Source organism: Zalophus californianus, chromosome 5 (genome assembly GCF_009762305.2).
Source record: "Zalophus californianus isolate mZalCal1 chromosome 5, mZalCal1.pri.v2, whole genome shotgun sequence".
NCBI classification, from domain to species: Eukaryota; Metazoa; Chordata; class Mammalia; order Carnivora; family Otariidae; genus Zalophus; species Zalophus californianus.
The window spans coordinates 120,988,053-121,060,141 of NC_045599.1; the positions used below are offsets into that span (position 1 = coordinate 120,988,053).

At 36.9% G+C, this 72,089-nt stretch overlaps 1 long non-coding RNA gene and 1 pseudogene across 2 annotated transcripts; one reads left to right on the forward strand and one right to left on the reverse strand.

Annotated features, from left to right (window-relative positions):
• Positions 1–310: 310 nt before the first annotated feature.
• Positions 311–17,885, forward strand: LOC113929783. 2 transcript variants are annotated; one of them, XR_003522325.1, is made up of 3 exons: positions 311–590; positions 4,230–4,360; positions 17,062–17,885. It is a non-coding gene; the product is annotated as an uncharacterized LOC113929783 (long non-coding RNA). The 2 variants fall into 2 exon arrangements; XR_003522324.1 differs by lacking the exon at positions 311–590 and adding an exon at positions 3,976–4,109.
• Positions 17,886–43,880: 25,995 nt separating this feature from the next.
• Positions 43,881–54,866, reverse strand: LOC113928476 (annotated as a pseudogene).
• Positions 54,867–72,089: the final 17,223 nt, after the last annotated feature.

The following is a 72,089-nucleotide window of genomic DNA, read 5'->3' on the forward strand; positions in this document are numbered from 1 at the left end:
AGCATCATTATTTTGATTTCACATATCACGCAGCTGAAGCTTAGTGAAGTTAAGTAAGTTTTCCACAATCACAAAGCTTTTAAGTGAAAGCTTTTAAGTGAAAGCTTGGGTTCTCAATTCAGGTTTCCCGATTTTCAATTCAAGCTCTGTTGCTCCCGCGTTGTTACATAATGTACTACATGTTGTGTAAGACCCTTTCCATGTGCAAGACACACTGCTGGAATTCAAAGGGGAAGAAAGAAGCATGGTTTCTAGTCTCCAACACCTTACTACCTAATAGAAAAAACGGGACACAGAAAAACTGTCTAAGGGTACAGGTCACGTTTAAAATGCCAAGTCAGTAGTGTAGACTGAAAATGCTTTAAAGTTGAGAGGACAGAACATTATCTGTGAGCAGAGGTGACTTGTGGAAGGATGATCTGGTTATCAAGGAAGGAACTGGGGAAGCGAGGATGGCACCGTGGCTGCCCTGGGGAGAAGAGGAGAGTGAATCAAGAAGCAGAAGTGACACTAAACCAGCTTCAATTCTCTTCTTCAATCTGCGTGGAGATTCACTCATCCTCTTTGTAATCTAAGCTCTCCAGTCGTAAGTAAGTAACCGTGTCGAATTTGTAGCTTTTTGTTTTGGCTTGTGTGTGTGTGTTGCTCATCAGAGAGAATTACAGTTATTGTACACCTTTCTCCTTCATTACCTGAGATGATGAATTTCCTCCATTGATTAATTTATCACCCAGCCACGTATGTGTGGGCCTCTGATGAGCCGAACACTGGCACCGACACAGCCCTGAGTACACAAAGCGTAACAGGCGTTCATGGCCCTGCAAGGGCCTACTCTCTTTCTTTTTTTTTTTTAAGATTTTATTTCTTTATTTGACAGAGAGAGACACAGCAAGAGCAGGAACACAAGCAGGGGGAGTGGGAGAGGGGGAAGCAGGTTTCCCCGCTGAGCAGGGAGCCCAATGCAGGGCTCAATCCCAGGAACCTGGGATCATGACCTGAGCCAAAGGCAGACGCTTAACGACTGAGCCACCCAGGCGCCCCTTGGTGCCTACTTTCCAGACAGAGAGACTACATGTAAAATGCTAACAATTATTTCCATAATGATAGATATGAAAACTCAGCATTTATGAAGTAAAAGAGAAGCACCTACCCTGCATAAATGCGGATATCATATAAGGAGGAGCCTGGTAAGGATAAACTGAAATTACCAAGCAAAGAAGGGAGGACAGGAAATTTCAGGCAGAGGAGGCTACATGGCCACAGTTAAGGGTGCAAGGAAAGGCCAGTGTGCTGGTGATTGCTAACAATTTGGTACTTTTGCAGATCACAGGTAAAAGGAAAAAGGGAGATGGAGTTAGGGAGACAGGAAATAACAGATTAAGTTGGGTTTTGTCAGCTATTTAAAAAAACTTGAACTTTGTACAGACAATGGAGATGCACAAGAGTTTAAATCACAGGCATAGGTAAATGTAATTAGTAACATCATATCTATATTATACCGCACTCTACTATACTATACGTTACTAAGTCCACAAAACATTTTGTCAGATTTTAAGGGAAAATATTTTTTTAAATAAACAATATGAACCTTATCGACTTTATGCAAATTTCTACATCAGTGCCTTAACTTTTACCTTATTAATGGGAAATTTAGGAGAAATTTAGAAGAGCGTGATTTAATGCCCTCAATATGACAGATGATTTCTGTTTTCCCTCTACCAAGACTTGGGTTTGACTTGTTTATGTCATAGGAGGACTATAATGCAGAAAGTGACTGTAAAGGTCTATGGGATATTGTTCAATGGCTTATCTAGAAAAGGAAGGGTGAATATATCCCTATAGGATGAAGATATCCCTTGGGGATATAATTTAAAGAGGACCAAAATTTTTTTCAACTTCTGTAAATACTCCTTTCTATTTAACAACAAAAAAAATCAAATAAAACAAAATCGCATATGAAAAAAATCTTTGCATTTTTTTTGCTTCATTGTTAGCTTTTAAAATTTTTATTTATAAATCAAGAAATGTATTTTCCTAAAAACTATGACTAGTCCAGTTGCCTGATCTTGGGACTAGGAATTATAAACTGAGCCCTGTTCCTGTAGATGATTTTCTGTTTAGTATTATAAAAAGTCTTTCTGTGACTCAGCTCCAGTTAGAATTAGGTTATGGGGTTTCCCAGGTTTCTTGATGAAAGAAATGGAGAGATTGCCACACTTCTTAAATGTAATCTATCTTAGAGGTGTGAAAGCCCTGGAATCAAAGAATTTAGAATTTAAGGATAGGACTTAACACGTTATCTGAGTCAGTATTCCCTCGTGATTATTTACCCAAGGTCCAGCACAGCAATGTTCTGTGTACAGTTACACTAAGAGTTTGCAGAAGACCATAGAATGGGCTAGTTGGTCTAGGTGGGAAGCAAGGATCGCACATGTAAAAGGCAGCTCTAAGAAAGGGTCAGAAAAGGGGGCATTCTGAAGGCCATGGACCTTGAATGAAGATGGTTCCTTATGGGACGGGGGAAAATGGCACCTCTTCGGGTGTGATGTTAATAACGTTACCTCTAGACTCTGCCTGCTTGGCGTTATTTCCCTCAAGTTGGCCATCGTGTCAGCCCTACCTAGAGTCTGAATCAAAATCCCAATTAATAAAACTTTTTTGTTGTTGTTTTTAGTTTAATGGTAATGACAGCAACATGGCATGATTAGTTTTAATCCCTATTCTCTGCCCATCAGACATTACTACCTGGGCATGGCTCATTTCCTCACTGAGCCCACACTCAGCCTTAGAATTTGTCACAGTCTAGTACTCTGGGCAGCCACTGCCAATGGACTTAGACTTAGCCCATCAGATACAATTTCTTTGCCATCCCCAGATTAGAATTAAAGGTATGTATATTGGTTCCAAAAGAACTCTGTTACACTGGAAAGCTGGTGTGATATTCTTGTTGAAAACATTCCTTTTAGTTGAATACTCAGTTTTCACTTAAGCCTACTCAGACAAGTATTTCTGCAGTTGCCTGAGAGATGGTGTCAAATGCTTTATTCTGTACCCTTGCTCTGAAAGCTCTTATTCCAATAGGCTGACTTTCTTTGGTGTTACTTTTCCCTGTGCTAATTACTTTCATCATCCTACCCACAGGGAGGTAGATTATTAACACTGGTATATAAATTTTTAAAAACCTCAATTTGTAAAATAAGCAACAAGAGCTCTGCCCTTTGCCCTGGATTTCTATAAGGTGCCTGGTTAAATATGGCCTGTGTGTGTTCTGGTTTCCTTATTTGGTTGTAGAGGGCAGAGACCTCACTTTTCATGATTCACCCTGCATATTTCTGACTCTTGCCACAGGGCAAGAGTGAAGCCACTGCTTTTGTGAATCCTCTGCATAATTTCGGATAAGATGAATTTGTACACCCCCCACTCCATGTTTGGTTGTTGAAGCTCTCTCCATGTGGCTGCCATAGTCCTCTATGGGGGTGTGGGTAGAGGAAAAGTGGTTCATTGATTTAGTCAACAAATATATACTGAATGCTCACTATGAGCCAGGCTCTATACTAGAGACGGTGTTTGTTGTGGTTGGTCAGATAGAAATGATTCCTGGCTTCACGGAGCACACGATTCAGAAGATGGAACAAGCAATAAACAGAGATAAATGACATACTAGCATAGTGAGATAAATGCTTTGAAGGACAAGAACATAAGAACTATAAGAGAATGTGTCTAGAGAATCCATTTATATTGGGTGATTGATGAAAACACCTATGAAGAAGTAACCTTGAAATGGAAGTCTGAGGATAAGTGGTTAGTCATGAGGGGTGAGGATAAGTGTTCCAGACAGGGGGAGAAGTGTGAGTGTAGGCCCTGAGGTGGCATTTGATGTGAACAATGACCCCAACTCCCCTGTGAGGACCTAATCTGGCTCTCAAATAGCCACAGTAGCTTTGGCAGACAAATACAAATTCCAGTCCAGGAGAGAGGGAGGCCACCTTCTGACCAGGGTCTCATATAAGAAAGATTTTCCATTTTACTGGGAGAGATATGCCTGTTAATTGATTTATGAAGATCTCAGAGCAATATGCATGGGCCAGGAATCAGGTTTTATATTCATGGTAAAAATTTAAACATTTGGCACTGCCATTTGGGAAGGTCTGCACTGCAAAGGCCAAAGTCAAGACTGGAATGCTGGCTCCCCGTGCCCTCTTAACAGTTTGGTATCCTTGCTGCTGTAGGTCAAATGATTTTCCATCACTCTGGCCTTTGGGAACTAAGGTGCCAGATTCTCTGAGAGAGCATTGTCCTGATAAAGGAAAAACATGAAGGCACTGGATGTTTTAACTGTGGAACATAAGAGAGAACAGAGGTAATGTTGTGTTTTGGTTTTTTTCCTTCAGTTTGCTTTGCTTTTTAGACCAGATTGTTTGGACACTGAAAGTCATGTTTTTGTACTTCTTTTGTGGCATTTTGACTGCCACAAAAGAGCCAGAAAAACTAGTCCAGAGCCAGAAAAACTAAAATATAAATAAATCCAGACAGTCTCTTAGAAGCAGTTAAATTAGTCCTCTATTTAAAAAATTTTTTTCTTTTCTAAGTAACTATTACTTGAGCTGAAATTTAGCTTACCAGATCTGCCTCATTTGAAAGTTTTCTGAAACAGAATATTTGGCAGAGTTTCTTCCTATATTAAAATTAATCACATAATATGAGGAAGGGCAAAAACTTCTTCCAGTCTCTATGGAGTGAAGGGAAACAAAAAGGGGAGTTAATTGCCTAACAATTCACCTAAAAAGCCTCTCATAATTGTTCTACATTTCTCCAAAACAAACATAACAAAGGTTTTTTTTTTTTCTAATAGCTTAAGAAAGACAAGACAAACAAGAGAGCAAGACAAACAATTCCCTTATTTTTCCAGAAGGAAAACAAGTGGCAAGGCACACTCACTTGCCTTGCATCCACTACTCTCCTTTTTGCTTTACTCACTGAACTCAAAAATTAAATGAGTTAATATCCACCAAGCCCCCCAAAATTTTGGGTCCATAAGATCTCCTCTACAAGTATGTATGAAATTTTTTTAAAAAGAGAGAGAAATTGAAAACTCATAGGAAAGAGAATGAAGAAGGCAAAAGAGGAGAAGCAAGCAGAGGGAAACTGGAGAATTCTGAAATGCTCAGAATACATAAAATGAAGTTAAATTCTTACAGAATGCCTCAAGAACCTATACAATATCTTCTTAAACTCCAGTTAAAGTACTAGAGACTCTCAAACAGATAAATTCTATAAAAAGCAAAGTGAAGGTAAACTCTATAAGTTTCTAACTTATAGATGTCATGAGCTTGTACCCTGAAACATATTCTTTTCATTATAAAAAGTGCCTAAAACTTCTTGGTTTTGAGTATCTAATAGATACTGAGCTAGCCCTCCCCCAGTATACAAACAGGAAGCTGGACAACAGTCTGTGAAAGACTGCAATCTCTGAAAGGAGAGAAACTGACAAGGGAAGCCTCATATTAACCCTACCTCGCTGCTTGAGAATTTCTGTACTGAAGCCAGTGAAATGGAATTAGCAGAGCAAGACGGTCCTGCTGACTTGAGGAAGCTGAAGTGGCTGGAATCTGCAGGGCAGGCACCAGAGAAGAGGGGACTGTACAGAGAGGCACTCCAGAAGTTTTCATGGAGATTGGGCTGGGGATTTCTGCACAAGTCCTTGACCAAGGGCTGTGCTTGATATGAGCAAGATAAGCTGGGTGAGGCTTACCAAAGGGTGGAGAATAAAACAGATACTTCTAGTAGCCCAGCAGTGCTAGGGACTTTGGAGTCCCGGCCCAGCAGGAGTGGAAAGACAGCTACAACACCTTGTTAACAACACAGTCACTTAGCTGAGACACCAGAAATTCTGCGATGGGTTGTGTAAATGAAATTCTATTGTTTAAGGTTATTGCATTTCTGAACTGGGAGTTGTGAAGTACGAAATGGTTCAGTATTGACTATAAATAGACTTGGATAAGTTCAGACATAGGTATATATATTTTTAAAGATTTTATTTATTTATTTGGCAGAAAGAGACACAGCGAGAGAGGGAACACAAGCAGGGGGAGTGGGAGAGGGAGAAGCAGGCTTCCTGCTGAGCAGGGAGCCCGATGTGGGGCTCGAACCCAGGGCCTTGGGATCATGACCTGAGCTGAAGGCAGACGCTTAACGACTGAGCCACCCAGGGGCCCCCAGACATATATTATTAACCCTAGAGCAACCACTAAAAAATAATAAAAACAGATAATAGGTAATAATTCAACAAAGGAAATAAAATGTTAAATGAAAAAAATTGCATAAATACAAAAGAACATAGAAAAGAAACAAAAGAGAAACAAAATGGACAAACGAAAAACAAATATCAAGATGATAGATATAAACCAAATTATATCAATAATTACGTCAAACATTAATGGTCTAAACACTCCAATTAAAAGGCAGAAATTGTCAGACTGTATAAAAAAAGGCAAAATCAAATTAGATTTCTGCCTAAAAGAGACAAGTTTTAAATTTAAAGATATCAATTTGATTTTTCAAAAATAATTTGTCTTTTTTATTCTCTTTAAGATACATACATACATACATACATTTAAAGACACAAATATATAGAAGGCAGGAGGAAACTGGGTGGTTATATTAATACCAAAGTAGACATCAAGACCAAGAGTTTTAAGAAGGACAGAGTACCATTTAATAATGATAAAATGGAATTATTAGGAAAAATCAACAATCTTAAATATGTATACTTCAAACAACAGAGCTTTAAATTTCATGAAGCAAAAATTGGCAGATCTAGAGATAGCGATCAACAGTATAAATTTAGCAAGTTTGTAGGGTAGGAAGTCATTATACAAAATGATTCCATTTCTGTATCAGCAAACAGTTGAAAAATGCAATAAAATGCTACTTACAGTTACACACAAAACATAAAGTACTTAGGAATAAATTTTATAAAAAATTACAAAATATTACCATTAACTATATTTTTATTTAAAAATCTAGAAAATATTACTGAGAGAATTAATAAAGATCTAAATAGATATACCTGGTTCATGGATTGGAGCACTTAATATCATTAGGCTATACATTTTCCCCAAATCGATTTATAGATTCAAAACAATTCAAATAAGAATTTCAGAGACTTTTTAAATAGAAATTGACATGCTGATCCCAAAACGTATATGAAAATGCAAAGGGCCTTAAGATGCTTAATCAATTCTGAAAAAAAAGAAAAGTAAGTTGAAGGGTTTATACAACTTGATTTTAATACTTAACATAAAGCTATAAAACCAAGTAGCTTCATATTGGAGATAAGGGCTTACAGTCCGAGTTGTAATTGATGAATTGTGAAGTCTCAGTATGGACAACTTTGAGAATTAAAAAGCCAGGAAGACTCAGTTATAAGTAGGCAGCCACAGTTTTGTGAGATTTACCTCCTGGAGCTTGACCAGGTTCTCCTGGTAAATATCAAAGAAAAATCTCCTCAAGCTTCTGGCAGAGGGAAGGGAAAAGGAAACATTTGGAAATATGCCAGAGCACTTTGTTCCTAACAAGGCCTGCCCTCAGGAGAAACTAGTTAATTAATCAGAGCCTAAGTGAAGTGGAGGAAGGGAAATATCCCAACTCCAGCCCATTTTAGCCATCCCACCTAAGAGGGGGAGAAAAAAACAGGAACAACGTGTGAAGCTCATAGTCCTGAACAATTTCACTTCTAGAAATTTTTCCTGAGGATATGTCTCTACATATAAAAGGAAAGTGGATATTATTCAATATTATGTGCTTATATTTATTTATTTTTAAAGTTTTATTTATTCATTTGAGAGAGAGACAGAGAGCACGAGCAGGGGAGAGAGGCAGAGGCAGAGGGAGAAGCAGACTCGCCCCTGAGCGGGGAGCCCGACGCGGGGCTCGATCCCAGGATCCTGGGATCAGGACCCGAGCCGAAGGCAGACACCCAACCATCTGAGCCACCCAGGCGCTGTGTCTCAGAAAATGACTGGTTGGCTCTGTTTCTGTACCTAAATCAGAACTGAATTTCTACACATAGAATGAAGTGTTGAAGAAGGTATTAGCCCTTTAACGATAAATTTTCTTTACAAAGTGGTTTTAGTGTGAAATTAAGATAGGAAACATTTTTTTTTAAAAAAAGACATTGTTCTTTACAGTCCATCTCATTTCTTATGAAATAAAGTGATTTTATTTAAATGTAGTTCCACTGTCATTCCTGAAAAATGTGCTCTTCAGTCATAGCACCAGTAAAAATATATATATATTTTATATATATAAATTATATATTATAAAAATATATATAAATTATATTATAAATAAATATATATATATATGGAAGTTCAAAGGAGGGAGAAATGGTTGAGGCAAATTTTTCAACTGATCTCGTCAAGCCGTCTCACATGTTACCGTTTCCCAGGCTACATTTTTTTCAAAAAAACCTGATACATACTGAAATTTTGAAGAAAATTGGGTAATAAAGATCATTTGTTAAGAATCTGAACTGAAATAAACTTGTTTTTAAGAGTTCCACTATGTAAGTCACAACTTGAAACATTTCTAGTTAAGGACAGTATCTCGGAGTTCCAATAATTGATGTCATAAGTAGCTGAGTAATTCTCAAGTTAATGCAGGGGTGATGTAAGGATTGTTAGCCTATATAATATTCAAGATTACTTTTAAATTTCAATGTTTTATCCTGGTTTTTAAGATTTAAGAGGTGGTCTGTAATGGATTCAAATGTTTCATTTGTAGTATAATGAAATGTTTACAGAAAGATGACATTTTCTGGATGTCTGGGGGGCTCAGCTGGTTAAGCATCTGCTTTCAGCTCAGGTCAAGATCCTGGAGTCCTGGGATAGAGTCCCACATGGGGGTCCCTGATCAGCAGGGAGTCTGCTTCTCCCTTTGCCTTTCACCCTGCTTGTGCTCTCCCTTGCTTCTTGCTCACTCTCTCTCTCTCTCAAATAAATAAATAAAAAATCTTTAAAAAAAAGAAAGATAACTTTTTCATTAAAATATTTTTAGAAAAAAAAGCAAATTCTAAAACTGAATAAGAAGAGAAACAAATGAATCTAATCTTACTGCCTATTAAATTGATAATATAGCCATTCAGGAAGCGGAATTAATTCAAGCACCTTTGGAAATAGTTTCTTAATTATAAAGTCCTAGTGGGACCAATTCTAAGAGGAAAGGCAATGTTAACCTTTACCTAATAGGTTTATTGTTAGTTGTAATACTATTTTAATTCTTAAACTGTTGAATTTATGACATAAGATGACAAATAGGTAAATATATTACTATAGGAAATCAAAATTCTTACTATGAGAGAAAAAATACAAATATAACATTTAAAAAGCTCGGAAAAAATGATGTAATGCTAAATTTGAACTAGAAATATCAACATGAATTCATTTTAAAAGTATACTTCCTAGTTCTGTCCATTAGAATAGCCTAGAAACAATGGTACGCCAGTAACAGGGAAAATACAAATTACTCAGATATTAGTTTTTAAATACCACTCCCTAATAAAAGGAACTGAGCATTTGGAGAATTGGCTGATTCCGGATAGGGGACAGGAAAAATCTACAGTGAGCGTGGGGTAGCTTCTTGATCCAGGAAGCAAAGGACTACTCGAAGACTAATGGGGGTAATATCAAAAGGACAGAGGAACATTCTGAAAGGGGCTCCTCTTGGCCAAATTTGATATAGCTGGAGCATCAGAAAGTATAGAGATAGTATATTATAATCCATTAAATTTTAAAATCACTCATGAATCTACTATGATATTCAAAAGGGATAGGAATGGGGGAGGAGTGGCTCATCTTTTGAGAAAAATTCCAGTTAATAGATAGGATTAGCCATTTTGCCATCTCCAGGGTAATAGCTTATCTAGGTAATATCATCAAAGAATGCTAAAATTGGGATGTGGGTTTGTAGGAAACAGGATACTCACACAGCTGCAAAGTATCATTCATAGATCATTTACTAGATATAACTTTTTTTATTCAAGTATAATTAACATACGGTATTATATTAGTTTCAGGTGTACAATATCATGATTCAACAATTCTATACATTAGTGCTTATTAGATATAATTTTAAATAAAAAGAGCTAATGCTCATCACCTTAACCAAGTAATTAATTTAGCATTAATAGTAGTAGTCCAATCTGGCATTCGTTATATGTCCTTTGATGTTATGCATTAAGTATACAATATCTCCTATAAATTCATCTTGTCAGAAATGTTCAACCTGAATCTAAACATGAGAAAGCAATTAGACCAATCCAAAATGTTGGACATTCTACAACTGGCCTGTACTTTTTATTTTAAGTCAGTATCATGAAAAACAAAACCAAAAAGCAGGAGGACAATTCTAAACTAAAATTAAAAAGACAAAAACAGCTGAATAATTTTTACAACTGGGTTGAATCTTTGAGAAAAAATTAGATGTCATAATGGAATTATGGTTCTTTTTAAAAAAATCCCCTTAACCTTAATGAGACTAAAAGTGCAACTTACTTTTAAGTAGTTTGGGAGAGAATGAGAAGAGAGAAAGAGAGAGGAAAGGCATGAGACAGAGAGAGACAGTGCAAATGCAGCAAATTGGTGAATGTAGGCAAAGTGTATTTGAATGTTCATTGTACTAGTCTTCCCACATTTTTGTAAATTTGAGCATTTTCCAAATAAAGAGTTGGAGAAAAGTAAAACAAGTACTTGCCTTGAAAATGTAGCCTTACTATTTGACTAAATTGCTATTGTCTGTGGAATAATGAAAACCAAAAGTCATGATAGATATAACTGTAACTTTGTTTCATGCATTATTTGGGATATGTATAGCATCCTTGCTGACTTACTGGCACGCACTGCCCTCAGAAGCAACCAACGCACATTTGGGGGCCAGTTTGGGCTATGTATGACATTCCCATAGCCATGCTGTCAGGTCTTCATGGAACATGTGGAAGCCTCTGCTGGGCTTTCCCAGAAAGGAGTGGAGCCCAGCAATCTGTTCTGTTCTAGTGCTGATTTTGGCTTCTATTCCAAAAAAATCAAGAAGACTATTAATTATTCACCATGTGAAGGTGGTAGAAAGAGCAGATGGGATGAAGAGCTTCCTGCCAACACCAGAATTCCAGAGCCAAATGCCTTAGGGTGTTGAAAGTGCTTTGAGGCACTTTAGGAAATGGCCCTAATACAGGAGGGACAATCCAGTCCATGATTTTCCAGAAATGTTTTTGAATGTTGGTGGATTCAAAACCACACTCCTTCTCAGTGCTTTAATGGGCTGTTAAATGTCTCCCTTTCATCTCAACCAAATAGACTAAATCAAAACTATAGGTTTGCATGTATGTTGGGGAGGAGTTGTGAGTTCCCTAATAGTGACAGGTATTTCCAAATGGTGAGGCTTATATTAGTGTTGTGAGACAGAAGGGCCTGGAATTGATGCCAGGAAGGTGGAGAAAATCTCCCTCTTGTTGGTGATGCATATTCTTTCTCATAAAGATCCCTCACTAGATTCTTTCCATGTACAAAAAGTCCTCATTGTCCAAGAATTGGTTCTTCAAAAGGCCACTTAAAGTGAATTCACTTTTAGGGAGGTGGGCAGGGATGGGCTAAATGGGTGATGGGTATTAAGGAGGGCACTTGGTGTGATGAGCCCTGGGTGTTATATGTATGTGATGAATCACTAAATTCTACTCCTGAAACCAACATTACAGTGTATGTTAACTAGAATTTAAAAACTTAAAATAAAAAATAGATGAATGGATAAAGAAGATGTGAGATATATGTATATACATGCATATATGTATACATATATATACATATATATGGTGGAATATTATTCAACCATAAAAAAGAATAAAATCTTGTCGTTTCCAACAATGTGGATGGAGCTAGAGAGCATTATGCTAACAGAAATAAGTAATCAGAGAAAGACAAATGCCATATGATTTCACTCATATATGGAAATAAAACAAATGAGCAAAGGGAAAAGAGAGAGAGAGACAAACCAAGAAACAGACTGTTTTATTTTTTATTTTTTAGAGAGAGAGAGAGAGAGAGAGAGAGCATATGAGTGGGGGGAGGGGCAGATGGAGAGGGAGAGAATCTCAAGCAGAATCCCTGCTGAGCAGGGTTTGATCCCACAACCCTGAGATCATGACCTGAGCCAAAACCAAGCACCCCCCCTTTTTTATTCAGACTCTTAATTATAGAGAACAAATTTATGGTTACTGGAGGGGAGGTGGGTGGTGGGATGGGTTAAATAGGTAATGGGGGTTAATGAGTGCACTTGTGATAAGCACCAGGTGATGTATGGAATTGTTGAATCACTATATTGTACACCTGAAACTAATATAACAATGTAAAAATAAATAAATAAATAAATAAATAAGTGAATTCACTTTCAAAAGGGGACCAGAGTTACTTGTTAAATTATGGAAAAAAGTTTTATAGAACCTTATCTTGAAATAAGGTTATTTAACAAAATTTAAGAATAAACTGTTGATTTTGTAGGCTTTTCCCTAAAACCAGCACAATGGAATACCCTTCCACTGTATGTTTGATTTCTTAGATATAACACTCAAGCACACACACACACACAAAAAGGTTCATGACGTGTACTTCATGGAAACTAAAAATTTTCGCTCTTTAAAAGACAATATTAAGAAAATGAAAATAAAAACACAGCCATCAACTGGTAGGAAATATTTGTAAAACACATATTTGATAAAGGACTTGTGTCCCAGATATATATATCAGAAAAAAACTCAACAGAAAACAAGGAAACAATGTCTTTGAATGACACATTGGACCAGATGGACATAATGGATATATATGGAACATTCCATCCCAAAACAACAGAATACACATTCTTTTCAAGAGCACATGGAACATTCTCCAGAATAAATCACATATTAGGCCACAAAACAAGCTTCAGTAAATTTAAGAAGGTCAAAATCATACCATACATCTTTTCTGATCAAAACAGTTTTTTCACAAGGAAAATAAAACAGAAAAAAATGCAAACACATGGGCACTAAATGACATGATACTAAATAAGTAGGGGTCAATTAAGTCAATCAAAGAAAAAATTTAAAAAATATACAGAGACAAATGGAAATGAAAACACAACAGTCCATAATCCTTAGGACACAGCAAAGGCAGTTCTAAGAGGGAAGTAGATAGATACAAGCCTACCATAAGAAACAAGGAAAAGCTCAAATAAACAATATAACCTTATACCTAAAGAAAGTAGAAAGAGAAGAACAAAGCCTAAGATGGGTAGAAGAAAGGAAACAAAGATCAGAGCAGAAATAAGTGACAGAAACTAAAAACAAACAAACAAACAAACAAAAACCCAGTAAAACCAAGAACTTGTTCTTTTGAAAAGGTAAACAAACTTGACCAACACTTAACCAGACTCATCAAGAAAAAAAAGAGAAAGGACCCAAATAAATAAAATCAGAAATGAGAGAGAAGTAACAACGGACACCACAGAAATACAAAGAATTGTAAGATAATACAATGGAAAATTATAGGCCAACAAATTGGACAATCTAGAAGAAATGGATAAATTCCTAGAAACACACAATCTTCCAAAACAGAACCAGAAAGAAATAGAAAATCTGAACAAACTGATTACAAGAACAAATTGAATCAGTAGTCAGGAAACTATCAAAAAATGAAAATCTAGGTGAATTCTACCAAACACTTAATGAAGAGTTAATATCTATTCTTCTCAAACTATTCCAAAAAAATGGAAGAGGAAAGAAAGCTTCCAAATATATTCGATGAGGCCAACATTACCCTGATAGCAAAACCAGACAAAGACACCACACACACACACACACACACACACACACACACACACGCACACACACAAATTACAGGCCAATATGCCTGATGAATATAGATGCAAAAATCCTCAACAAAATATTAGCCAACCACATTCAACTATATATTAAAAAGGCCATTCACTACAATCAGGTAGAGTTTATTCCAGGGATGCAAGGATGGTTCAGTATGTGCAAATCAGTGTGATACACCACAAGAACAAACAAAAGATGAAAATCGTATCATTTCAATAGATGCAGAAAGACCATTTGACAAAGTACAGCATCCATTCACCATAAAAACTTTCAACAAAGTGGGGTTAGGGGGAACATATCTCAACATAATAAAGGCCATAAATAAAAAACCCACAGTTAAAACCATACTCAATGGTAAAAAACAGAGTTTTTCCTTTAAGATTAGGAACAAGAGAAGGATGTCCACTCTGGCCAATTTTATTTGACATCACACTGGAAGTTCTAGCCACAGCAATCAGACCAGAAAAAGAAATAAAAGCTATCCATATTGGTAAAGAAGTTAAACTGTCACTATGTGCACATGACATGATGCTATACATAGAAAATCCTAAAGACTCCTTTAAAAAACTAAGAGAAGTAATAAATAAGTAAACTTGCCTGATACAAAGTTAATACCCCCAAATTGGTAGTGTTTCTATATACTAATGATGAAGTGGCTGAAAGAGAAATTAAGAAAACAACACCATTTACAAGTACACCAAAAAGAATAAAATACCTAGAAATAAACTTAATCAACGATGTGAAAGACCAGTACTCTGAAAACTATAAAACACTGATGAAAGAAATTGAAGATGACACAAATGGAAAGATATTCCATGCTCCTGGATTGGGAAAATATTGTTAAAATGTCCACATTATCCAAAGCAATCTACAGATTCAATCCCTATCAAAATACCAACAGCATTTTTCAGAAAACCAGGACAAATAATAGTACAATTTGTATGGAATCATGAAAGACCCTAAATAGCCAAAACAATCTTGAGAAAGAACAAAGCTGGATGTATCACAATTCCAGATTTCAAGACGTACTACAAGCTAGAGTAATCAAAAGAGAATGGTGCTGGCACAAAAATAGACACATAGTCCAAAAGAACAAAATAGACAACCTAGAAATAAACCCATGCTTATTTGGTCAATTAATCTATGACAAAGGAGGCTAGAATATACAGTAGGGAAAAGACAGTCTTTTCAATAAATGGTGCTGGGAAAACTGGATAGCTACATGGAAAAGACTAAAACTGCACCACTTTTTAACATTATACACAAAAGTAAACTCAGAATGGATAAGACCTAAATGTGAAACCTGAAACCATAAAAATCCTAGAAGAGAACACAGGTAGTAATTTCTCTGACACTAGCTGTAGTGACATTTGTCTAGATAAGTCTCCGAAGGCAAGGGAAACAAAAGCAAAAATATTGGGACTGTGCCAAAATAAAAAGCTTTTGCACAGCAAAGGAAACCATCAACAGAACAAAAAGATAACCTGCTGATTGGGAAAAGATAATTGCAAGTAACATATTTGATATGGGGTTAATATCTGAAGTAAAACAAAAAACAAAAAACTTCTCCAACTCAGTACCAGAAAACAAAACAAAACAAAAACAAAAACAAAAACCAATTCAATTTAAAAATGAGCAGAGGACCTAAATAGACATTTTTTTTTCCAAAGAAGATATACACATGGCCAACAGACACATGAAAAGATGCTCAACATCACTAATCATTAGGGAAATGCAAATCCAAATCATGATGAGATATCACCTTAAACCTGTTAGAACAGCTAAAATAGAAAAGACAAAAAATAACAAACATTGGTAAGGATGTGGAGCAAAAGGAACCCCAATACACTGTTGGGGGGGATGTAAATTGGTATAGCCACTAGGAAAATAGAATGGAGTTTCTCCAAAAATTAAAAATAGAAATACCAGATGATCCAATAATTCCACTATTGGGCACTTAACCAACAGAAACAAAAACACTAATTCAAAAAGATATGTTTTTGAACTCCTATATTATTGCAGCATTATTTACAATAGCCAACATATGGCTGCAACTTAAGTGTCCATCAGTAGATGATAGATAAAGAAGATACACTATACACACACAGACATATAAACACAATGGAGTATATTATCCAGCCATAAAAAAGATGCTATTGTGCCATTTGAGACGTATGGATGGACCTAGAGGATATGCTGAGTGAAATAAGTCATACTGAGAAAGACAAATGCCATATGATTCCACTCATAAGTGGAATCTAAAAAAAAAAATAATAAGCAAAAGCAAGCCTATAAATACAGAGAACAAATTGATGGTTGCCAGAGCGGCATGCGGGGGTTGAGCAAAACGGTTAAAGGGGAGCTTTAGCTTAGCTTCCAGTTAAGGAATGAATAAGTCACAGGAATAAAAGACACAGCATAAAGAATGTAATCAATGATATTGTAATAGCAATGCATCAGGACAGATGGGAGCTACAGTTGTGAACATAGCATAATGCATAAACCTGTCATATCACTAAGTTGTATACCTGAAACTAATGTAACATTGTGTGTCAACTATACTCAAATAAAAAAAGAAATGAATAATAAAAAAACCCTCAATTTTTAAATGGGCAAATATAGCACATGCTCATTGTCAAATATTTGGATATCACAGATACATGAAGTAAAAAGCAGAATTTGCCTATAATCCTACAACTTGGAGATAATTACTGCTACATAAGATCTTAAATGGCATGTCCTTCCATGTTTTTTGAGTAAATATGTCATGTATGTTCTATTTTTATACTGTTTTACAATCTGCTTCTTTTACTCTTTTATATATATACATATATATAAAATATTGAGCATGTTTCTGTATACTTTGATATTTGCAAACATGATTTTCAATAACTATAATGGAGAGGTCATAATTTACTCATCCAATTTTGTATCATTGGACATGTATATCATTTCAATTTTACAGTATTATACGATTTACACAATTGTAACATGTACTGCTGTACATAAGTCTCTAGGTAATTATGATTTCACAAATATGACATTAGATTCTACCAAAAACTATCTACATTTTAATGAATTTTGTTTTTATATATAGGAAATATATCTTAATTCACTAAACTCAATGCTTTTTTTTCCTGCATTTTGTATTTCTACAGAAACCCAACAAATGGAGTTGTTGGTGCAGATTTCCACAGATGAAGTTGTCTGGGTGCAGCCAATGCTTTCAGTCAAGAAACAAGGTGGAATGTGAATTTGTAGAAATTGCAGGTTTACTAAGATTTAGGTGGCAAGTTTGTGAAAAAGAGTTCTGGAAAAGCAAGAAAAAAATTTCTATTCAAATTCTCATGTCTACTGGGGTAATGGAGGCATCGAGCATTTTATTTTCCATCTCTATTAACACAACTCAAAACATCTATACTTTATTGTTGTTGCTTTTTTGTTCTCTGAAACATCTTAATGAGAGGCCAGCAGTGAGTTCAAGTTTTTCAATGCCAAGTTGAGAATGCCACACCTCACATAACAATTTCCCTTGGAAATTAAGAACAATCCAAGTTTTTCAAAACCCCAAAGTATCTTTTTTATTCTTTGAAACTCCATGCTTTACCACAGTGCAAGTCTCATTAGGTTTTTAATAAAATATTTGTCAGTTGTTTTCTAATCAAGAAGATTCTGTTCTTTTCACATCAAGGAATCACTTAGGAGACAAACAACAACATATAATAATTAGATTTGATTGAATATAATTGACTTGAATGTTAATGAAACAGTGCCTCCAATATGTTTTATTTCACTTCAATTTTGATGACACTTAAGCAGTTGTCTTGCTTCCCCCAACCTGCCACCACTATTTCTCCCTGCCATCGCATTTGACATTGTTCCTGTGCTTATCAACATTGTTTGTCTGAAAGCCTTTTAATCAGCTGTGGGTGAAGTTGCAGAGGAGCTCTCAGCTCTTCCAGCTCTCACCTCCCATGTTAGTTGCCAAGGGAACCATTTCACTGAGTCAACAATAAAAGACTCATCAAATTTGGTTGTTTTTTTCTTTTGCTATGATAAGAGCCACTGAAATGTCCTCTTGCATCAGACCACATGTGTCAATCTCTTCCACTTCTTTGCATAAGATCTGAAAGCAATCTTTAAATATTTATAGTGAGGGATGAAAGAGGGAGGTTTGACAAGCTAGTGTTGTGAAAGCTGAGATCAGTGCCATAGAAACAATATGTTTTCTGAAAGGAAAATTTAAAATTTTATCTTGAGATATTTGGACAGAATTTTCAGCTGTATGTCCTGTTTGATTGGAGTGGGATGGATAGGTCTGTATTTTATTCTGACCAGTCTTTTGAAACATCAGGAGGGCAAATGATGAGCCTGCCCTTTAAGGCAGGACAGGATCTAAAACTGCCTTTGCTTCTATAGTACTCTTGTCCACTGGCACAAATAAACTCTCAACAAATGTAGAGAATTTCTCACTAATGGCTGCTGCCAACTTACAGAAGTTCTTCTGTACTGTTTTAAAATATCCAGTCAAGTTACTGTCTGGAAAAATCTAGAGGCTGGTGAGGAAGAGTCTCTGCAGGCTTTCTACTCAATACACCCTGCCCTTACCTCTTTTGAGTTGTAAGCAATAAAGCTCCATGAACACAGGAGAAGGAAGTCCCCTTGAAGAGAAAGAATGGTCCCACAGCCCCTTGAGGGAGTTTGGGGTGAGAGAAAAATGTTCTGCCTATGCACCCTCATTTTCAATCTTTTATGCAAAAAATATGAAGTTAAAATGGGCATTGTGGGGAATTTTCCTTGGAGAAAATGAAAACAATGTCCTAGGATAGCCGAGCTGAACAGAAGGGTAGATAGAGTAGGGTCTGGAATGGGAAGGGCCAGCCCCACTCTTTTTACCCAGGTTTCTATGTGGTAGAGGGAAGTGGTCTGCTTGTTTTTACTATATTTTTGTACCAGTTGAGCCACCTGCCCAGCTTCTCAGTTTTGACTGTTCCTCAAATTGTGGTCATTTATTACCTGCATCATCATCACCTGAGGCTCATAAAATAACTGCAGTGTCCTAGGCTGGACCCCAGATCTGTTGAATCAATCTGAGGATGGAGGCCAACAGCCATACACTTAACAATTACCCCAGGTGATTCTTATTTATATAATGCATAAAGACTAATGCAAGAGAGTCTGTGATAGTGGTAAAAAGGGAGAGGGCACAGGGCAATCTTCTCAGAACCCAAATTCTAAATATGGATGAGCTTTTTGGGATGGGAGGGTCCATAATATACCTAAAGTTGTTTGAGAATTTTTGTGTGAAAGCGTGTCTACATACATCTTTCTGGTGAAGGGCTTTGGATCTTCAATCAGATTCCCCAAGGAATGCATGACTCTCTCCAAAATGTTAAGAGCCACTTGTTTGTGGAATGCTTGAGTTGATGTCAGGAATAGTGGCAAGTATCTCCAAAATAAAATGTCTTGAATAATCTCCCACTCTCATTCCTTCCTTTTCCTCCCCTGCAACACTTGCCCCAATGTGGATATTGAAATTGTCCAGATTCATCAAAATCTCAATTACCAAATCTATTTGGTTTGTAATCAAACAAAATGATACAGTGAGTATTTTAATGGCTTTCTTTTTTGGACCAAATGGTTAACTCAAACCAGAAAACAAAAGGTTAATTTTGTCCTCTGCCCACATTACAAAAACAAAATCAGTGTTGATGCAGTCACTCCACTTCTCCAAAAACCAAAGTGGTTTCTGAGAAATCCCTCACCACTTTGGAGAGTGAACGACTAGAACACTCATGATTAGAGAAATCAGATTAATTGGCCCACAGTATGATGTGAGAGTGTGTTCTTTAATGACGATAGCTGTGCAAAGTGGATGCACACAGCGCTCATCCGGAATTGTTCAGGGGACTAAGGCCAGTTTCTCAAAATGTGCTTAGAAAATGGCATGACCAGAGTTATCTTGGGAAACCTGATAAGATGCCGATCCCCTGTACTCATCTAGACCTTAAGAATCAGAATCACTAGTGATGGGTCCAGAAAATTGGCAGATAGGACAAGTATTGAGGAAATTGGTAACTATGAAACATTAAAAAATTTGAGAGTTCTCTGGGTAACATTTCTCCTGAATCATCTTTACATAAGGATAAAAGTTACGGTACAGAGAAGCCAGTGCTTTTGAGACCAGCACCTGAAGCACATTGTCAATAAATAACAAAATGGCACCCAGTCTCTCCCCACAGGGGATTTTAATCCTGTCCAGATGTTTATTTTGGAAGGATGAGAATTGGAAAATGATTGCATAATCATAAAAATTCTGTCCTGAATGCAATTAAGAAGCTTATTACACCATTGTGTTAGATATCTTAAAACTTCATTATTCTATATTTGAAAACCCCAATGAGTATCTCCTCCACTCAACCAAAAGGGCTCATCCTAAGTATGAAATGATAAATTTCAAAATTATAGGGCAATTAATATCTCACCTCTAAGACTCTCTGACTGATAAAGTATGTTCAGACCTGAGCCTGTCCATCTCCTGGTATAGGCAGGCTTGGGGACGGGCGAGGACTTCACATATTGTGGTTTTACTGCTTTCAGAAGGGTGTGTCTGTGAGACCAGGGAATCCATTCCCAATTTGGTCAGTCCCAAGAGAAACAAAACATTTCTGTTTATTCTTTTCCTTTTATTAGTCTCTGAAATTGTCACTGCTTAGAGCTCAGGCTGAGATGATTCTTGAATGTTCATTGTTTCCACACCAAAGCATTTCTAAGGAAGTTGGGAATAGATCTATAGCCATAAATAACATAATTCATTTGTCATCAGATAATTAGTGAGAATGTTTGCTATGTCTTCTTGTATATTTTTGCTCTCTCCCAATGTCTATGCAAAAGAGAGACCTGCCTCCTGAAAATAAAGTTATATTTTAACATTTCCGTCTTTTTTAAAAAGAAAGAAAAAGAGTGTTAAAGCAAGGCACTAAATTTACTAGGAGGTATAAGCAGATCAGTAGATACAAAGTGATGTCAGAGAGCTATGTCCACCACTGCCTGCTGCCATAAACTTCCATGGAAAGAATTTCACAGGAGGGTTTGCTGAAAGACCTTTTCACTAGTCTCCCCACCTAAGTTAATGAGGTAATTTACACTGCTCCCATGAAGTTCTGAGCTATTAGAGCTGATATGGGCAGCAACTCTGACTTGTTATTTATTGTGGACAGAACAGTGCCCCCCACCCAAATGCCCACATCCTAATTCAGAGTCTGTGAATATGTTACTGTATATAGCAGGGAAATTAATGTTGCAATTAGAATTAAGGTTGTTAATCAGCTGATGTTAAGAAAGGGAGATTATCCTAGATTATTCAGATGAGCTCAATGTAACCAGAAGGGTCCTTAAAAGCAGAAGAGGGAGGCAGAAGAGTATGAGAATATTCAGTGTGAGGACTTGACATGCCATGCTGGCTTTGAAGATGGAAAGAGGCTATGAGCCAAGGGATGTGGGCAGCCTCTAGAAGATGTTAAAGGTAAGGAAACGAATTCTTTCCTAGATGCTCCACAATGTACCACAGTCCTCCCAACACCTTGATTTTAGTCAGTGAGACCCATTTCAGACTTCTGACCTACAGAATTACGAGACAGGAAATCTGCGTTTTGGTAAGCCACTAAGCTTGTGGTAATGTGTTATAGCAGCATTGGCAAAACTAATATATTCATCTAAGTATTTATATCTCTTTTAACTTTTCAGAACAAAGTAAATTTTTAGTACTTAAAAAAACTAATCCGGATTTTTCTTCAAATTGAGGGAACTTTCAATTTCCTATTTCACTTTAATTATCCCTAACATCTGAGCAATGCTTGACCTATCGTAGTCATATTAGACACTTATGATGATCATCATGATATAATAATAGAGAATCTTGAGCACTGAGAGGGCTTCAGCTTCTGGGGAGATATTAATGTTCAGGTCTGGGCTTATGATTTTAACAGCCCTAGATATCTTAGAGGAAAGTAGGGTATGGGATGGAAAAGATGCTCAATCAGGAGAAAGTTCATCTTCTAGCATCTGCTATGAAGAGAACCTGTTTTGATTGTATTCACATCACACAAAACTACTCACCAATATCTAAATTTTGATAATGTGCAGGTCTTCTCAGGCATTATACACAGGATGATAACATTTATAGATTTAACTTCTTATTCTGTTGCTTTTTTCTAAGTGAAGAACCTAGTGGGGATTCTATTCTCTTCCTTACCCACCAGCTGTCCTTCTCAATTAATTGCTGCTTATGTTCAGAAGAGCTGGTTTAAGAACTGTTCTTTTTCAACACTATCTCCTACTGGCTATAATAATCATCATATTCTCCACCCTAAAACAGTCAAATGCTGTTTCTTTGAGAATGAAAATTCTTTTCATTTCCTTCATTCTATAAAAATGTAACATTTTAAATGCATTAAGCATTCTGTCCTTCCCACTCTGAAAATCAGCAAAGCAACTTTTTGTAGGACTTAAGATTTTAGAACAGATTCCAAAACAATGTCTTTAAAAACTAGAGATGGTAACTAACATTTATGTAGTACCTAATATATGCCAGGTAATTTTGCACATTATCACATTTGATACCCATAATAACCCTATACATTCCATATGATGTCTATTTTTCACATAACGAAACAGCAGCTAAGAGAAATCTTACAATTTTCCAAATATCATGTAGATGGTAAATAGTATAGCTGGGAATTTAAGACCAGGTCTGTCTGATTCTCTTTCCTGTTCTTTCCACAATGGCCTGCTGTTTTACAGCTAAACAGTGAAATATGAAAGTGAAGTTGATACCTTTATTGCAGGGACTGATGTAAAATATATAATATTTATTTACCAATTTTTTACTAGACTTTATTTTTTATAGTAGTTTTAGGCTTAGAGAAAAACTGCATAGATTATATAGAGAATTCCTATTTACCCCCTTCTGCTGCCTCCCCCCAACACATAGTTTCTCCCATTATTAACTGTGTATTAGTGTGCATTTGTTACAATTTATGAGCTAAATTTGATATTAATATTAACTAATTCCATTGTTTACTCTAGCTTTCCCTCTTTGTGCCTATAGTTTAGTGGGTTTTGACAAATGCAAAATGTCATGTATCCACCATCTGTATAACAGTATCATACAAAATAATTTCACTGCCCTAAAAATGCCACCTATTCATCCCTCACTCCCTCCCATTGAACCTCTGGCAACCACTCATCTTCTCATTTTCTCTATAGTTTTGCCTGTTCCAGGATGTCCATTGGTTGGAATCATAAGTTTGTATCTTTCTCAAACTGACTTCTTTCATTTAGCAACATGCATTTAAGTTTCCTCCCTGTCTTTTCATAGCTTGATAGCTCATTTCTTTGTATCACTTAATAATTCTCCATTGTTTGGGTATCCTACAGTGTTTATTCATTCACTTATTGAAGGATCTCTTGGTTGCTTCCAATTTTTGGCAATTATAAACAAAGCTGCTATAAACATTCATGTGCAGATTTTTGTGTCAATATAAGTTTTTAACTCATTTGGGTAAATGCCAAGGAGCATGATTGATGGATCTTAGGATAAGCTTATGTTTAGCTTTGGAAGAAACTGACAAACTATTTGCCAAAGTGACTGTACCATTTCTGCATTCCCACCAAAAATGAATGGGTGTTACTGTTGCTCCACATCCTTACCAGCATTTGGTGTTGTCATTGTGTGAGATTTTTGCCCTTCTAATAGTTGTGTAGTGGTATCTCATTGTTGTTTTCATTTGCAGTTCCCTAATGACATATGATTTTGAGCACCTTTTCAAATTCCTGTTTGCCATCTGTATATCTTCTTTGATAAGGGATGTTCAGATCCTTTGCACATTTTATAATTGGATTGCTTGTTTACTTAATGTTGAGTTTAAGAGTTCTTTGTATATTTTGGATTCCAGTCCTTTAACAAATATATGGTTTGCAAATACTATCTCCCAGTCTGTGGCTTGTCATTGCCTTCTCTTAACAGTGTCTTCCGCAGAGTACAAGTTTTTCATTTTAATGAAGTCCGACTTGTCAGTCTTTTTTTCATGGGTCAAGCTCTTAGTGTTGTATCCAAAAAGCCATTACCAAACCCTAGATCACCTAGATTTTCCCCTATTTTTCTTCTAAGAGTTTTATTGTTTTGCATTTTAAATTTCGGTCTATGACACATTCTGAGTTAACTTTTGTGAGAGGTGAAAAGTCTATGTCTAGATTCATTTTTGGCATGTGGATGACCATTTGTTGAAAAGACTATCTTTGCTACATTGTATTGCCTTGGCCCCTTTGTCAAAGAGCAGTTGGCTATATTTGTGTGGGTTTATTTCTAGGTTCTCTATTTGGCTCCTTTAATCTATTTTTCTATTCTTTCAACAGTAATACACTGTTTTAACTAGAATCTTAGAATACTATGAAAAGAATGCCATTATATTGTCCTTTGTAGCACATATTTTATTTCTTTGCAAATTGATTATTCTTCCCCTATGACATTTGAAGCATGGCAGAAGGCAATTGGTTCTGCTTCGTGTTGGTCCCTTGTAGGACTTCTAGGTATTTCTTCCATCTTTTTCCTTCTATATGCAGATGAAATCCACTGCAATTAGTTTGGATTAAAGATAATTAATTAGTCATTGAGTGGGTAGAGTTACAGATGAACTTAGAAATAGAGAATTGAAAAGTGTGAGGTCTCATTTGAACTGCCTTTTCCACTAATACTGAGATACTTTCTTATCACACACTCCTCTAAGACAGACAGAATGGAGGTCATTGTTATCTTGGATGCACATCTCCATACCACCCATACATTTGAATGAATTCTCTCAGTCTCTTAGACTCTTTTCTGCTTCTTTAAGACCTCTCAAGAGTGGTAACATCAGTGGCTTTGTTTAGAGGTTAAATAGGTTAAGCAAAATTCTTTACCACTTCACTTAAATAAATTGAGGCCAGCCAAGATTAGATAAAGCATTTCTCCACAAAAAACAGTGCAGTTCTCCAGAGCTCTCCATTGGCATTTGGAAGGTCTCTGCTAGCAACAAAGTATAACATTTTTCTTGCTTTGGTTTCTGGGTAATGACCTTGAGGTAAGATTGAAAGTATAATTCAGCAATTTCTGGGATTCTTGGACAAATTCCATAATATCTTCAAAATTGCATATCAAGTCTAATTGCTAACGTGATCATAGCTTTCTACTTTGATGCATTTTAATCATAAAATTAAAACTGTGTCAGTTTCGTCCATATTAGATTCTCCATAAATTAAAATGAAGTTAAGATTACTTTTGCTAGTTTGGATAAATAGCCAAATTGATAGATTACATTTACAGTGGCTTTTCACCATTTAAAAGGATAAGGTACAATTTTGGCTTTAAAACACATAGCAATCAAAGTTCTTCATGTGGGCCTGCTGATTTTAGAACACCCCTATTACAGCTGCTATGCATACAATTTCTCTGATCTTAAAGGGCTACCTAATAAGTGTTTGGATCCCTTTTCTTTTGCAAAAAAAAGGGGGGGGGGAACATTTCAGGTTACACACTGACTCTCTTTTGTTTAACTCATTCGTTCATATGTCACTTCCTGAATATTTATTATATACCAGGAAATATACTAAATGATGGGAGAAGATAAATGAGTGAGAGGCAATCCCTTTCCCAAAAGAATTTACAGCCTATAGAAAAGATTACCTTCTAGTATGATGCCAAGAAAGGTCTCTTTCTGTGTCTTCAATACATTAAACATGTGGATCTTAATCACCAAGCATAATCCATTTTATTTCCAACTGAGAAGTTTAATCAAACATACCTAACATGGCTTGTAGTCTCCCCTTGTTTTAAAATAAACCTTCAAAATGAATCTTTCAAAAACAGAAACTAGTTCTCTTTTCACATGTCTATTTCCATGGCCAGGTATGTAGTCTCAGGGTTTTTCTTGAGGACAGTGCTGTTATTGAGAATGGCTCCTAGGTCAACTGGATTTTGGGCTTGGTAGAATGGTTTGGGGAAAGTTGTAACTTCCCTGGGTATAGAAAGAGTCTTGGGTTCTGATGAAAGCAGGAAGAAATCATGAATGTGGATGGGATTAAGAAGGTCAGTAAGTGTTGCCTCACTTGATTAGTTTCTAAACCCTTGCAAACTTAATTTAATAACGGCTTTTGTCCCAATTAACACCAGCCTAAGAGGACCATCCCCTAATCTACGATTTAAATAGCTAAAAAGAAAAAGGTCTCTCTGTCTTCAATGCACTGATAATTCACAAAATGCAAGACCATACTGAAATCAAAGAAAAGGAAGTATTCTCTGCAGACATAAATTGTCTAATGAAAGAAGTTGGAGAGAAAAAATTAAAACAAATCCCCTCAAGAGTACTGTGTTATTGCTATAAGAAGAACACGAATTAAAAAGAATATTTGGAATATAACACCCAAGAGCTTAACATATGAAATATTATACATTGTTTGAAACCATAAAAGTAAAATTGGGATCTACATCTGCTGAATGCTTTAAAGAACTCTTTGTTCACCTTTGACCATAAATGTGCAAATGAGTTCAACTAATGCTAAATCCAAGAGAAAAAGGACATAAAACCATTTGTGTAGAAGAGCCAGAAAAGTGCAGACAGTGAGAAGAGCCAAGGAAAAAGTACTGACAATGATTTAAAAATAGGAACAAACAGCAATAAGTGGAAGAAACATCACTCAAGCGGTTAACTATGAGGACACCCAACACTTGTGTGCAGCTGCTCGGGTCTCTTTTCAAAATGTGAGCCAAAATAACTCAGGGAGCTATTCTTGACTTTAAATGGGGGAATACAACCCTGGCAAATTATGAGGATGCTCAGTGTTAATACTGCTGGGGAATTTCAAATAGGTTAGTGCCTGTCTGAAAATTCCAGATGCTAAAATTTGCAAACATGTCTTCATACCAGAAGTGTGCTCTACGTAAAATGCAAACATTCATAATTTGTTTTTATGTTCATCTTTGTATAATTCATAATTTTACATTTTAAGTCCCTTGTACAGCTACTAAATTATTTTGTCTTGAGAGGTATATAGGCCATTTATCATTCCCCATTTTTTATTTTCATTTTTTGTTTAAAATATGAATCTAGTTTATAAGTAGAAAGATACTGCATTTATTGAGCACCTACTATTGGCAGATTCTGTAATACACATAGAAGTCAGAGCAGAATGTAGGCTTTCTGGGCCCTTAATGTGTTTTGAAAAGCAATAATATTGTAATATAATGGGCTCAGAGCTGAAGCTTTGGTCTTGCTCCTTTTTCTCATTAGGAATAATCTTCTCCCTTCTCCCTAAAGAATAAAATAACAAGAAAGAGAGCTCCATGGGTGAAATGAATAAAACAGTGAGTATATTTTTGCTTTGTGAGAGTTACCAGTTGAAATAAACATCATAAATATCACATAGGTTCTATTGCCCCAACTGTGCATATTGCAAAGAGTCTCAAAAGCCAACAAGACAACACTAAAGCTCCTATATTATAAACTCATTCAGAAAACCTTCCCTCATAATAGCACAGTTATTCTCTAACAGGTATGTAGTCTTCTTAATTTCCTTCTTTGCTTCCTATAAAGAATAGTGGCTTTGGTGAACTTTTCCTGGGTTCAAATTCTGGTTCCACCATTTACTAGCTATGTAAATTGCTTAACTTCGATTTATTTTCATCAGTCAAATAAGGATAATAATACTGCCTGGCTGTGCTGTTGTGAATCTTAAATAAGACATATGTGTTTAGTGCAATGTTTAGCACACAACTGGCACTCAATAAATGCTAGTTTTCCTTCCTACTGCATTATAACTATTGATCTCATCAATAGTTCATCATTTCCCCTGCACAAATCTTTTAAAAAAAATTTAACTTCAACCATCATCCTTCTTACAAAGCCAAAGAATATTTGAGCTAAAAATAATCTTAGAGATTAGCTACTCCAACCTTCAATGGTTTCATAATCCTCAGTGGGATCTAAGTATAGGTAAGGCAACAGACCCAGAGGGGTGAAGTGACCTGTTCAAGGTCACAGAGGTGGTGAGAAGTAGAATTTTAGGGCCAGATCACAAGTCTCAAGACAATGTTTATTCCTATATTCTTCAGGGCCTCCCGACAGGTGGTTTTTCTAATTCAGAAAAGATTAAAAAAAAAAATTGAGTCTTTTACAATGCTCTATCTCATTGAAATCTTCCTCTTTGCCTTAAAGAAATGGTAAATTGGACCTTGAGAATTTGGGCTTGAGATGTTTGCATTATACTTTTTGTTCATTTATTTATATGTGTTGTAGAGTATATGATGCTGGTTCAGGAACCATTTTCAGACTCCAGAGGTAGCACTGCTCACTCAGAATTACAATGTTTGTTTCTCACAGCAGTAGAATTCTGCAATGCCAAATATTCCTTCTTCCTTTTGATACCTGTTTGTTTGGTTTGGTTTTAATGTCAAAAGTCATTTCATGGGGAGAATTCTGACTCAAAAGCTAACAAAGAAGTCAGACTTCTTAAATTGTGACAGGGTAGAAGACACCCTAGAATGAACTGCTTCTCTAAATCCATTAAACTGGCAATTCTTTTAACAAATGTAGGTGGGTAAGACAACTCCTTAGTAATAGGAGTTGTGTATTCAGATAGCCACTGCATTCACCTAAAAGAAATAAAGGAACATATTCTCAAACAGTGTTCTAATGTTGTGGACAACAGTAGAAGATTCCATTTTGGCCTGGATTCAAGAGTTTATTTGTTGACATGCCAGAAGTATCTTATCAGTAGCTAGTTTTAGCTAGTAAGCTTTCTCATAGTGTGAATCCCCTAAGGAGAAGAAAGCAAGAACAACAACAACAAAAAAGTATGATGAAGTTCTACAGTAAAACTTTCAGTGAAAGTAAGAAAATGAAATTCTTCAGGATTTCTCTGCACCTGAAACTTAGCTATGCTTTTTACCATTTTCCAAGTATTCTGTCTAGATGGATGAGCAGTAAAGGATAACATGGGTTTCAGGACATCCCAGACTTCCCTATCAGTCACACATTAAATAAAATTTCATTGAGGATCTCCTATATTCCAAAAACTAATTAAAAAGTCTGGATATGTGGCACCTGGGTGGCTCAGTCAGTTGAGCATCTGACTCTTGATTTAGGCTCCGGTCATGATCTCAGGGATTGAGCACCCCCCCACCCCCCACCCCAAGCTGGGCTGTGTTCTCAGCAGGGAGTCTGCTTGAGATGCTCTCTCCCTCTCCCTCTGTCCCTCCCTGCTACACACACACACACACACACTCTCTTTCTCTCTCTCTCTCTCTCTCTCTCTATCTCTCTCTCCCCAAATAAATAAATAAATTTTTAAAAAACAGAAGTCTGGGTATGACACACCCTCTCTTCCCACTGCACATGTGCACCCACATGCTCTTTCTTTCATCATCTTTGCATTCAACAAATAAACTTGTTATACAGGTGAAACACTCTTCCCCCTCCTAGTTTGCATCCCTTCCAGCCAGAATCGAAGCTGCAAGCTGTCCTCTCTGAAGTGGTATTACCCAATATTGGGCTAAATGTGCTTCTGACCAAATTGGTTCTGTTATCAGAGCAATATTTGTACATAGTGTCCTTTGTTTCCCTCTCCCCACTTTTGGCTTTTAAAATCTCAGACAGTGTCACTTAGTTGTATGAAAATACTATGATACTATCATAAAGCCAACCGGCTTATGGTATTTGCTACTTCAAAGCATTATTGGCTACAGAGGTAAATTATTAGGAAAACTTAGGGGAAAAGGGGGATACTTCTCACAAATGAAGACAGGCTGAAAATGTTAGGTGCAGGTAATCCTAATGTTTAGCACATGAAAAAGTGCTATTACCCATTCCTATATTGGTGCCCTAGCCAAAGACACCCAGTGACTCCTGCCAGGTAGTGTTAAATTTAATTGAAGTTGAAGTGACTTTTCTGAGAACAGAGGCTATGAAATACATCTTTGTATTCCCAGCACATAGTAGGTGGAAGGCACAGCTGTATATATTCTCTTAGAATAAGAGACAATGGTAATAATCATATGCACGACTGTGATCAATACACACTCACCCCTGGTTGATCCAAAGCAGATTCTATTTATAGCTAGTGGTGGAAGGAAAAACCTGAGCTTGGTTCACAGGTGGATTGGCTTGGTAGGTAGGTTCAAGCTGAAAATGTACTGCTATTGAACCATATTCCATTCAAGGATGCCCCTGAAAGACAATGATGAATGTCCTCCACAGGGAGGAAATCCTCCACTGGGAAGAACTTCAAGCAGTGCATCTGGTCATCCACTTTGAGAATCACAAAAAAGCAGTCTACAATAAGGGTAAAATTGATTGCATGATAAATGGCTTATCTGGTGAGTTAGAAGCCTGGGAGGAGTACAATTAGATCAGGGGCGTGGAAGAAGCATTTGGATGGAGCTGGGGAATGAGTACAACATATAATAATATTTGCATCAAAAATCAGTGCTCACAAGACAGCGCCATCATGGAAGAGGAACTATATAACAAAGTTGATCGGGTGACTTGGCCAATAGATGGCAACCAGCATCTGTTGTTGGCTGATTTAGCACTCATGCGATGTCTCTAGAACAGAGAAGTAATGGTGACAGAGATGAAGGCCATGTGAGAGCCCAAACAGCATGGATTCCCTCTCATGAAGGATGATCAACTGCTGCCACCAATGAGTGTTCAATAGGCCAGCAACAGATAACACTGAGAACACAGTATCATCCTTCAAAGAGACCAATCAGTTATTTGGTCCAAGTTGATTACATCAAACCCCTTCTACATTACAGGGGCAATATTTTATCTGGACTGTCAATCAACTTTTAGTCTCTTCCCATAGCACCCAGCTAGCAGCACTCCAAAGTGTCTGCTCTAAGCCTCCAAATCCCGTTTAGCATTGCTAGGAACCAAGAAACAAACTTTATGGCAAAAGATGTGCAATGGTGGAACGTAGCCATGGTATCTATTTATTGACCCCACCACATTCTGGATCATCCAGAAGCTGCTGACTTAATAGTGGTGGAAAGTCCTTTTGAGGGCTGTTGCAGTGAAGACAATTTACATGGATGGAGAGCTCTTTAGGATGTAGTATATACCCTAAAACAATGGACATTAATAGTTCTGTGTCACCAGTAAGTAGACTGCAAGGTCTGGGAACAAAGGAATAAAAGCAGGAATGGGCCCAATCATCATCACTCCCAGTCACACACTCAGGGAATTTGTGTTTCCCCAATTCTGTAACTTAGGCTCTGTGGTCCTGGTTCCAAAAGGGACATGCTTCCACCAGGAGACACAAGGAGAATCCCAACAAACTTAAAGCTATGACTAACTCCTGGTTACTTTTAGCTCCTCAAGCAAGTAGACCATCAGACAAAAAACAGTTACCATACCAGCAGGGATAACTGACGCTGTTCATCATGAAGAAATAAAGTACTGCTAGCCAATGCAAGCAGGGCAATTTGTTGGGTTGTCCCTTTGTATTTCCATGACCAATTTTACTATAACAAACAAGTCCAATAACCACAGGCTGATAAAACATGGTAACTGCATCAGATGCCATAAGGCGAGCCAACTAGTCCAGCAGAGGTGCTGGCCAAGGAGGAGACATTCTAGAATAGCTGGTAGAGAAGAAAGGATAAAAAGTATCTCCAGATCAATTGCACCACAGGAGCTATAGTTTATTTAAATAAACTTGTTGTAAGTCTTCCCCAAACACTGACCATTCAGGACCCTGGCAAAGCTGTGACTAGATGGAGTTAACTTAATTTGAGAAACAAGTGTATCTGAACACTGCAAGGCAGGTACTATAGCAGGCCTCATGGTTGCTCTGCCCAGATCCACTTTACTGGGCTGGAATACCCATCCCCCAATTCTCGTGCCTTATTAGCCCATTGGCTCATTAGTGGCTCATAGCTATTTCCCTCTTCCTAAGGGAGCCATTATAATAACTCCAGGGGTCAGCAACCCACAGTGACCCTGGATAAACTGCTGAAATTCATGCTTCATAGCTTCCAGTGGAACCAACCTGCTTCCAGCTGGTCTCCAGCTGAGAACACATCCTTGCTTAGCTCCTCCCTCTGTCCTATCCTGCTCTCACTAACACCCATCCTCTTCTGAAATCACTTCTTCAATAAATCATTATACAAGAATCCCAGTCCCTGGCTCTGCTTCTAGGAAACTCCATCTAAAACAGGGAACAAATGGATCATTTGGCAATCATCTCTCAGCCACAGATGACTCTAAAAGGAAAATTCTTCCAGATTCTTGTTGATCAAAATCACTTTTGTTTTAATATTAATAAAATATGCTCAGAGGTAAAGGTACTGTGGTTAGCTTTAACAAAACTATAAAAGCAGAATAACCTTGCCAGCCAATTAGATTAACTAAAGCAAAAATAAAATGTAAATGTATCATATTAATGTAATGTGACAATTTTTTTTCTGAAACTAAATTGTCAATGTTTTTAAAAGCAGAAAGATGTAGCCCCAGACTTGGTTCTATATTTAGTCTGTTCCTGTATTTTAACCTCAACAATACAATTTCAGAGCATGTCATTGTTATTGTTTAAGTATGTTCTACAAAATATCATTAATAACTTCCAGGCTTTTTTGCTAATTCAGAACAATCAGCTCTCATTGTAAACAAAAAGCCAGCTAGCAAACAATTCTTTAGTGGCAATTATAATAAATTCTCATTTGATAACTTGTTAAAGCATTCAGTCTTCCTTGAGGTAATGGTTCAGAATAAAATGGTTCAGGCTTTTTTGAGTTTGGAACATCTTTTCTGCATGCCTCATGAATATTCAATGCATCTACTACTTTTATCAGTTTGATCTACTATGCCACATCCATTCATGGGGTGCTCCCTGCCACCAGTTGAGATTTCTTTGATGGGAGTAATACCAGAAACATAAAGGCAAATATGATCACTGAAATTAGGAAGATATATGGAAAGCCCTCTCATAATCCCAAATGTGCATATGTTACATTAGAGATCATCAACAAATTAAAAATATACAGCTGAAAATTTCTCTTAAATAATTCATATCCCCCTGCTAATATACTACATACATCAACCCCACAGCTTGTATGCTTTATTTTGGGAAGCAATGCTCTAAAAGAACTATGAAATCCTTTCTACACTAAAATTATATAAATTTTTCCAATCTCAAAAGCTACCATAAACTATGATGGTTCATCTCAAAACAAAAACAAAAGCAAAATAAAACAAAATGGTAGGTATTAGAATATGCTGCCTTTGCATTCCCACTGGAAGACACTGACACTTTAACAGCGAGTTGAAACAATTACTGGTTTTTTCTCATAGTAGTGCCCTGGCTTCAAGAAACCTATTCTCGTACTCAGAAAGCTATAGAATAGTCATAAAAGAAATTGAGGAAGACACAAAGAAATGGAAAAACGTTCCATGCTCATGGATTAGAACAAATATTGTTAAAATGTCTATGCTACCTAGAGCAATCTACACATTTAATGCAATCCCTATCAAAATACCATCAGCTTTTTTCAAAGAAATGGAACAAATAATCCTAGAATTTGTATGGAACCAGAAAAGACCCCGAATAGCCAGAGGAATTTTGAAAAAGAAAAGCAAAGCTGGTGGCATCACAATTCCGGACTTCAAGCTCTCTTACAAAACTTTAATCATCAAGACAGTACGGTACTGGCACAAAAACAGACACATAGATCAATGGAACAGAATAGAGAGCCCAGAAATGGACCCTCAACTCTGTGGTCAACTAATCTTCGACAAAGCAGGAAAGAATGTCCAATGGAAAAAAGACAGTCTCTTCAACAAATGGTGTTGGGAAAATTGGACAGCCACATGCAGAAGAATGAAACTGGACCATTTCCTTATACCATACACAAAAATAGACTCCAAATGGATGAAAGACCTAAATGTGAGACAGGAATCCATCAAAATCCTAGAGGAGAACACAGGCAGCAACCTCTTCAACCTCAGCCGCAGCAACTTCTTCCTAGAAACATCGCCAAAGGCAAGGGAAGCAAGGGCAAAAATGAACTATTGGGACTTCATCAAGATAAAAACTTTTGCACAGCAAAGGAAACAGTCAACAAAACCAAAAGACAACTGGAAGAATGGGACAAGATATTTGCAAATGACATATCAGATAAAGGGCTGATATACAAGATCTATAAAGAACTTCTCAAACTCAACACCCAAAAAACAAATAATCAAGTCAAAAAATGGGCAAAAGACATGAACAGACACTTCTCCAAAGAAGACATACAAATGGCTAACAGACACATGAAAAAATGTTCATCATCATTAGCCATCAGGGAAATTCAAATCAAAACCTCAATGAGATACCACCTTATACCAGTTAGAATGGCAAAATTGACAAGGCAAGAAACAACAAATGTTGGAGAGGTTGTGGAGAAAGGGGAACCCTCTTATACTGTTGGTGGGAATGCAAGTTGGTAGAGCCACTTTGGAAAACAGCGTGGAGGTTCCTCAAAAAGTTGAAAATAGAGCTACCCTATGACCCAGCAATTGCACTACTAGGTATTTACCCCAAAGATACAAATGCAGTGATCCGAAGGGGCACATGCACCCCAATGTTAATAAGAGCAATGTCCACAATAGCCAAACTATGGAAAGAGCCTAGATGTCCATCAACAGATGAATGGATAAAGAAGAGGTGGTATATATATATACAATGGAATATTATGCATCCATCAAAAAATGAAATCTTGCCATTTGCAATGATGTGGATGGAACTAGAGTATTGTGCTAAGCAAAATAAGTCAATCAAAGAAAGATAAGTATCATATGATCTCACTGATATGAGGAATTTGAGAAACAAGACAGAGGATCATAGGGTAAGGGAGGGAAAATGAAACAAGATGAAACCAGAGAGGGAGACAAACCATAAGAGTCTCTTAATCTCAAAAAACAAACTGAGGGTTGCTGGAGTGGAGGGGTGTGGGAGGGATGGAGTGGCTGGGTGATGGACATTGGGGAGGGTATGTGCTATGGTGAGCGCTGTGAATTGTGTAAAACTGATGAATCAAAGAACTGTACCCCTGAAATAAATAATACATTATATGTTAATAATAATTAAAAAAGAAACCTATTCTGGATTTTAAGGTTTTCTTTTCCTTTCCAAGTAGTAAAGATTTACGGATAAAACTGAATCATGGTTTAAAACGGTAAAACAAAGGGCACCTGGGTGGCTCAGTCGGTTAAGTGACCAACTCTTGGCTTAGGCTCAGATCATGATCTCAGGGTACGGGATTAGGCTCTTGCTCAGCGCAGAGTCTGCTTAGGATTCTCTCTCCCTCTCTGTCCCTGCCCCATTCGTGCACGGGTGCCCTCTTTCTCTCTCTCTCTAAAATAAATAAATCAATCTTTTAAATAAGTAAAATAAAATGATAAAGCAAAATTTCTTTGTTTAAGGTGGAAAATGCTGGGGCACCTGGGTGGCTCAGATGGTTAAGCATCTGCCTTTGGCTCAGGTCATGATCTCCAGGTCTTGGGATCAAGCCCCGCATCAGGATCCCAGCTCAGCAGGGAGTCTGCTTCTCCCTCTCCCTCTCCCTCTGCCTCTTCCCCCGCTTGTGCTCTCTCTGTCTCTCTCTCTCTTAAATGAATGAATAAAATCTTTGAAAAAAGGGGGGGATGCCTACTTTGAGCTAATTAAATTTCAGTGGCACTAATTCATATTAATTAGCAAGAAAAATAAAGAATAAAAATATCCTCTCCATCTGAAGTAGCCCTGTAAATGGTTGACTCAGATATAAATGAATTGGCTGTCTCTGTCATCTCAGAGACAGAACATTTATTTAAAAAAAAAAGCAAAACTGTTTTTAGAGATCAATTAAAAGTTTATGACATTTTGAAACTACATTAGGCATTTAGAGTCAATTTTCTTCTCAGAACTAACTCAAAAATAACATTATAAGAAGTGATTTAAAGAAAAGAAAAAGATCGCTCACTAGTATATAAGATGCCCCCCTTTAGGTCTGACTAAATTGGATTATTGTGATGTGACCCAAGAGAACCCTACAAATTAACTAAAATCAGTTATCTGGTGTCTTAGAGGAATAGAAGTTCTGAATTAGAGAATTTTTTTAGGACAGAGAAACTCAGCTTTTCTGTTGTGGTTAAAAATAGAGAAAATGTGCAGTCCTGCAGACCTAGGCTCCTATCTCATCTTCTTTGCCTTGGGCTATTTTCTGTGTAATTTTGTCACCATCATCTACAAAGCAAGAGTAAAATACTGAGCTTTCTTAGGATGACAAAAATATATAAACAGCTTGGAATTATTGCTTGGGACACAGAGTCAAAAAATTTATATCCACTATGCATTTTTCACTTCTTCATTTTGAGATAATTTTTAAATTCACTGCAACTGGTTTTCCTCAAGCACCTTTTTATGAACTCCTCCACCCTTACCCCATTCTTACCCTGACTCCTCCCTGGAATTACTTTCAAAAAGTTAGTACTAAATACAATTCATACTTTTCAGGCTTTTCCTTACTTGACTTCTTTGCAGCATTGATGTTAGTAACCATTTATTTCCTTCTTAGAAGATTCTCCCTTGGTTTCCACCACACAGTGATCTCTTGGATTTCTTCTAACTCTTACAGCTCTTCCACAGCCTTCTCTGCTCATCACTTACCTAGTGTTGGCAGCATCAACAACCAATTCTCCAATTCTCCAAACACCAACCGGGTGTCCAGAGATCAATTAAATTCTGACACTTATGACCAGAGGAAGCATCAGACTCCACAGGTTTAAGGGCTCAGTCCCATAATTAATTAATTAATTAATTAATTAATTAAAATAAAATAAAATAAATGGCTGCCCTTACTTCAGAAACCAATTGTAAGTCCGCAACCCGTATTTCTGACTTTTTTTTCCCTTGAAAGAAAGGGTAAGCAGAAATTTACCAAAAGAGCTAAAAACTGTTAGTAGTTAAAGAAAGCATATAAGAAGTATACTCCTCTAAGGAGAGTACCTGTAGCAGAAAAAAACAATGACCCTAAAGGCGCAAAGACAGAACAATACAGGCACAGAAGATTTTTACACAAGTAAGCAAAAGGACTTGATCTTATCTGTTTGAAGGCAAATTGCCAAAAGAATTTATATTCACAGTGCTAAGAATAGTGAGGAAAGGTAAAAATCATACCTTTGTATTTCTTTTAAATTTCTCTATATGATATATCCAATTTAAAGTTATTATTTAATCAATATGCATGATTAGCTCATTAAAAATACTTCGGAGTGCCTACTGTAGGAAAAAATTATGAAAAAGACTGAAAGGATTACTGACTTTCCTAACACTTACTTCATTATGATCTCAGCCTATTGCTCAGTCTTTGAGCTATTTTACAACTAAATTGTAGAAATCTGACAGTAATGCAAAGGATTCTTGTTCATAGGTATGCAGATTGAGCCTGGTGAAATGCAATCCATTATCTTCCTGTGGGTATTAGCTAGTGTCTTCAGTTTTGCATCTATTTGTAGATTCTTCTCAGGTCTTGATGCCTATATATTTGCCTGCTCTTCAGATTCTCCTTCATAGGAGGAGAATCCTCCTAGGAGGAGGAGTTCCACCTATTGATTCCCTCATTATTTAAAAAATAAAATTCATCTTTTGTAACCACCTGTGTCAGGGAGTGTTGTAGTTTTGGGGATCAAGCCCTAACGAAGATAGAGTTCCTTCCATCTTGGAGCTTACTCTTTATCACATTTGTTTTATTTATTTAAAGATTTTATTTATATATTTGACAGAGAGAGAGAGAGCATGCCGGAGAGCACAAGCAGGGGGAGGGGCAGGCAGAGGCAGAGGGAGAAGCAGCCTCCCTGAAGAGTAGGGGTAGCCCGATGTGGGACTATATCCCAGGACCCTGGGATCATGACCTGAGCCGAAGGTAGACACTTAACCAACTGAGCCACCCAGGTGCCCAATCACATTTGTTGTTTTAATAAAGACTTCTATGATTTTGGAAAGTCTGAGTAAAAAAAAATAAATAATGTTATCTCTCAAATTAGGTGATTTGATTTATGGTGGCCTGTCATGTGACTAGACACCTAATAAGTAAATATCAACCCAACTTCCAGTTCATTTAATAATTAACATTTATGAATCTTTCATAACTGGGCCCAAAAAATCAAACGCCCAGATAATTCTCAGAAAGCGTAACTTTCATTCTGTTCTGGGCGATATATTCTCAAAAAGTTGGTTTTAATAAATATTACCTGTAAAAGATTTGCTGAGTTGAGTTTGCTTATATATCTAGGTACCCTAAATTCAGGGCCAACATTGGAGTTACATCAGGCCATCAAAGAGTTACGTATATGTCATGTTCTCCCTCACTCATGAAATTGCTTTACTGAAGTATACTTTGGTTTTAGGCCTTTGTCTACATCAATGTATAAGAAAGGCAAAGTTTACTTTTGTATTTATTGGGGAGATGTTGAAGACATTGTTTACAATGTCCCAACATCCACAAAATAAAGCAAGCCACTGAACTGGTCAGTCAAGAGAAACATAGCGTTGTCCTGAAGCATTGCTTTATTTTTATTTGGGGGCGTGATAAAATTTAATTTAACTTTGTTTCCCTCTGTGCATTAATTGCTAGGAAGTTTTAAGCAGTATTTCTGGCTTACACAAAGAAAAGCACAGGACATTTTGTCACAAATATTATGTATCAATCTTATTATCAACATCATCTTATTCATTATCCTCTAATTCCTTGTCCCCTCAATTTCTTCATATATTTATTAGTCTGTGTGAATAAACTATTATTTAATGAATATTTGTAACTGCCTCAAATCTATTTTTGGAATCATATACCATATACATGTTACCATTGCTAATATTTATTGAAACTATTATGTGCTAAAAAATATGCTAAGCACTTTATAAACATTATCTCATTGAATTTTTACTATAGTCTCACAAGTATTCTATTTACTCCTATTTTGTCGATGAAGAAACAGAGACTCAAGGATTTTCCAAGGTCACACAGCTGGTTAGACCCAACAACTAGGAAAGAGCTGAGCTGGGGGGGTATGAATCCAGTCTACCTGACTCAGAACCTGTGTTAAAACCACGTCATTATGTGCCTTTATACACATACACACATGTAGTGCGTGTGTGTTTGTGTGTAAAAACAAATAACTAATTTTCTACTTAAACCTCTATGGAACCAAGTTGTTCAGTTCATGGCTCTTTAAGCCAAGAACTCTTGTTGAAATCACACCAGTTTGCTTTAATCATAGGGAAGGTTCATTGTGGAAATTAATGCAATAACCTAGGAGATTATCAGGTATATAATAGGCTCCCTATTTAAATACAAAAGTTCAGTCCTCCTTTTAAAAAATCCATTGTAGCAGAGTTAGTAGCCAATGTTGCCAAACATTGGTCCTTATCTGGAATCGAAGGCTCCCTATTCTTTCCCCCGGGGAAGTATTAGTTAGCCCATCTGCCCCTGTCTCCATGGCTCATGACGTCAGCCCTCATCAACTCTTCAGGCAAGTCATTTAACCTATCAGCCTTAGGATTCCACATGTAAAAATGAAGGAAATATAAGTACTATTCTGGATTTTTATGAGGATCAAAAGAGTAATTATGTGGAAGAATTTTATAAGAAATAACATTTCATCATCATTATTCATTAATATTATTTTGCTTTTGTGTAGAAATTATATGATTGTCTTTAAGAAGAAATGGCTTTAGATACATGGTGAGTATATGGAGGATTTCCTGATTGTCAGGGTTATGATATTTGCTCCAGTAATTGTGGAAATATAATAAGAGTTTCACTCTCTAATACTGTTTTCTTTCTTTTTTTTTTTAAGATTTTATTTATTTATTTAACAGAGAGAGATATAGTGAGAGAGGGAACACAAGCAGGGGGAGTGGGAGAGGGAGAAGCAGGCTTCCTGCTGAGCAGGGAGCCTGATGGCAGGGCTCGATCCCAGGATCCTGGGATCATGACCTGAGGGGAAGGCAGACGCTTAACCGACTGAGCCACCCAGGCACCTCTCTAATACTGTTTCCAGTATCATCCATCCCAAAGGTAGGGGTTAAATGGTGACTTAGTGATACTTGGAACTTACAAGATGGTGATCTGGATATTTTCCCCATTTTCTAACTCACTGCCTTTATCTACTTGTCAAGAGATTGAACATGCAATTCAACACAACCCTGCTTTCCATGTATACATGTGCCAAAATATTTATCATTGATAAGTAAAGACATTTTGATGACTGCCATCACAGATAAGGAGATCTTTCCGCTACAAAATAAAAGTATAGTGCTGGTAACTAACATTGATTTATTTTCAATTATATCATGTATATTATCATGTTTTATATTATTTGATTACATGTCTGATGCCCTTAGAATACCACAGTTTTTGGGACTTTGATGCAGTTACTTCACTATCCTTAGTATGTTTCCTCATTCGTGAAATCAAGAAGTTGAATTAAGAAATACTGAAATTGCTTTCAAGGCTTGATACTCTATTATTCTATGAACTTAGAACTTGGAGCAATGTATTAGTTTTTCTGAGTTAAAAAAATATTTTTCCTATTCTTCTTCAGTATACTAAAATATGGTTTCATCTTTGTACCAGGCTCCATTAGGAGAAATTCTATTACATAATAGGAGATGCTCTCTTCCAGCAAAACCTGACAAAATGCCAGAGGAACAAAACTAAGAAGACCTGCTTTGCCATGTGTTTTATATTTAGACAAAATTCAAATTTCAAGTTCCCGAGAACACTAGATATAGCAGTGGAACAAATCATTTATTTTCTCTGTGCTCGGAGGCTCTTTTTCATACCTTTGGCATCTACTGACTGTCAGGAACATCTTTTCCAGATTGTGAAAGAGATGTCTTTTTTTGCAAGGAGTGTGTCCCAAGGGCCACATTTTCGAGCCACCTCTACCTGAAGAGCATGGCACTCTCTCCACCACACCAAGCCCCCTGGTTCTAAAATCTATTATCAGCTTCAGAACCTGGAGGTGGGGGGCGGAAATGATTAGGTTTTAAATGGCTGTTCTGTTCACACTCCATAAGCTTCTGACATCTATTTCTCTTAGAAATGGTTCCAATCAATGTTAGGAGAAAATGAATTTCAAGCTAATGTATTCAACCCTTACACTTATAATCTTTTTTTTTTTTTATATTTCAGAGTTACAGGTCCTATTAAAGTGTGAAATTTGGAGAGTGCTTTAACTCTTTCTTCATGTAAGTAAAATTCTTATTAAGAAGTTAGATTGGCTATGGGGTGCCTGGGTGGCTCAGTCTTTAAGCATCTGCCTTTGGCTCAGATCATGATCCCAGGGTCCTGGGATCGAGGCCCCTGGGATCGAGCCCTGCATCAGGCTCCCTGCTCAGCGGGAAGCCTGCTTCTCCCTCTCCCACCGCCCCATGATTGTGTTCCCTCTCTTGCTGTGTCTCTCTCTGTCAAATAAAGAAATAAAATCTTTAAAACAAAACAAAACAAAAAAAAGAAGTTAGATTGGCTGTGTATTGATTCAACAAATATTTATTGGATGTCTGATCTATGCTGAGCATTGTCTAGGTGCTGGGGATGCAGAGATGAAAGAGACCCTCCTCGAGTTTCCAAGAAGTCATACTCTAGTGAAGGGCACAAGGAAGTACCCAGGCATTACAACACATTATCATACTTGCTGTGAGAGAGATAAGTATGGGACAGTTGGGAAGCACACAAAAAAAGGCACTTGAACAGAAAGAGGCTTAGGAGCTTCCTAAGGAGGGAGATTTCTGAGCTGGGTTTTCAGAAATGAGTAGGTATTAGTCAGACAAAAAGAGATGGCAATAGAGTAAAGCAGGCAGAGAGAGCCGCAAGCACAAAGGCACGGACAGGGGAGCAAGAAGAACTTGCAGATTGTAAGTAGCTCCAGGCTTTTTGAACACCACACTTCAAATTTCAAGTTGGGAGAGATGAGGTGGGAAAAGGAGGGCTCCTTCCTCAGAGCAGAGCTTGAATATTTTCTAATCCACTGAGATAAGATGACTTTTGGTGCTTTTAAAAGGTAAGAGTAAAAATTAAAACCTGTTCTCAGAAATAGTCACATGGTCCAAATTTAATCTAGTTCCACATACTTTGAATGTAAATTATGGGCTTTTCCTTTAATGGTTCCAATGCTTTGGAACTATCTGGAGATGGGGCAGGATACCTAGCCAGTGGCTACCAACTCATGTGACCCTGTCCTTCCTCCCCTTCACCAGAACCGTATCTCTCTGGGCCATTTCTTGATCATTCACCCAATCCTATGCTCCGTAAGTATCCTCATCTTGATACGCTGGACAAGCTCTAATACCTTGTCTAGCTCAAAAATTAAATCAGTAATATCAAACAAAATATCAATGTTATTTCTTTTTTATGTTATTTCTTTTTATACTTTTATATCCTTTTTATAACATTCACAAAATTATAACTAGTGTTACATATCAAGAGGAAGTTTTTGACTTTGTAAAGTGATACATAACTTTATATGTAAGAAAATATAGATGAAAAGCAAAAAAATTTTAAAAAGTAACAAGCAATGACTTCTTTTCACAGGTATAAAGACTTATTGTAGAGCTAGTATAATTAAAATAGCATCTTACAGACATAATAATATCAATAAAACTGAAAAGAAAGCTAAGATATTGATTTGAGTAATATCATCAAGTCTCCTTCTGAGTCCTTTTCTTTTCTCTAGAATTGACTCTGAGGCTATCTCATCCAGTTTGTGGCCTTAAGTACCATTTACATACTGATCATTTCCAAATTTTAATTCAATGTAGGCATGATTTCTCAGTTCCAGACTTGAATATCCACTTGCCTACTGTATTAGCGTTCTCCAGGGAAACAGAACCATTAGGATATACATAGATATATAGAAGGACGCTTATTATGAGGAATTGGCTCACACTATTATGGAGGCTAAGGAGTTCCACCATCTGCCATCTGAAAGCTGAAAGTCCAAGAATGCTGGTGGTGTAGTTCCAATACAAACCCAAAGGCCTGAGAACCAGGGGAGCCAGAAGTGTAAGCCTCGGTCCGAGTCCAAAGGCCTGAGAACTAGGAGGCCTGTGATGTAAGTGCTGGTACAAGGTCAAAGGCACAATAACCAGGAGTGCCCCTGCCCTCGGGCAGGAGAGGATGGGTGTCCCCGCTCAAACAGATCAACAATTTGCCCTTCCTCCACATTTTTGTTCTACTCAGTTTCCCAGTGGACTGGATGATGCCCACCTGCATTGGTGAGGACAATCTTCTTTACTTGGTATATAGATTCAAATGCTAGTCTCTCCTGGACACACCCAGAAATAATTTTACCAGCTATCTGCCATCTCTTAGCCCAGTCGAGTTGACACAAAATTCTGTCAAGTTGAAACATAAAATCAACCATCATATCTATGTAACAACCTACTTAATTCTTTGAAAATGTATTTCTCCCCAACTGGTCTTCTATTCCTTCCCCTCTCGATAAATGCCACCACAATTCACAGTTCCTAGAGCTAGAAACCTGAGAATCATTCTTAACTCCTTTCTTTCCCTCACTCCTCACAACCATTTCTAGAACAAGTCCTCTTAGTTCTTGATCTCACGGTCATGAGTTCAAGCCCCAAGTTGGGCTCCACACTGGGCATAGAGCCTACTTTAAAAAAAAGAAAAGAAAAAAATCTTTTGTGTGTGTGTGTGTGTGTTATAAACACTTTATGTTCAAGTATGAACAGCATTTCCAATAACAGAACATGGAGCCTACTTTAAAAAAAGAAAAGAAAAAAATCATTTTTTTGGTGTTATAAACACTTTATGTTCAAGTATGAACAGCATTTCCAATAACAGAACATGAAAAGGTTGATCCTGTATCTACAAAATTTGTTTCTGCTCCAATAAATGCTAGAAAGGCAAGGAATGCCGTGATCTACACACCAGCCTGCGAGACTCTGGTGTTTACACGGGGCAATCATAGACGTGAATTTCCTGGTCATCGCCCACGGACACAATTTTTGAGCCATTTCCATTGTATTTTACTCCCCAGACCTGATCCTGGTGGTCGAAGACGGTGTGGACACACGTTCTTTCACACTTTTGTCGGATGAACTGGAAACGAAGTGAGTGTCGTCGGGACAAAAGGCAACGTTCAGCACCCACGGTGCGTGGCCACTCAGCGTGCCGGCCAGACTGGCGTGTTGTACGTCATAGATCTTGATGTAGCCATCATTTGAAGCAGTGACAAGGAGCTGGGAATCCGGGGAGAAGGGCAGGGAGCGCATGGGCATAGCGTGGCCTTCCAGCGTGTGCAGGAGTTTTCCAGTTGCAATATCAAAAATACTGATGATCCCGTCTCTGGCTCCACTGGCCAGATACCTCCCGTCAGGGCTATATATTTGCTTCTCCAAAATATATCTCCATGTCACTGCTACTAATGCAGTCTAACCTACAAAACTGGCATTGACTACTGCAAAGGCCCCCAAACTGATTTTACTGCATCTACTGTCCTTCTCCAATTTGTTCTCCTTTCCTAGTGATTTTGTTATAAAATCAATCAGATCATGTCACTCCCAACTTAAAACTCCTTAATGGTGTCTCCTTTCAAGTAGACAAAATTCCATCTTTATGATGTCCTGCAAAGCACTGCATGATTTGGCCCCACCTGAATAGCAGAAGTGCTATTAAAAATCATTGAAATAGGGGTATCTAGGTGGCTCAGTCAGTTAAACCTCCGACTCGAACTCGGCTCAGGTCTTGATCTCACGGTTATGAGTTCAAGCCCCAAGTTGGGCTCCACGCTGAGCATGGAGCCTACTTCAAAAAAAAGAAAAGAAAAAAATCATTGATATCAATTGGAAATTTTATCCCATTTATCTCATTTCTATTTCTTACATTATTGGCAAAGTGTAAACTGGGCTCATGATCTTAATTAGGACTATAAGCACACACACACACAAAACATACACAAAACACACACACTCTGTCGTTGCTAGGGCAGGTCCTTCTCTGCTGTGTAGTTTTGTTACAAGTAAGTGATACTTTACCATACAAAGCAGGCCATGTCAATCAGTCCTGAGGAAAAAAGACAGCAGAAGCCATTTCCTCAATTATTACCAAATTTCACAAACTATGTAACTTTCTCAATTTTTATATAGTACAGTAATATGCTGGGGAAAATTAGGAGTCTATATCTACTAAGCTTTTCTTCCAAAATAAATGTAAATTAAAAACATTTTCAGGTAAACAAAAGCTGAGAGAATCTGTTGGCAACAGACCTGCTCTCCAAAAAAAATGCTAAAACACTTCCTGCACACTGGAGACAAAGATTACCAAGATACGCTCTATTTGCTTCTCAGCAACATGTTCTATTCCTTCACTGCTTCCCTACTCCAAAGATGTGCCTTGGGAATCGTTTATTTCCCCTACTACAGCTCACCTCCCACCCTCACCACCATGCCTCCTAACCCACAGGATATATGTTCAGTGTAGCAGGTTATGATGCAGTCAGTCAGTACATTTCCCCAAATGCCCTGTCTCGGTTTCACTTCTACTTCAGGAATACTTATTTAGGATTTATATTGCAAACTCTCAGTCACTCTAACAATATGTTTTTAGGGTTAACTATGTGTATGCATTGCTTTTTCTAGAGATCTTGGTTTTGCTTAATCAGTTGTTCAGTCAGAACCCTGTTGTGATTATTTTATCTGGAAGGGTAAGTGGCTAATACTCCCCCTAATTCTTTGCTCATCCAACAATATCTTTCTTTCATCATGATAGGGAACTGAAATTTTGGGTGACTTCAGGATTGCTCATCCCAATCACCTCCTCTCTGTTATGTATAGATGTTATTTCACCCTTTATACTAGCTTTCAGCTATTTTGACTTTTCACATCTATAAATTTTTTCTAAATAAAGGCTTGTGATATTTTCTTTTTTAAATGGAGAAACATAATAATTTTACCAGAAATATGTCTAGGTGTATGTCCTTTTTCGTTATATTATTTGGGATTGAGGGAGCTTCATTAATCTGTCAAATAAAGTCTACATCTCAAAGACATTTTTTTCTCTTGCCCAGAACTTTGGATATTCATAATAAAATCAAAAATTTCCCAAGAATATGTTACACTTTTAAATATTCTCCATTCATTTTATGTAAAACAATGAATAGAGTCTGTAGAAATGCTAACAGATATAAAAATTCAAAAAGGATTAGGCCTTATTATCTGATTTCATAAAGAACACATCAGATAAAATTTCCCTAGGAGAGGCAAGTTACAAAATATTCTAAAGCTACATGATGATTCTAAAATTAATAATTTGACCTGCATAGCAATAGTAATAAGAAATAATAAATATACTAAATTCCATGCAAAGGCTATCAGGAGTCATAATAAAACTGTTTGAATCACAAATGATTGTTTTAAAAGTAAAATAAATGATAAAGAAAAAGAAAGCCCTGGTATAATGGAGATAAAAAGGAAAATTGATTAACATAATGTTCTTCAGAAAGAGTGTTTGTGCATAACTTAATTAGATATATGCTTTTTCTGGAAACTGACCTTCATTAAGAACCACATGACTTAAATGAGAGGAGTTCACTGGACCCTATGGTTTCATTCCTCCGTTAGCCCCTGCCTTATATTGCCATCTCCTAACCCTACATTAAAAGTTCTTGGCATTTATCATTCTGTCAAAAATGCCCCAAAATGCTGCAAGGACAGGAGGGAAAATTTTGCCTACCCCAATCACTGGCAGAATTGAGAAGTAAGCAAAATCTGTTTTGATTTCTCCTAGCTATTCATCTCTGCATTAGTTACCTTACCCTTTCCTGCCAGGCACCTAGGCCTCTTATGTTTTGTCTTTCACAGCAAAGAAATATCTGCCCCCAGGAGATAATACGATATCATGGATTTACAAGCAACTCTGATTTTTAGGTCAAGAACATTTCAGATATCAACAAGTAAAAGAGACAGAACATATTTTAAACACTCAGAAAAATTTTGCCTGCGTAACACATAGAAATAACACCAAAGTGGGCCACTTCTGATTGCATGGGACTGTGATCCCCCTCTGCATATAAGATGGATAGGCTTTATTGGATAAGAATTCTGCATTCATTCATTTACTCTTCAAATTTTCTTGAATGATTAATATGAGTCAAGCTCTGTGCTAGGCACTTCGGCTATAACTGAACTGATATTCGTGCCCAACATAATCTATCCATGGAATTCACATTTCACTTATTTGGATATTTTTGCCTTACCTCATCACCGAAATAACTAAATGCTGTTAGAATGGATATAAGCCTTAAGAGTGCAGAACAAAGAGAAGACACAGGGGATGAAAACCCAGAGAGAGGGTTGTTAGGTTATTGGGGTACAAGTTCATTGATGTAGGAATGGCAGTACAAACCTCAGATGATCCAAAGGAGATGGCAGTCCCAGTCAGAGCTAGATGTTAAAGGCTAATCAAGTGGTATGGGAGAGTCTGTGGGAGTGGCACTGGGTCTGAAGCTCTGGGTGACAGTGGGAAGCCACAGAGTTGTTGACATTACATAGGCAGAGCCCAGGGTATAGAGCTAGGATTGTAAAATTGCATGGATCCAACTGGACAGTAGACCTGTCTGATGTAGAGAAACAGAACTGACACTGAACAAGGCTAGAGTAATCCTCCAATATGCTGGTGCTGGAGGAAATAGCCAACACATTTTGGAGAGATAGAATTTGTTAGGTATGTAGCAGTATATGGGTAGTTCATGCTCTAGTATTGCCGGTAACAAAGAAACACATTGCATCAAATTCTACCATAGGTACATTAGGTCACAGTACTTACAATCTAAAGACCAAAGCATATTCTAAGGTAATGATTAGAGTGAGAAGCTGTAGTTTCAATGATTATTGCAAAGATGAGTTACCCACAGTAATTAGAAGGCTTTTTAAGCTAGTTCAATGGCAACACAATTAATTTTTAGTCATTTGGTAACTTCTTAAGCTAGGCATCATGCTAGACACTGACTACAGATTCATACATGAACAAGATGAAATGTTCATCCTTGTTATCTTCTTTTAAAGCAGTGTGGCATTAAGGTATGTGGACTTAAGATCAATCAGATTCCAAATTTGAGTTTCATCCCTTCTGAGTTGCCAAGGGCAGGTTACTTAACTAATTAATTCTTAGTTTCCTCATGTGTCAAATAAAGATAATAATGTCCAGATCACAGGGCTGTTAAAGCCAAATACAGCAAAGCATGTAGTGCCCTAATACTTAGCAAATTCTGTATAATTGTTAGCTGCTATTATCCTTTAACATTTTGTGAACAAGAACACACAGTTGTTGAGAACCTTAGTATGAGACTCATGTATGAGACTTGCTGCACATTAATTTATACGTGATGGCAATCTAGACTTCCTTCTATCACTTTTCTAAGAAATACCCTACGGAGGCATTAGTGGGCTAAGTTCATATTCAGGAACCTGTCAGAGTTCCTAACTGGTGAAATTGCCATCTTAGTTAGAGATGATAAATGTAAAAATTAATGAAACATAAACGTGTGGAGGATAGAATTGTTAACATGGTAGATGCCTCTTAAAAATCCAGAAATAAGGCACAAGACCCAGAAGTGTGAAGCTTCTGGGTATAGAGCCACAGAAGGAAATCCAAACGAAGCAGAGAAAAGTTCAGGTGCAAGATACATCAGGTAAACTTCTCTGTCACTTGACAAGAGTCCAGGAGTGAGGGATAAGCCTGCCAGTGAGGGTGTACCACTGGGTTCAAATTAGATCAGAAAAGAAATGCAGGGTGGTGGTAAATCTGGGCTAGAAATACAAAGTGTGGTATTGACTGTGGTTAGCAAAACTGGTGGTTTCCATGCACTATCAGATATTGTGGCTCATCAGCAAGGACTGATAATTACAGAGGGAGGGAAAAAAGGTATGAATAAAGTCCAAATTGGAACAAAATTGGCCATAGTTCTGGTCAGACTGAGATAAACTGGCTGTGGTCATCAAAGGCATAGCTCTTTCTTAAGGTCTGCGTCTTCAGGGAGGATCTTCCCAAGAAGGAAAATGTCATGTCCAAAACAGTGCCATTTAAGAAATTCCCTGAGCACAATCTAGAAGTCGCTGATACTTTAAAAAAAAAAAAAAAAAGAAGAAGAAGAAGAAGGAAGGAAGGAAAGAAAGGAAGGAAGGAGGGAAGAATTAGATCAGTTTAGCCTCAGCTACAACAGTGAGGACCTAAGGTGAGAGGATGCTAACCAGTTCTATACTTAGGTTGATGAGAAAAAAAGAACCAAAATGCCTCTCCCTTATACATTGTTGCAAATCTAAAAGATTTGTCCAAAAAAGTTGCATTTAGATGTCTGAAGTTAATCTGTGTAGCCATGCAAATGAACAAAATTTAGTAATGAAAATCTAGGACAAACGCATAACATTTCATCTCATGGAAATGAAAGATTTAAATGTGTGCATGGTACATAGAAGCAAAAGCTTATGTATATAGCTGATTGCTACTTTAAAATGAAACATATTCATACATACAAGTTCGTATCATTCCAATAATGTAGGAATGCACCTAGAATCATAAATAATCCCAGTAAAGTCAGTCCTGCCATATCAACAGAAACCTTTCTCAAATCACTCAACAAATGAAATTTTGAGCTTTGGGGGCTACTGAAGAGAGGAAAAACAGAATTAACTTTCATAGGAAAAGAGGTCAGGTAAATATGGACAATGTAAGTTATTTCTAAATCTTGCTTCTTTAGGAACTTTGTGAAAGCTCCATTAGTCAGCTGAAAGGGATTAGCATGGCTTTAGAACCCTGCTTATGGGTCAACTTTTGCCCATCAAAACAAGAACCACTTTGAAATTAAAGCTCAGATACCATAAAAGAAAAGGTCTTCGAAATTTGCACCATGTTCCAATAAATTTGCTTTAAATCAGAGAAAACAATCCTTCATCTCTGAGTAGAAGTGTTTCATACTGTTGGCTCAGTTTGTTTAAACAAATCTAATCTATTATATATCAGCAGTGTGAGGGTCTGGGGAAAAGGGGAAGGACCTGGACACTTTTTATGCTATTGCTGTTGATAGGTTCACAAAAGGGGCTTGCTTTCCATCCTTTCTTGTGTCAGTTAATAACCAGAACTGACGTGAAAACAGCTAGAGAGTCCAGGATAACGGAGATCAAACAAGTGGAGAACTTGTGAAAGACAAAATGCATGGGACAATTAAGGAAATGAGTTTATTCAGGTTATTGCAATAGGGATAATGTCCATTAGTGAGAAACATCTAAGGAAAGGTGGAGGGAGGGCCTGCAGTTTTATAGAGGCAGGTATGAAGAAAGATGGAGATGGGTTCTAACTAAGTCACTGAGAAATGGTGGTAGTGAGTCTTATGTGAGGACAGAGTGGTCTTTGAAGGTAGCCACATCTCAGAGTACAAAAAGGTAGGAGCAAAGTGTTCAGATAAAGTGCAATATTGTCACCCCTTTTTATTCTTTAAAAAAAATCAATTGTGGGTTTAAATAAAAGAGCTACCTTATTTTACACAATACCACATTATTCTTATTTACAAACTAAAGTAAATTGAAATAGTAAGTAGTACTACAAGTAGTTCAAATAGTAAATTCAGAAAAAGCTGTAATAGAAATGCTTTCAAATTTATAGTCAAAAATAACTTAAATTACAGGAAAAAGAAGCAAAGTTTTTTAGAACATATATTTGAATTCTACAGTGGTTGTTTTTTGCAGATCTCTAAAACCAAAGAATTGGAGTAACAAAACTAATATACTTTTTTCTGTGAATGAAGACTATATTTCAATCCCTGAATCTGTTTCTTGCATGGTGTTACTTTGATTATTATTCATTACGGCAAATTGCAGAGATACGCAAAGTCAACAGAACAACATAATGAACACCCATGTACCACGATCTGACTTCGGTGATTGTTACTATTCCACCATTCTTATTTCTTTCTTCCCTTGGAGGTTTTTACTCAAGTATTTTAAATAAAAAACTAAACATCATATTATTTAAACAAAAATACTTTAGTATGAATATTTAACTGGAAATGACTTCTTTTAAACAAAGTGAAAATACCATTATCAGAACTTTAAAAAGATCAACAATAAGTCCTTAATGTTTTATAGTGTTCAGTCTCTGCAATTTTCCATCTCTCAAAGAGAGGTTTATTGGATTACTCAAATTAGGGTCCAAATGAGATGCATACATTGCACTTTATTGAAATATCTCTTTAAGTCTTTTTAAATCTCTAATATCTCACCTTTCCCTTTTTTATGCCATATATCTGTTTAATAATCTGAGTCTTCTTTTTCACAGAATTTCTACATTCTAAATTTGACTCTAAATCTAGAATATTTCTAAGGATACTATTAGTCAAATTTAGAATGTAGAAATTCTGTGACAAAAGAAGACTCAGATTGGTGGGGGGTGGGAGGGATGGGGTGCACGGGTAATAGACATTGGGGAGGGCATGTGCTATGGTGAGCGCTGTGAATTGTGCAAGACTGTTGAATCACAGACCTGTACCTCGGAAACAAATAATACATTATATGTTAAACAAAAGAAAAAAGAGGAAGAAGATAGTAGGAAGGGAAAAATGAAGGGGGGAAATCGGAAGGGGAGACGAACCATGAGAGACTATGGACTCTGAGACACAAACTGAGGGTTCTAGAGGGGAGGGGTTGGGGGATGGGTTAGCCTGGTGATGGGTATTAAAGAGGGCACGTATTGAATGGAGCACTAGCTATTATACGCAAACAATGAGTCATGGAACACTACATCAAAAACTAATGGGGGCGCCTGGGTGGCTCAGATGGTTAAGCGTCTGCCTTCGGCTCAGGTCATGATCCCGGGGTCCTGGGATCGAGTCCCGCATCGGGCTCCCTGCTCGGTGGGGAGTCTGTTTCTCCCTCTGCTTCTCTCTCTCTCTCTCCCTGTCTCTCATGAATAAATAAATAAAAAATCTTTAAAAAAAAAAAAAAAAAAAAAACTAATGATGTAATGTATGGTAATTAACATAACAATAAAAGAAAAATATTTAGATTCAAGTTTTATGGCAGGAACATCTATCAACTTTTTGTTCAAATTAAATCCTATTAGGGTTGTGAATATATTAAATACATTCTTTAGATGGATCAAAGTTCCTGAATGCAAGTGGTCTTCTTGGAGCTCCACCTATTTGGTCTCTCTATTTCTCAGCATCCAAAATGATCCCTAAGGAACAAACTGCAAATTCTAGGTCTGTCCATAGAAAAAAGTATGAAAACCCAAAGGACAATATTTCTAAAATACCTTCTTTATTTTAACATAAAGGAACTAAATGGAAAGAGATGCTCAAAGCCTAACTTCACAGAGTTTACATCTCTTCCAGAGTGCTGTCTTAGGGTAAAAGCAGACCTTCTTCCTCCAAGATAATTTTAAACCCTCACTCCCATTTCAATTATTGGTGTGTAAATCATTAGATATTCACTATTTCTCATGCACAAATTTACTCTTTTCAAATGTTGGATCTTTTAGGTTTATTCTTTCACCTTGGACCCAAAAATCACTTCCAACTTCCAGACATTATCAGGTTCTATAGGAATAAATGTACATCTTGATGAAGGTGAAGCTATACTTTTGGTTGTGGTAAGAGCATATCAGGGGTTCTTCAGGACAAGCCTCCCCTTGGAGTAAGGGGAAGGTTGCAACAGAAGGCAAAAATGAGAAGGAAGAAGGAAAGCAAACATAAATTACAAGTCCTTCATAGTTTAACCAAGGAATGGCCATATCTATGTATTGAATTAATTTGTCCAAACCCTTACAGAAGATCACTCTGTTTCTATCACAGAGATATTTTAAGATCTGTGAGACAAGAACATCAAATAAGTACACTGTCCTTTTTCTGGGATTCACAAATTACATCTGAGAAAGATAGGAACATAGATCCCTTTTAATTTATCATCTACTCACATCTCTTCCCTCAGCATCAGCACTTTATTTTCTGAATAATTTTTATTCCTTTTCTTTGCTTGTATATCCATTTAGATAATACTGGCATGACTTTACATACTAGCAGGCTCATTACTAGTTCCTGGTCATTTTTGTTTGCTTTTTGTATTTTATCCATTTCCCACAGAAAGACTATAACATCTAAATCATTCATTAGTCTTGGTAGCAACATAAATCTTTTCTTTATATGTAATTTTTCTGAGTTGTCTGGATTCTGACTGACTTTATTCATTAAGATGAATTGAGTCATGGTAGGGGAGGCTTCTTGCTAATAGTTAATAAAGCTAAGTTTTATATGTGCAAAATGATCTCAGGGCCAGGGTATATCTTATGATTAAAAACATTATTTGTCCTGGGTTTTAAACAGGGAACATTGGTAGTTAACTTAGTAGGAAGCAGAACAAATATCTGGTCAACATCACCCTGATTTTGGAAATTTAATGGTTTGTACATCTTGTTTGTTGGACTGAACTTGTTCACTTAATTCTAATGGCTGTTTTCAAGGTTAAATTCATTTTTAAGCCTTCAGTCATGGAAATGCAGGAAGCAAATACTCACAGAATGGCAGGCTTCTAATATGAACATGGTGAAAAATAAGGTGCTCATTTGACTAAATACAAAAAGGAATCAAAATACTGAAGCCAGTCTGAAGATTACATAACTTACTGATTGGGCAACAAATATGGAGATTTTTTTTGCCACTATTTAACCAAACCTACATACAACCTTAGCAATAGATTGCAATATGAATAGACTCAATAATCTTACTATATTGGGCAAGCTTGCTTAACAGTCAGTTCAATAATAATCAGCATTCTGATTATGATGTTAAAACATTCAACTCTTTCAGAATTATTTCTACTTGAGAGAGTGAAAATGGCAGCTTTCAAACATAAGAAACACATTTATTGTGCTAGAAGGGGTATTTTAGTATAATATTTGAAATAAAGCTAAGATATTCTTATCTTTAAAGGGAAGGCCAAATATATAAGGAGGTTTTAAAGGGAGCTGAAATCTTGAGGTACACTCTAATATAGAAACATTGCGCTATTTTAAAAGGTGAAAGATTTATGCGATCTGAAGAGAAACCAGAGTATTCATTGCGCTATTTTATAATTCATGTTTTTAACAATAGCATTGAGATATAAATCATTTAAAGTGTATGATTCAATGTATTTTAGTATATACACAGCACTGTACAAACATCACCAGAATATAAATTTAGCACATTTTTTTGCTTCCAAAACAAACCCTATGCTCATTAGCAGTAACTCCACATTCCCTCCTCCTTTCAGCCTCTAGTAATCAATAATCTTTCTATCTCTATAGATTTGACTTTTCTGGATAATTCATATAAGTTATATTACATAACCTGTGGTCTTTTACAACTGGCTTCTTTCACCTAGCATGTTTTCAAGATCCATTCATATTGTAGCATGAATCAAGACTTCATTACTTTTTATTGCCACATAATATTCCATTGTAAAGATCCAGTATATTCTGTTCATCTTTTCATTAGTTGGTAAGAATTTGGGTTGTTATCACTTTTGGGCCTGTAAAAATAAAGCTGCTATGAATAGCTATGAAAAACTGTGTGTACATGTTTTTGTTTTGTTTTGTTTTCCAGTTTTATCGAGGTATAATTGACAAATAAAAATTGTGTATATTTAAGATGTACATTGTGATTTGCTATATGAATATACTGTGAAGTGATTACCACAATCAAGCTAATTGATACCTTCATTCACCTCACATAGTTACCATTGTATGTATGAATATGGTGAGAACACTTAAGATCTACTCTCTTAGCAAATTTCAAGTATACAGGACAGTATTATTTACTACACTCACCATGCTATCCATTGATCCCCAGAACTTGTTCATCTTGCAGCTGAAAGTTCATTTAATAACTTGGCTGAACTCATTCTGTGAAGTCTATTTTCTCCACTGTGGAGCCTCTGTTGTCCCTACTCAGGTATTTTCCCTTTGTTTTATCTCTTATCTTGGGTACCCAGAGGTCATTCCTAGGTCAGAGGTTGTGTTCAAGCCCCCTCAGCCAGTTAGATTTTTACCCTTATGCCACTGGATGTATTGCTGCTTGGAGGCTGCTATCATAGCTCAGGGAGTTTACCTTGTTTGCTAATGTTCATCAGGGACCAGGATCCCTGATGATTCCTCTCTGCTATTTCCTGAGGAAGAACTGCACACAGTCTTCCAGACTGCCAGAGATAAGTGTGATTTTAATTTTAAGCTTGGCTTCTTAGGAGTTGTCCCTGCATCAGAGCTTATTGTTTAATAGGCAAGCTCTACTTGCTTCTGAGCTGGTGAAGCCTGGGGAATGCACATGGCCTTCCCAAACCCCAAGGTTGGCAGTTGTTATGGACTGAGTGTCTGGGGGACTATGTCTCCCCCTACCAAATTCATATGTTGAAGGCTTCCCCTAGTACCTTAGAATGTGACTCTATTTAGAGACAGGGCCTTTAAAGAGATATGGTTAAATGAGGGTGTTAGGGTGGGCCCTAATCCACTGCGACTGTTGTCCTTATTGGAAAAAGAAATTTACACAGAGGGATGACCATGCGAGAACACAGTGAGAAAGAGGTCCTCTGTAAGCTAAAGAGAGAAGCCCCAGAAGAAACCAAACCTACCAACACCTTGATCTTGGATTTCCAGCCTCCAGAACTGTGAGAAAATAAATTTCTGTTATTTAAGCCAGACAATTTATAGCCTTTTGTTATGGTGGCCCTAGCAAACTAATACAGCAGTGATCCCAGGAGGCTCTTTCTCTGGTTCTATTAAACTTCTAGCTGCTATGCCACCTTGCTCATATCATGGAGCTACCATCTTCCTCTTTTTTTTTTTAATATTTTATTTATTTATTTATTTATTTATTTATTTATTTATTTATTTATTTATGTAAGAGAGAGGAAGAGCAGAGGGAAATGGACAAGCAGACTCCACACTCAGCGTGGAGCCCCACACAGGGCTTGATTCCCTGACACTGAGATCATGACCTGAGCTGAAATCAAGAGTCCGACGCTTAACTGACTGAGTCACCCAGGTGCCCCAATCCCCCTAATTACTCTTCACTAATATCTTCTTTTCTTTTCTCATTCCACTGGAATCTTAATTCTACCCACTGACATGCCCACACTTGTTTCTCTAAAAATACTGGCTCCAAACTCACTGATTACTTCCTTGATTTAATTTCCCATATTTATCTCATCTATCATTGTGCAGCATCTGACTCTGTTAAATTCTCCTCTCTTTTCTTCTGTTCCCTGAAATTACACTCTTCTGGTTTTCCTATTTGTAGCTCTCCTCAATATTGTTTAAAAAATTCATGTTCCTTATCCAGGATGAACTCTTGATGTGCCTCAGAGTTTTGTGCTAGGTGCTCTTCTCTCAGTTTATACTTCTCCCTGGGGAAGCTTACCCATATCCAGTCTTCACTTGCCACCTAAGTGCTGATGACTCCCAATCCAGACTCCTTTCCTAAATTCCAGATGCATATGGATGTCCAGAGTTAATTCAATCTCAACATGTTCACAACTGGTCTAACAACCTGCCCTTACGTCTAGTTCTCCTCCTGTGTTTCTCCTAACTCTTTCTCATGCCTCATTCAAACCAATCAATCCAATCTCTTTAATAATTCTCCATCCCATCCACTTCTGTATTTTTATCTACTATCTTAGTTCAGGCTACCAACATTTCTAATAGGAATGTCTGCTCTAATCTCTGAGCAGGTTTTTGGGGGCCTCTGGTCTGGAAGTTTTCCATCCCGAACTTATTTTTTCCACTATAGCTAGAGAAATCTTTCTAAAGTGCAAACTTAATTATATCATGCTCCTCTTAAAAACTTATATGGGGGGGGAATCGGACGGGGAGACGAACCATGAGAGACTATGGACTCTGAGACACAAACTGAGGGTTCTAGAGGGGAGGGGGGTGGGGGGGATGGGTTAGCCCGGTGATGGGTATTAAGGAGGGCACGTACTGAATGGAGCACTGGGTATCATACGCAAACAATGAATCATGGAACACTACATCAAAAACTAATGATGTAATGTATGGTGATTAACATAATGTAATAAAAACAAAACAAAACAAAAACTTATATGGCTCCCCAGTGCTCTCAGAATAAAATCCACACAAAGCATTAGCTATACAGAATCGTTCTTTATTATATAATCTCCAAAATCCATCTTACTTCTCTTCCCACCATGTTCCATTCACACTAAAATTATAACTCTCTGAATGAAATATTCATTTTTACCTACGTAATTTTGAATTACCAAAATCATATGGCTTTTAGCTCCTCAAATTTTCATCAATGGGCTACTTCCTACTCACATTTTAGGTTATAACTTAACTGTCACTTTCTTTAGGAAGCTTACTGTGACATAGTTTGCAACCTCACCCCTACCTATAACTAGTTTAGATATTCTCATTGCCTTGGATTTTCTCTATCAAAGTCCTAATGCTGTTTTGTAATTTCCAGTTTACTTGTCTGCCTTCCCCATTTTCTTTTCTTCAAATTTTTGTTTAAATTCTAGTTAGCTAACATACAGTGCAATATTGGTTTCAGGAGTAGAATTCAGTGGTTCATCACTTACATACAACACCCAGTGCTCATCATAACAACTGCCCAACTTAATCCCCATCACCCATCTAGCCCATCCCCCCACCCACCTCCCTCCATCAACCCTCAGTTTGTTCTCTATCCCTAAGAGTCTACATTAAAGCAAGACTAGAGGGCGCCTGGGTGGCTCAGATGGTTAAGCGTCTGCCTTATGCTCAGGACATGAAACCAGGTCCTAGAATCGAGCCCCACGTCGAGCTCCCTGCTCAGTGGGAGCCTGCTTCTCCTTCTCCTTCTGTCTCGCCCGCCCCCACTCATCTGCTCTCTCTCTTCCTCAAATAAATAAATAAAATCTTTAAAAAAAAGTCTCTTATGGTTTGTTTCCCTCTCTCTCTTTTCCCCCCTGCCATATGTTCATCTGTTTTGTTTCTTAAACTCCATATATGAATGAAATCTTATGGTATTTGTCTTTCTCTGACTGACTTATTTCACTTAGCATAATATACTCTAGCTCCATCCATGTCATTGCAAACAGCAAGATTTCATGCCTTCCCCATTAATTCATACTTTTTTTTTTAGAGAATGTGACCTGTTCACATACAGAATTGCCTTGTAAAACAATGACTTATACAAAGATTTTTCTTTTTTTTTTTTAAGATTTTATTTATTTGACAGAGAGAGACACAGCGAGAGAGGGAACACAAGCAGGGGGAGTGGGAGAGGGAGAAGCAGGCTTCCTCCGGAGCAGGGAGCCCGATGCGGGGCTCGATCTCAGGACCCTGGGATCATGACCTGAGCCGAAGGCAGACGCTTAACGACTGAGCCACCCAGGTGCCCCACAAAGTTTTTTCTTAATTCATATTTGAGAATGAATGAATGATTCTACCATCCTAACACATAGTAATGCTAAATAAATAGTTACTGCACTCCAAATAAAATATAATCTGTGTGCACATTTTTTGATGTATTACTTAGACCACCAGTGAACGTGTAAGATTTAAAATAGAGAATTTAATAGAACCCAGCAGTGCCTCTACCTTCTTTCCACAGTTGAGGTAAGGAAACTGAAACTTATAATGGAATCATCAATGATGTTCTTCTCTGAACCCAGGATATTAACACAGTGATCTTTGTTGTCATCCCATGGCACTGGTAAAGAATTTACTTTTTAGCAATACAAGATAAAATAAAAACAGTAGACTCTTGGTCTTTATCTGCCCTGAAATCAATTTTTAAAAATCTGAATTAAGTCACAAACCCTAATTATTTTTGTCTTTATAATATTAAATGATTTATTTAATTGCTTTCCACTTTTAACTGACTATTCAAACACCACAATGTCATAGTGTTTCATGAACTATCCCTGGGGATTTTTACCATTTATAAGAGATATACTCCACTCCAAGCCAAACCTCGATTTACATGAAATCAGAATAACTAGAGATTCTCTGTTGGCTTCAGAAGGATTGGTTAGCATTTGTATTTGAACAGTATTCTCCCTTTCTTATTCTGATTATTACTTAAATTTGATTTATATGAAACATTTCAGGTATATATCCATTATGTAAAACAAGACACAACTATTTTTTTAAAGATTTATTTATTTGAGAGAGAGAGAGCATGAGCTGGAGGGGCAGCTGAGAATCTGAAGCAGACTCCACATTGAGTGCAGGGCCCAAGGCAGGGCTCGATCTCACAAACCTGATATCACCACCTGAGCCCAAACCAAGAGTCGGACACTGAACACACTATGCCACCCAGGTGCCCCAAAACAATACACAAGAGGCTTTCAAAATTTTTCTTGGCAACTGTCAACCAGGTTTTACATTTCAAAATCATGTGGACACTGACCTCTAAGTTAACTGACAGAAATAAGACTGGCAATACGACTTCTCTTAAATAATAACCACTTGGTGAACAAAATCTGATTCTACTAGTTAGAGTTCTCTCAACCTCTGAAGCAAGGGGAATTTTGTGACTAACTTGAGATGGAATTACTTATCATGACTTGGTATCCTGCGCTTATGATCTAATATTGCCAGGGAAATCAATGAATAAAGTGTTAAAATTAAAATGGGGGAAAAAGTTTGAATGAGGAAAGTTTATTTAAAAGTGCCTTTCAAATTCGTAGCCCAGCTTGGAAAATAGCTTCTTTATAAAACTCTGAAGCTTTTCAGTTTTACTTACAGATTGATTTATATCCTCTCAATCATTGCCAAGGTCTGGTATAAACTCAGTGCTGTGTGGTTTTCAATGTGCAAATGCACATTAAATCAAAGAAGAGAAAATGGAATCCTAAAGAAATGTTGTTTCATTTAAAGTTATGAAATATAGGAAGACTACTACTACTACCATTTTTAAAGTTCTTTAGGCCCAGGAGTTCACATTCTATCTTTTAATCAGAAAATTATTAGCTTTAGCATCTTCAGTAAAAAAAAAATCCTTCCTACATTTGACTTAAAGAAAAAAGATTGATCAGAAGAAACTGAGTCAATAACCAATACTTAGTTAAAAATAATGTTTTAGTTTTTATATTGAAGTCGGTTGCTGTCTATCCCAGTATCTCATCTCTCTGCCCCTACATGATTATCCAATGAAAATAATCCCCAGACCACAAACATTCACGTCAGCAAAAAAACCCAAAAAAACTATTTTTAAAAATTATTTTCTTTACTGAGACTATAAAGTTAAGCAACATATTTTAGAAGAATTTATAACAAATGTTAAGCACAAAGTCTTATCACATTTACTTTTATAAGGCATAGGTCCTACTTACAACATTCATCAGCAAGCCTATTATTTATAGTTTCTATCCTCAAAATAAATTCTGAGTCTGAACACTTCTTACCATCTCCATAACCAGGGCTGAGACAGATAGAATGCACATATACAATTGTACTGGTCATTAAAATATCGAAGTAATTCTGGCCAGCTGGCATATAGACTTTTAGCCATTGCACCGAGCCTGCCAGGTGCCCCTGCCAGCCACTCTGAGTTTTCCTCTGACACACTCTATGACTCCCCTTGATATAGAAACTAAACGGTTAACACCTGACACAGCAGGAATCCCACCACATTTTGATCCTTGTGTCTGGTCAGTATCTATGACATATGGATATCGCCCTAGACCAATGTGGCCCTCTCCTGCAGTAGTCTCCCCGCGATCATTCTTACCCCCTTGCTGTCTGTTCTACAGGAAGGCAAGGTGATTTTTACTATTACCAATGCAAATCAGATCATATTGCTTTCCTTTTAAAATTCTTCAGCAGTTTCCCGTTACATTTAGAATGAAATCCAAACTCCTACTTAGGCTTATTCGGCCCTGGGTAATCTGGATCTTGTCTCCCTCTCTAACCTCATCTTCTGCCACGCTTCTCATTCACTGTGTTCCAGCAACACAGGCATCCCTACTTTTCTCATGTCAAGGCTTTTACACTTGCTGTTTGTTCCCTTTAAGTGTAAGTGTGGTTTCCTCGCTGTTTCACTTACTGAGAAGACCACATCAGGTTTCAATTCTTGCAGGTCTTTTCTCATGTCACCTCCTCAGAAAGTCTGATGCGATAACAACCCTGTATTAATACAGCCACTTCCACTTCTGTCCCAGCTTGAAACTGTCCCTGGTCACCATCTTTTCCATCATCCTACTTTATTTGCTTTACATTCCTCATTCGGTTTATGTATTTACCTGTCTTCTTAACTTATTTCTTACTTATTACCTACTGAAAGATAATCTCCCTGAGAGACTGTTCATGGCTTGCTGATGACTCCATCTGTTCCCAGTGTCTAGTCAGTATCTACCCTACAGTTTCCTTCCCCTGTGCCTGTTCCTTCTTTCCCTCTGTCATAATACCATTCCTCCCAATGCTTCCAGCCCCAAACCAGCTTTTCTACTAACGATAAGCTCAAATGCCCTCTCCTTAGGACCTTCTTTGATCATCCTATAGCTTGTAATCTCTCCCTCTCAAGCATTGCTACCAATATTCCTTTTTTCTCTTAAGAACCTAATTACTGTATTTTTATTTATGAATTAACTTCTCTCAGTGAACCATATACACTTTGAAAGATACATTTTTAACCCAGATATAAGCCTCTATTTCAGTCATTAATAAGTTCTCATCCAGAATGAACTTGCCTTTCTGTTTATTAGCTGACTTCTTTCTTTAGGATAAACCTCGGTTTTAGGTCATGGGACAAAGAGAGTCTTCATAAATTTGCACTTCAGGGTGAGTTAACTTTGGCTTATGGGAAGGGAGCTGTGACAATTCCCCTCAGGACACATTGCTGCTTGCTTAGGAAAACTTAAATATAGTTTATAAAATTGAAGGAAAATAAGGTAGAACAACTCCCTTAAGAGATTCTTTCCAGATGTTTTTCGAGTAAAGTTAAATCCTTATAATCATTCAATGTTCACTAGTTGCCTTGCTCAAGAGTTCATCCAACTAGACAAGTCATATTTCTTCTCTAATAAAAACACTTTTAAGCCAATGAAAGTATTTACTGGCAATGGTTCACTTCTATGAGAAGTGAATATTTTAAGATTTTTAAGCAGATGATCTAACTGAAAAGCTAAATTATTTGTACTTCTCATAAATCCTATCTTTGATCATCAAACAACTGTTTTTGGAATTACAATATTTTAGAGCTAGAGTTCCTTAGAATGCAGATAACAATAACACCTAACAGAATATACCAGGTGTTATTTTAACTGTTTTCTATGCAATAATTCATTTAATCTTGACAATAGCCCTCTGAAGTAGGTACTCTTAATATCATCATCCTTATTTTAAAGAAGGAAAAACTGAAATACAGAGAAGTTAAGTAACTTATCCAATGTCACAAAGCTAGTAAACAGCAGAGCTGGAATTTGATCCCAGCCATGTCTTGTTTGGATTTATATGGCAAACATATCCGTGTTCTAACCCCCTTCTCCCTCACCTTTCATTAGAATGGAGCCTTGAGATAAAGTATTTGACTTCTCAGCTTCCCTTACATGTTGAGGTGGATATGTGACCCTTCTCTGGCCAGTAAGAGTAGACATGAGTTCTTGGGAAAGATTTCCCTGGATGGTTCAGCTGATTAAGCATCTGGGTGGTTCAGCTGATTAAGCATCTGCCTTTGGCTCAGATCATGATCTCAGGGTCCTGGGATCAAGCCTCGTGTCAGGCTCCTTGCTCAGCGGGGAGCCTGCCTCTCCTTCTCCCTCTGCATGCCACTCCACTGCTTGTGCTCTCTCTCTCTCTGTCGAATAAATAAATAAAATAATAAAAAAATGAAAACTTCATAAAGAAAAATATTTGGCCATTTGCCTTATTTACAGTGTTGCTTTCATATCCTAATTTTAGGATACTTATTACTTATTTTTTAATGGGAGTTATTCTTTCTTGGTTAGTCAACACCTGAAAAATGGTGTTAGGAAGAAAGGGAGAGTGAGATAGGATACAAGCAGCTTAAATTCAGATACACTGCCTCAGAACACTCTCCTCAGTTTTGCTGTGTACTCTGCCCTGGGACATGTCACCACTCCGTGCCTACACCAATAAGGACATCGATTGTGTCCTCAGCAATCAATGTGGTATAAACGTATACACACTCTCCACTTCAGGGTGAGCAGCGTGGTTTACTGTGAACTATATGTCACAGAATTTTGTTTTTATTTCTTTGAAGGAGGAGGGTAGTTGAAGTGATTTAAGTTATTTATTTCTCTTCAACTGACTGTGGTCAGGTTGATTGCTACCACTATCTCTCCTCTTTGTTAACCCAAAGCCATCCTGCTTCTTTTGAAGTTGAGTTGTTTGCAGAATTTCTCTGTCCTGTCATTTGTGTTACTCTACAATATGGAAATTGGCTCACGGTTTCTCATACAGCCCATGCACAGCCTCAGAATTTGCCATTCCAAGTAGGGGATTGGTAGTGAGGCTCTTCAGAGCCAAATAACTCATTTCCCCTTGTATGTGCTGAAAGATCTGAAAAAGATATTATTTGCAATCATTGTCCTCCCTCCTGGGTTTTGGCAAACATTCTTCAACCATTTAAACCTAAGGAGTTATTTTAGTTGCTAGTTTCATTGACAATGAAGAATCTTTTCTCCCCATTTGTCCTCTATTTTTTTTCACTTTAATATTTTTATTTTTATTTTTTATTATGATTCATTGTTTGTGCATAACACCCAGTGCTCCACGCAGAATGTGCCCTCTTTAATACCCGTCACCAGGCTAACCCATCCCCCCAGTTTGTTTTTCAGAGTCCATCATCTCTCATGGTTCGTCTGCCCCTCCGATTTACTCCTCTTCATTCTTCCCCTCCTGCTATCTTCTTCTTTTTTCTTTCTTAACATATATTGCATTATTTGTTTCAGACGTACAGATCTGTGATTCAACAGTCTTGCACAATTCACAGCACTCACCATAGCACATACCCTCCCCAATGTCTATCACTCAGCCACCCCGTCCCTCCCACCCCCCCACCACTCCAGCAACACTCAGTTTGTTTCCTGAGATTAAGAATTCCTCATATCAGTGAGGTCATATGATACATGTCTTTCTCTGATTGACTTATTTCACTCAGCATAACACCCTCCAGTTCCATCCATGTCGTTGCAAATGGCAAGATCTCATGCCTTTTGACGGCTGCATAATATTCCATTGTGTATATATATACCACATCTTCTTTATCCATTCATCTGTCGATGGACATCTTGGTGCTTTCCACAGTTTGGCTATTGTGGACATTGCTGCTATAAACATTGGGGTGCACGTACCCCTTCGGATCCCTACATTTGTATCTTTGGGGTAAATATCCAGTAGTGCAATTGCTGGATCGTATGGTAGCTCTATTTTCAACTTTTTGAGGAACCTCCATACTGTTTTCCAGAGGGGTTGCACCAGCTTGCATTCCCACCAACAGTGGGAAAGGGTTCCCCTTTCTCCGCATCCCCGCCAACATCTGTCGTTTCCTGACTTGTTAATTTTAGCCATTCTGACTGGTGTGAGGTGGTATCTCATTGAGGTTTTGATCTGGATTTCCCTGATGATGAACTATTGGGATTTCATCAAGATAAGAAGCTTTTGCACAGCAAAAGAAACAGTCCACAAAACCAAAAGACAACCGACAGAATGGGAGAAAATATTTGCAAATGACATATTAGATAAAGGGCTAGTATCCAAAATCTATAAAGAACTTATCAAACTCAACACCCAAAGAACAAATAATCCAATCAAGAAATGGGCAGAAGACATGAACAGACATTTTTCCAAAGAAGACATCCAAATGGCCAACAGACACATGAAAAAGTGCTCTTCCTCTGTCTTCATCTACACATAGAAGCAGGGCCAGATCTGGGTGAGATGAATGGGACACTTGCTCTGGTATAAGACTTAGGTGGGCTGGGCCAGAGAATGAAAGATCTTTCTTCTATGGAGTAGTAATGTTACTTTATAGGTGAGGACTTAGCTAGGATATCTGAAGCAAAGGAGTGATGTGATCAGATCCTCCTTTCAGAACTGCCCTTTCCCCAAAACCTTTTGAAATGATAAATAAATAACAGTAGTAGAGAATAGCAGTAATGATAATGGTATGAATGTAATGTTGATGGATTTCTAATAGATAGAGCACAGATGAGACCAATTAAAGGAGTCACCAAAGACTCCTAAACTTCTTAAGAAGGTAGTGAAATGTTGCATCCTTTGCAGGAAATGAGGAAATGCTGGCCTGCCCCTTTAAGACAGTGATGAGCAGTGGACGAAATAGGGCCATTTGCCTAGAGGCCCCTAACATCATTTGAAGGTGAACTCAAACAAGAGATTACTTCAAAATAAAAACAAGTCACCTATGTCATGATAGGAAAAGACTGATGCTGAGCACTGAAATCATTTAAATAAACAAAGTGTAAACAACTGTTGTATGTTTACAAAATGAAACAAACATAATTTTTTGAAATTGATGATACACTTAAAAATCATCCCAGATTATAATAAAAACATTCCAGATTATAAACAAAAAGCAAAACACACCAAAGAGAGGATAGGGGTGTTAAGGAAGGTACAAATATATAAATTATTTTGTCTTGTCACTGAAAAAGCAAATAATGGCTGTTTCATTCTTGACATTGATAATTAGAGACTAATGGTTTGATTGTAAGATTTACAAGTAAAACAGCATGTATCCCTTCCAAGTTACTAGACCTAAAAGATATCAAAGAATAAATGAACCATATAGCACAAGACTAAAACAAATTAAAAATGGCCAGGAGGTAAAGCATAAAATGACATCTTTTATGATACATGTAAATGGTAACACCCAGTGAGATAGGATGTAGAAGAGTCAGTGATTAGCAAATTCCACTTCAGGCTTGCCCCAAACCTCAAATATAATGTCAGGTGTAATGTCACAACTTCCTTTAAGTTTATCTGTGGGCTCTCACTCTTTATGAAGGTAATTTGAAGGATGCTTTGAAAAATAATTTCCCTCTCATGATTCAGTTTCTGAAGCCCCAAATTCAGCAAAGAGAACATACTCCCTCTTTTCTTTAGGTTAGACATTCTATCCAGAAAGCCATTAGACATTTTTCAATTTCATCTTAAATCAATCATCCAACTTTTTTGTTTTGTTGTTTGTTTGCTTCCAAATGTATTTTAGTGCTTTTATCCAGTTATCAACCTCCAATGCCTCAGCTGAGGCAGTTTATCAGATTGTTTCTTAAGATTAGGTGAGAATAAGATAGTATACTGGCATGGCCCAGGTAAGTGTTGACAGCCGAAGTATTTGTAGCAATGATTTCCTTGTTGAAGTTTTCACTAGTATAAAGTAAGAAAATAAGAAAAATATAGTGAATTTCTAGAACAGTTTAATATACTCATTTGTTTCTGATGTAGTGGATTCTTACTGGGTTTTCGTGTTAAGATTCCTTTGTTTTAGGAAATGAGTCTTTATTGGATAGCAGTTTTTTAAGTGTCCATACTTGGCAAAATAGACTATTACTATTATTAACCCTATGCTAGTTCATCTTTTTTTCTTTTAATATTTTGTTGTTAATTGATATCAGAAAGATTTGCATTAATTCACTTATTTATGCACTGAAAAACTTTTGAGATGCTGTATCAAGGACTGGTCTAGATGCTGGGAACACAGCAAGGAATAATAAAAATGATTGTTCTCATGGATCTGAAATGCTGATGAGGGTGGAGTCAAGTTATAAGCCAATTAATATATAATATATCGAGTGGACATAAGTGTGAAGAAATAAGTGAAGCAGAGTAAGGAGACAGTGAGTGGTGGGGTACTTCATTTGATAAGGTATATTTGAGCAGGTAACTTAATGAAGTGAGGAATCATTCCAGGAAGTGGGGGTTTTCTGCTTGGCATATTCAAAGCATGTGAGGAGGTCTTTCGGGCTGGACAACCGTGAACTAGGAAGAGGTGAATGAGATGAAATCTAAGGAACAGCTTGGATCTCTTAGCAGAATAGTTTGCATATAATTCAATAAGATTTTTTCTCTCTGTATCCCATACCTATACTTGTTCACCAAAGAGGACATATATCTATAGAAAACCCAAACTATAAGAACTTTGAATAGTCAAGGAAAGAGGCAGTAGGGTGACTGTGCTAATTAGGTTATATTAGGTTATATGACAGACATTTTCCATAACTTGAAAGAGTTAAATCTATAGTGCCAAAGTTTTAACAAAAATATATGTAAAACACATGATGAAATAAAAATAAACAGCTAGGGGAGCCTGGGTGGCTCAGTTGTTAAGCATCTGCCTTCGGCTCAGGTCATGATCCCAGGGTCCTGGAATCGAGCCCTGCATTGGGCTCCCTCCTCGGCAGGGGGGAAGCCTGCTTCTCCCTCTCCCACTCCCCCTGCTTGTGCTCCCTCTCCCGCTGTCTCTCTCTCTCTCTGTCAAATAAATAAATAAAATCTTTAAAAAAAATAAACAACTAAAAAATTATTTGGGGCAAGACGTGTTGAAGTTGGCAATATTTTGAATTTTTTCCAATTCTTTTTGAGTGTATCAGTTTAAACAAAATGCTTAGAGGTATGAGTAAAAGATACAATGAACAGTCATTTTATAGTCTTGATAAGTCCATTTGGGTATACTTTCTAGAAGTTGAAGAAGTACATTGCTTTTATGACTGTAATAAATTCCTTTGCAGTTCAGGCCAGTTCTTCTCTTTTAACAATACCGAAGCAGCACATATTGAATGTCAGATGATAGATCACTGAAAGTAATTTTTGATAATGGATCAATGTGATGGTTTACTAATACAATTAGTATGTGATTTTTACCATATAACATGGAAGGAGTCAAAGAATTAAGTGATACTGGTATACTTCCAATTTCATCTATATATATAATTTCTCAGCAACTACAACTATAAAAATTGAAGAGTGGGAATGGAATGTTTGTTAAACCCTGTCTCATCCTAGAAATATGTAGCAAACCAATTGCTAAAAGCAACTATACCTACTAACTTACATTTCCAATAAAATTTTACTTTTCTATGTCAGGTAATTATCAATATTTATACTATTTATATCATATTGATTAATTATTTACTATTATTTGAAATAATTAAGTCTAGAAGAAATATCTTAATACAGCTTTATGGTCTCATAAATTTAAAAAACATATTTAAATTTATATACAGATTTTTGTGCCAGGAAAGTAAGATAGGTTGATTAAAAAAATAATTTCAAATATAAAAATAGATTGAATTGGGGTAAAATTCTGTAGGGGAAGTGGAAAGGAAATACAAGTTTTGAGCAGAAAAGGAAGCAATATGAAATTTCTGATTTGTAAAGAAGAGCTAATTCAATATTTAATTAAAATGGACAGTAATGTCTATTCCTTTTGGATATAAGATTTAACAGTTTTATTTACATGTCAATATTTAAATAGACCAGAAGTTATATTGTTTGCAATACAGCTTATGATAAAAAATTATGGTTAATTTAAAAACATGCAAAGAGGTACACAGTTCTTTCTAGTAGTATAGGAGTAAAAAAAAATTGGAGGTTATTGTCCTTATATTTCTTGGTACAACCTTTATATGTAAACACTTTCCAATTCTCCCCTGCCTTCATTGCAGTAAAGGAGCTGAAATAAAATCAGATCCCAAGGAAGCTTTAGCAGTTCTAATAAAACCAAAAAGGATTTCCACTTCTTATCATTGACAGAGAAATCAAACAAGCTATGTGATCTGAAACTCTGGCATTCTTTAAGTTGAAATAAAATGTTCTTAGGCTAATACCAAAAAATATCTGATTTCCTATTTTTTTAGAAAAAACATGAAAATCAATAGACTTATTTTTAAGTTTTCCTTCTTAAAATTTTATTAAAATCTCTGGTGATAGCATTTCTTGTCTATTAGTGATCTTTAGCTATTGAATTATTGAACTCAGTATTATTTATTATAGTGTATAATGCTATATAAATATTTTTATTTATTATGTATTATAGCATATGATATATAAAGATATTATTTATTATTTATTCTTATTGAATTAAAAGTAGCAAGTGAATATAGAAAAAGTTAAAAACAGTTTATCATACTTGATTTGATAATTCATTTTTCTTTTCAAAAGTTGTGTGCTAATAATTGTGACTTTATATTATGTGTGTATGTGTATTTTTTTTGCCTTTTTCTGGGCTAAGAAAGTATTTTCTTATTTGTGTAAAGGAATTAAAAATCAAATTTCAAAATGTGGTAAAAAGATTACGGTATTCTGAAAAGGTCTCCCTGATGTCTCTCGCCATCTGAACAAATTTGAGAAACATTAAGATGGATCATTGTTTGTAAATTATTAAACAATCTGAAGAAATCAGCTAATTTTATTCAGAGTGTCAAAATGATTAGAGTTTTATCTATATGCACTATACATTTAATATAAAACAATATACATTTCCTTATAAAATTATTATATAATAAACGGAATTTCTCCAGGAGGACTTAATCTCCAAATGTAACCCTTATTTTCTTAAATAATTACAGAGACCACTCAAAATGAAATTCTGGATTTTGAAAGCCTCATTAAGTAGTATGTAGAATAAAGGCCTATAATAATGAAGAATTTTTAAACATTTTCATTCCTTAGTAAAAACCAGAACCATATTACTTTATGTCACCCTGGCATGTGCTTTTTAGTTCTGCCTATGGATCAATAATTTTGTTTAAAACTTCATGTCTATTGACAGGGATTCCTGACAAGCTGGCTTTTTGCATTAGCCTGTTCCAGGAAGCACCTCTTTTTCTATTATATTAGAGTATCTTTAGTGTTGACTAAATATATCAGCTGCATATACCTATTATTGAAGATGAGGATGATTTGAAATCACTTAAGAAAAGGCTTGCTTATGGAATTTATGGAAACATCCCAAGTGTTTCAGTTTTCACTTTCTCATGAATTCTGGGTGAACAGTTTTCTTACTTGGATAACAGATGCGGTTTTTTGTGGTTTTTTTGAACAATGTGCTAGATAAAAGGTGGACTTTAGGAGGCACATGATGTAATCAGCAGTGGGTATTATATAAGACTGATGAATCACTGAACTCTACCTCTGAAAATAATAATACACTATATGTTAAGTAATTGAATTTAAAGAAAAGGAATAAAATGTGTGTGTGAGAGTGTATGAGCAAAAAAAGAGAGAGAGATGCACTTACACGAATCTTTCATTTCTCCCCAGCCTTCATTAATGCCTATGTTCCATGTATATGAGAAATATTCAGGTATAACACACATTTAACAACCCAATCTCAACAGTACAGTTCAATCAACTTTTCTGTATGTACATGCAGAGAAAGAACCTCGCTAGCCCCTTGAATGTACTCCTCCCAGTCAGTATTATACCCCGAGGTAATCACCTTTCTGTGTTCTATCACCATCGATTACGTGCACTTGTTCCTGAACTTTATGTTGTCATGCAGTATGTCATCACTGTGTCTGTTTTCTTTTGCCCCACACAATGGCTGTTCACAGAGTCTAGTTTTCATCTCTTAATTTTTTTAATTTTTTATTGTTATGTTAATCATCATATATTACATCATTAGTTTTTGATGTAGTGTTCCATGATTCATTGTTTGTGCATAACACCCAGTGCTCCATGCAGAATGTGCCCTCTTTAATACCCATCACCAGGCTAACCCATCCCCCTACCCTCCTCCCCTCTAGAACCCTGTTTGTTTTTCAGAGTCCATCGTCTCTCATGGTTCATCTCCCCCTCTGACTTACTCCCCTTCATTCTTCCCCTCCTACTATCTTCTTCTTCTTTTTTCTTAACATATATTGCATTATTTGTTTCAGACGTACAGATCTGTGATTCATCAGTCTTGCACAATTCACAGCGCTCACCATAGCACATACCCTACCCAATGTCTATCACCCAGCCACCCCATCCCTCCCATCCCCCACCACTCCAGCAACACTCAGTTTGTTTCCTGAGATTAAGAATTCCTCATATCAGTGAGGTCATATGATACATGTCTTTCTCTGATTGACTTATTTCACTCAGCATAACACCCTCCAGTTCCATCCATGTCGTTGCAAATGGCAAGATCTCATTCCTTTTGATGGCTGCATAATATTCCATTGTGTATATATACCACATCTTCTTTATCCATTCATCTGTCAATGGACATCTTGGCTCTTTCCACAGTTTGGCTATTGTGGACATTGCTGCTATAAACGTTGGGGTGCACGTACCCCTTCGGATCCCTACATTTGTATCTTTGGGGTAAATACCCAGTAGTGCAATTGCTGGATCGTATGGTAGCTCTATTTTCAACTTTTTGAGGAACCTCCATACTGTTTTCCAGAGGGGTTGCACCAGCTTGCATTCCTACCAACAGTGTAGGAGGGTTCCCATTTCTCCACATCCCCGCCAATATCTGTCGTTTCCTGACTTGTTAATTTTAGCCATTCTGACTGGTGTGAGGTGGTATCTCATTGATTTGGATTTCCCTGACGCTGAGCGATGTTGAGCACTTTTTCATGTGTCTGTTGGCCATTTGGATGCCTTCTTTGGAAAAATGTCTGTTCATGTCTTCTGCCCATTTCTTGATTGGATTATTTGTTCTTTGGGTGTTGAGTTTGATAAGTTCTTTATAGATTTTGGATACTAGCCCTTTATCTGATATGTCATTTGCAAATATTTTCTCCCATTCTGTCAGTTGTCTTTTGGTTTTGTGGACTGTTTCTTTTGCTGTGCAAAAGCTTTTTATCTTGATGAAATCCCAATAGTTCATTTTTGCCCTTGCTTCCCTTGCCTTTGGCGATGTTTCTAGGAAGAAGCTGCAGCTGAGGTCGAAGAGGTTGCTACCTGTGTTCTCCTTTAGGATTTTGATGGACTCCTGTCTCAGGTTTAGGTCGTTCAAACATTTGGAGTCTATTTTTGTGTGTGGTGTAAGGAAATGGTCCAGTTTCATTCTTCTGCATGTCGCTGTCCAATTTTCCCAACACCATTTGTTGAAGAGACTGTCTTTTTGCCATTGGATATTCTTTCCTGGTTTGTCAAAGATAAGTTGAC